Genomic DNA, 55,243 nt, shown 5'->3' on the forward strand with positions numbered 1-55,243 from the left:
CAGTTGACACCACTTAATTTGCATAATTAATATGGGGTGCGTGCAGATCTATGTTTTTATACAATTAATCTGAATTTAAAAGCATATTTCTTAATTACTGATGATTGAGTTATATATTTATTTCGAAAATACTACAAACTAAAAACTGTCAATTATTAGGACGTTTCACTACTTTTTTTAAAATTACATTTAATTAAACATGAGTTAGGGAAATCTAACTATGAACTAAAATATATTCAATAAAATAAAATTATATGGAAATCATGTGACACGAAACAAATAACCAATGCCATTACATTAGAAATTACAGATGAACCGGGTAAACCAGATTGTGTTACTTGTTGCCCTAGGCAAGATTAATTAGTATAATTGCTTCTTAAAGCGTTAGTTACTAATTAATTGTTTCGTCTGGAGGGTGTGGTATACTATGAGGTGGATGCCACAGTGTACCAGACAATGCGGTATGTGCCACAGTGTACCAGACAATGCGGTATGTGCCACAGTGTGTTAGACTATGTGGTAGACTATGTGGTGATTATGTGGTTGGTCCCAGAGCGTGCTACCACATGCGGGCCACATGTGATTTTGGGACGTGTGTTAACGCTGTGGGTTCTATTTGGTGCATACCACAGTTTTATGTGGTAACGCTGTGCCATAACACAATGTGGTATCAACCACATAGTCTACCACATTGTGGTACGTTCCACATAGTACACCACAGCGTTACCACACGTCCTAAAATCACATGTGGTCCACATGTGTTAGCACACTGTGGTACCACACTGTGTTTGGCTTTGTGGTAACACAGTGATTGTTCCATAAGGACAATTCCAACAAATAACAGAAATGAACAGAAATATCAAAATGTGAGGGGACAAACAAAGGCCAAAGGCCTGTCAAAGGCTTGTCTCTAAACTATATGAGTAATTAAATATACATTAAGTGCCACTTGATAAGTGGTACAACAGGAGGAAAGAGGAAAAAACAAGGCAAACGTAGCGCTTTACAGACTCAGAGGATGTAGGCCTATGATTTAATAAGATTAGATTTATATATCTTTTTAAAAAAAACTAAATAAGCAAGGCGATTCTTTATTTTGGACCCAAGACTATTTCACAATTTTACAGAAAATATCTTTATACATTTATGATGGAAATGAAAGAATAATATGCGTTGAATCACCAATATGTTATAACCGTTCATTAATTTTAAGGGTAAAAATAAGTACAATTTTCAATTAATTTTCACTGCAGATATAGGGTCATGAACTCTTTGTCAATTCATTTTTTTTTTTTTTGATATATGCACCCTCTTCTAGCATGATACTTTAATAATTACCCCCACGTACGCCCCCCCCCCCCCCCCCCCACCACCACCACCAAGCTCACCCAAATGTATTATTCTATAGAACAGCGCGCCTGCAAGCTATGATACTCAACAAAAGGACTCCTTTAACCTTTCGGTATTCACCTTCCATTCACCTTTATTGATTTTCTTTATTACTTTTATCCTTCTTTCTATCCTCCTTTTGTCTACTATTTTCTCCATTCCCTCTCTCTTTTTCTCATAACATTATAAATTTATACTCATAACTAAGCTCTCTGATACCGCAGTCACACCGACGGACCAGACCGACACCAGACCTAGCATTTAAGGTGATACAGTTTTGGGAAATTTTGAAAATTGGGTGGATAGTGATTCTTCACAATTTCGATATTTTTGGATACCCCTGTGGATGCGAAATGTACCGCGATTTTTACTGCAGTTTTATTCAGTAAATGCTTGTACCTTCACGATCTTGTATATTGAACATGAAAAACAAATCAAACCATAACAGGACATCGTGATCAAAATTCAAAATGAAATGAAATAGTCATAGTCTCCCTCTGCGTCGTCAAGCGTGTTATCAAGGAAGACTTGGAGAGAAGGAGAGAGGAACAGCGACACAGAGAGTACCGTAGTACGGGATTCGAAGGGTCCAAACAAATGGATGGACGAAGACAGGAAGAAAACAAATAGAAAAAGAGAATGGGACATATAGAGAACGTTGTCGTTCTGAGAACCATCAAGATAAATGGCGTGACCGGCTTTGATGTATTGAACAAGAGGAACGTCTTCTGTTGAGTACGGTTCATGGGTTTGTGAAAGACATTGAAATTTGATTGTGTATTACACCAGGATTCGAGTATCTGAGGTTATGGAATCGTAAAAATTGAAACGGAAGTGACTAATCTTGCTTGAAGAAAAAAAAATCACAATTAAAAGCACTGCACGCAGAAATATAGAGAATATAGGACTACACAAACACGTCATCGCCCACACGCGAGCGCACACACACAACACACCCACTCACACACACATATTCTTGATTTCTTTGATCAACGCTTGTAAACCTCCCATTGTGTGTGCTTCGTGGCAGTACCAAGAAGTTACCAGCAACTTCTTCTTACCAGTAACTTCTTGGTAGTACAGTGTAATATTATAGTCTGCAAGAATCGACGCCCACACAACATTTAGTACTCGACATTCTTTTAAATCTTGATAAGAATGGCAGATTTTGAGGAGAACCATCGAAAGTACATTATCTACGAGCGGATCCAGGATATTGTCAGACGGGTGGTGCAAAATAATTGGAAAAATAAAGTCCACTCATTTTCCAGAAAGTTGTCAGTTCAATTGTCCATTCAGCCTCCACATAAATCGATCATTGGTGGGCGCGGATGGAGGGGGGGGGGGGGGGTTGAAGGGAATACCCGTGTATAATTTAAAGGAAATTTTCTGCCCATATTTTCTATTCTTACTTATCTAAAACGCGCTCCTGGATCTACTTTTGCATTGTCGAATATTTATCTTTTGTGATGTCAGATGCATTATGTGTCAAACGTTACAACCCCTCCCCCCATAAACATATTTATATATAATCTAACAATAATAAATGAATAAATAAATTAAAAAAAAAAGAAGTATGAAAAAACTGTTAGAAATTCTAGACTACAACTTGCAGCTCAACCCAAGCTTAGCCAGACCAGTTACAAACATCCGGTGCTTGTTTTTTTTTTCTGAAATGATGAAATGTATCAAGATGTTTGTACTATCATCAGCTAATATAAATCTATCTCTGATCACATGATGATCTACGTTATATAAAGCAGATATGCAGGCCGGGAACCGCTACGCTAACAAAATTTAAAATTATATGTTAACCCTCCAACATGGTCCTTTATCATATTTTTTTATAATATCATACATAAACGATATAGTATACAAAAACACACATACAGGCAGGATTCTATATTTTTGTATCTTGGTCATGATTGAACACAAAAGAAATAGGTATACTATATTACAATACAAATGTTACAAATTTGTCTGTAAACAAAAGAGCATAATAATAATAGATGTTTCTTTTAAAGCGCTTTACCAGACACAACCGATAGACTGTCATTACTCCGGTCACTGTACTGGACAGTTACTATTCCACATAATACAGTGCACATTTCCCACTTTCTGGGGAGCATTCCAGCGAGTTGACTTTTTGCGGCCTCGCACATATTCATCCAATCACACTGACTCTCGCATCCTACCGGGCACCTGAGTGGAGAGGAGCAATATAGATAAAATGCCTTGCTCAATGACATAATTTTATGTACCAAGTCGAGGCTCGAACCCATGACCTTTGCATTTCCAGTCAAGCGATTAAACCACTCGACCAAGCCACCTCTAAAACACTTTTTCATGTTTTTCATTTTGTAAAGATTTGTTTGAGCTATACATGTAAAATCGTCCAGGCATATAATAACAAAATTATCACTGACATGATATTTTCGAACATTGATGAATAGATAGGGTATTCACTGATTTCTTTTCTTTTCTTATTACTACCGTAATGCAAAAGAAGGCAGTAACATTTCTAATAGATTGATTTTTATTCGACAAGCTTCCAACATACAACAATATACAATAATAACAGATCAAAAATAAGTCAGCTTGAACAGGATAACCCACGAAAGCTCGAGAGCTTATTTCCAGTGGGGTCCCTTACAGACATGTATAAAATTAATAAGTTAAAATAGTAATATTTACAGACAGATAAGAAAACTAAAAGAACTACTTATTAAAGATAATAATAATAATAACAACATTAAACTGATGATAGAAATGATATTAAGTACAAGAAGAAAAAGAAGAAAGAGAAGAAGAAAAAGAAGAAAAAGAGGAGAAGGAAGAAGAGGAAAATAATGATGAATTTGTAGAATTTCTATAACGTACGAAAACATAAGTATATACAACATGAAAAAAGTATGAACTGACAGAAGAATAAAAATTTCAATCATATAACATGTCATTCACTTCTCTTCTCTGACTGTCAAGTATCAGGTATTCCTTTAACTTCCTCTTAAAATGATCATAGTTTCCTATTTCTTTTACACCATTGGGAAGGGAATTCCAATGTTTTATGGCATTGTAATAAAACGAATTTCCAATACTACCTACTCTTTCTGGTAAGTTAAAGTTGAATCGGCTATTTCTTGTATTATAATCATGTACGTCAGTAACAAGATCGAAGTTGGATCGAATATAATGATTCGACCTAGTATTATATATTTTATGCACGTGATGCAATACGAGTTGTTTTGATCTTTGGTCGACTTCAAGAAAACCAGCTTTAGAAAGTTCGCTGTAGCCAACATGAGTTCTTGGACAAGAACAGTTGATAAATCTCACCATTTTGTTTTGTATAATCTTCAACTTCTTTTGATCTGACTTGTTTATGTTACTATACCATGCAGGGTTAGCATAGTCAAATAAACATTGAATAAGAGCAAAACAGAGTGTACGTCTTGCTTTTAAATCCAAACAACTTTGATATCTGTACAAACATTTCAGACCAGAATTTGCTTTTTTACAACTGATTCTACTAAAGATGAAAATGAAATTGCGCTAGCCAACTCAATGCCTAAATACTTCACAGACTCTTTTCTCTTGATTGCTTGATTATTGTGTGTCACTTTGAATTCAAATGACTTTTTAGAACTACTTTTAGAACAAAATAAAATGCTTTCTGTTTTTCCCAAGTGTAAAGAAAGCTTATTATCAGTCATCCAATCGACACACGTAGACAGCTGTTCACTGAGCTTTTCCTCAATATATTTAGGATCAGGATTTGAATAGAGTAGTACGCTGTCATCTGCGTACAATAAGGTTCACAAGTTTCAACTTTATATCATCGCGGGATAGCCACAGCTCAAATTTGACCAGGTCAATTGAACAAAAGCACAAACAAAAGTGTCTCTTCATTTTTGTTAAAAAATGTATATGATTATTAGCTACATGATGTAGCAAATTTTTTGTCATGGTTCCCTTAGCGATGGAATATATACATTTCTGCGTAATAATGATTCAGTTACTTTCATTAATACTATCACATCCGTTAAAGAAATAATTTTTGTTTTGACAAATTAATTTCAGTTAGTCGTGACATCTAACCTTGTATATAGTACATGTATATTCAAATCTATTACAAATATACAAATTGTTAAAAGTAAATAATGAACTTTTTAACTCGAAAATTTGTCATAACGCTTGAGGACTTGTGCAATAATGGAGAGTAGTGCCTGACCATTGATTGGAAACATTTCTGAACTCAAATATTGTACTGGAGGTGGGTTAATTGTTATGCAATAAAATCAAATTTGAAAGTGGTGGTGAAGAAAGAAGAGGGGTCTTCATCGCAAATTTATCTGAAATAACATAACCACACCTTAAGTTTTAAAATTAAATGTGCCATCTTTTTGTGCACCGGCACTAATGATATACCCAAAGTAATAATGTTAAAAACCTATTCCTTTCTCTTTACTTTTTGGCCCCCCCCCCCCCCGGCAAGATAGTTTTCCGGATCCCCATCGCAAGGATAGTTTCTGTTTCAATTAAGAAGATCACAGACTCCAGGTATTTCCTTATAAATAAGAAGGGCATTCCCATTTAGGATGATGACAGTACCGGGAACAGGAACGACGCATCTTGGATGATAGCGATAGAGATACGACGTTGGAAACTCGATGACCTTTTCTCTCCGCATATCGCCGTTAGGGGAGAGGAGACTCACAAAGCCAATGTAATCTTGGTTCAATCCCGTACGATATGTAACGTAGATCATGTCATCTGCACCGACATGAAAATTAAGTCGTCTGCTCCAGTCCGCCAGTGGAAACTTCATCTTGACTTCTCCAGTCGCTCGAAAGATTCTGCAAATATCCGAGTTTCCAGAGCGAATGATGATATCCCCATTTGCAAGTGTCCCGATACCCATCATTGGTTTGCATTCTATATCATTGATCGTGCGAAGATGTGACCCTGTCTCAGGGTCGCTCACATGTATCTCGCCACTGTTGTGGCTAGCAGCGAGAAGTTTCCCCTTCCTGTCTACAGTTAGAAAGGCAAACCGCGATTCATCGTTAGGTAAAGCTAAAGACCTTTCATCCTTTCCGTCTCTGTCACAGAATTGCAGCAAACCGGCGTTGTAATCACTGTAAACAAAACCCTTGTCAGGGAGGACTACTAAATCCCAAATGCCTCTAGTCTTCTTGTCGGTCAACAATGTTTCCATGGACCCGGACTTTACGTTTACTGAGTACAGTGCCGATCCATTGCCGTTCCGAAAGACTACTGTCTGCTCATCTATCGCCCCTAGAAGAAATGGCTCCTGGATATCTGAAGAAATATTCACCGTCTTGACCATCTCAAAGGAAGCGTTCTTTCCGGTCAAGATTCCAATCTTTTGTTCATCATCCACCCTCTTGAAACGTATCTTCTTTGCCACCGTTGATAGCTTATCCAGATGATCATGATCTAAACATGGTAACTTGTCCATACCCATCTCGTGATACTTGGCGACCTTCTTGTGGAAGGTTTTCCCGTCGCAATCGACCATGATGGATTTTGCGACTGCAGCTGTGCTCTCTAACTCCTCACCGGTGGTCTCTGCCGATGCTTTAGCTTCTGCAGTCATTCGACAAACAATGTCTACGATAACCTTCAACTCTGCAAGAACTCTGTCTCGGTCTTTCACTAGTGTTTCATGCTCGTTATCGTATTGTTCATTAATTTCTGCAAGCTCCATTCGACGCTTTTCATTGATCTGTCTTATGAGCTCTTCTGCCTCTGCGTTTACTTTGGCTACTTGTACAGTGTTTCGCTCCTTTTGGTCTTGTGACTTTGTCTGGAATGTGACGGATACCTTTTCCTTGATGTCTATGAAATGACCATCCATCTCCTGCGAACAACTCTCTATCTTGTCCAGAAAGCTCTGCGTCTCATTCTGCTTCGCTGAAATCTCTTCGACATCTTTTTTCACGATTTCTCTCTTCTCAGCGAAGAACTTCTCAATGTCTTGCATCTGATGCCCATGGTGAGTCGTCAAGGCACATGTGTGGCACACTGCTACTTTGCATTTGCAGCAGAGCAGTTCTACTTCTTTGCTCTCGTGTTGTGGACACGGCCATTTTATAGCTCCATGAGACATATCAGCCAGAATGGCGCTGGCCAGATTGCGGGCACATGTTGGACATAAATGGCGTTGTTCAACAACTTTGTACCCTTGTGTTTCGTCATCACCATCATTGCCGCATTCCTCGCACTTGAATCCCAGTGCGTCGAAGAGGCTTGCCATCGTGTATTACGGACTGAATAATCTCCTTTTCTAAAAACGAATCGAAGCGCTGCTTAGATTGCAACTCACAGGTAGATCGAAGACAGATTGGTGTGAAATCAAATCATGCAGAACTCGCCCGAGCCATACTCAATACTATGTTCGATGATCAGCGTGTATAGGGTGTATTACAACGCTCCGAAATATGAATTTTTTGTATGATGGCCTCATCACCCCTCGACGTAATGACTGTATGTCAGTAATCCTATACGTATATGAATCATAATAGCATAGACGGGGCAGTGCATTTTATGTAAAACGCCTCCTTTGTAGATTGAACTTTGGACTTGCTTCCGCTATCCCAAATGATTACGTCCGGCTACCAAACGTTGTACTTTGATAAAACTGATAGTGTAACTGAATTGGAGCCCGGAGAAAATAAACATTAGACAAATGTTTCTACGGGAGCGTTGTTGGACATTAATTATTCTCGCATCAGTTGTTTCGTTCATTTTACTCTATGAAAACTGTATCAATAAGAAAGACACAAATGAAATTAAGCATCATGAATATCTGTGGTTAATAACATCAGTTATAATCTATCCAAACATTAGCTACTGCTAAACTATTTCTGTTTTTAGTGTATATTAAATAAGTATTAAGCAACAATAAGTATCCTTTCAAGGCAGTAATATTTGATATGTTGAGACGTTCTGACATTTTTCTAGAAACCCATGCAGACTCAGAGAGCTAAATTACATTTCTTGTCATAAACATCTAGATAAATGAAATATCTAACTGCTTGACATAAATCAACATATCTTTCGCTATCAACACTATACTTTATATCTAAAAAGTGACTGAGTGTGCTTAAACTATACATGCAGTTTGACCTGGTGCTGACCTACATAGTGGCACAATAGGGACTTTTAGATTCGCACGAAGACAATGGGGATCGCTACGATCGACGTCCTTTTAATGCACTGCCCGGCACTGCCTTGAATGGACGTCACACGTATCAGTCGACGCAAATCTAAAAGTCCCTATTGTCATTTACGTTGACATCCATACAACTTCACTCTTCATTAAACAAAACCTGAATCTTCTATATTCATTTAAATCCTGATTTCCAACCAATTATTACAAATCTACCTTTTATATATGACCATTTTGTATACATTTATCATCATCTTCAAATATGTTATGCACATATAAGAATTGAAGCGTAGGCCTACAATGTACTGTCATGTAATCTACACTTGCTGCACGAAGATCCACGTCGAACCTATTAACTTGTATCTCTAGCATACTATGTTTCGTAAATATACATCATTTATGTAATAATTAAATTAAACTCTTTGCCTCATTTTTGCACTAAATTGAAATACCAGGTTCCAGGATGCCCAGGAATTTGGGCAATTCTGTCCTCAAATCAGTCCCATGTTTTCACTGTTTGACTGTAGAATGAGTTTGGCACATGGTATACGTAGATCTATTTCAATATAGACTTTGATCGAGGACCTTGAGTGTTTTTGCATGAAATGTCGAGCAATCAATTGCATACATAAACAAAGAATAAGAATGCCAAAGGTGCCCAAATGTGTGTGATATGTATTCAATTCTATTCAATTCAATTTATTTTATTTTCACATTTGATGAAAAAGAAACAATAACAAACATACACAATACAAAGTCACTCTAATACAGTGTTGCCAGACTATGTTTACAAAGTCAACTATATGTGTACACTGTGTGGACATTATGTGTTCACATTGTTATCACAGTGTGGAGTTTCAGACCATGAGGTTTACAACATAATATCCACATAAACTGACATACTTAACACAGAGTACCACATATTTACCTCATTGGTATATGTATTGAACTATGTTTAACTCTGTGATCCCAGTATTGTCACAGTGTGGGGTTCAGATCATGTGATTTACCACATATTCCTACATATTTAACACAGAGTAACACATGTTAACCACAGTGTGATATGTACTGAACTATGTGTAAACTCTGTGTTCACAGTTTTGTCACAGTGTGGGGTTCAGATCGTGTGATTTACCACACAGTCTTACATACAGTATGAGTCCAAAAAAAAGGTTTACACCTAGAAAATTGCTAATTATTTAAAAAATCATCTATGAACAGTTAATTATTATATATCTTATAAAGGAGTGTTTTATCCCAAATCATTTGGTATCATTTTTGTGTGGTATGTGTTCACGCCTGGATGAACAGGAGGCATTGTTTGCGAGAGTGCAAAAATCGACTTGCGCCAAAGTGGCTTATGTGATGTTTAAATAAAAATATTGTGTTTTGGGTATTAAATCGGTTTTTGCAGATCCACATAACATTTCTACCAAAATCATGCCCCACATATTAATATCGAATATCAAATATCGACGAACATTTGGGCGCGCGTGTGTGTGTGTGAGTGTGTGACTTTGTTTCTGCAAAAAGCATATGCAATGCATTTCATTTGATACATTCAATTCATTCTCTCACTCCGCTAATCCCAACATAATACATGCTGTAGGCGTCACTTTGGCGCAAGTCCATTTTCTAGGAGTAAACTTGTTTATGACTCACATGGTATTTAACACAGAGTGACACATATTTTCCACAGTGTGGTATGTATCGAACTATGTGTAAAGTCTGCTATCCCAGTATTGTCACAGTGTGGGGTTTAGATCATGTTGTTTACCACATAGTCGTACATATTTAACACAGTGTGACACATATTTACCCCAGTATGGTATGTACTGAACTATGTATAAACTCGGTGTTCACACTATTGTCAGTGTGGGGTTCAGATCATGTGGTTTACCACATAGTCGTACATACTGAACACACTGTGACACAGTGTGCTCAATACCACAATGTGGTATATGTACTGAACTGTGTGTAAAGTCTGTGATCACAGTATTGTCACAGTGTAGGGTTTAGATCATGTGATCTACCACATAGTCGTACATATTTAACATACTGTGACACATATTTACCACAATGTGGTGTGTATCACTATGTGTAAACTCTGTGTTCACAGTTTATTGTCAGTGTGAGATTTTTAGATCATGTGGTTTACCATAACGTAATATTCACATATTCGTATATAATATCACACAGTGCCACATGTTTACAAAAGTGTGTCATAAGAGTAAATAGTGTTCATATTTTTGTCATAGTTTGGTTTCTCCCAGCATTTTAAAATACACTGTCGCTCATAAAGTTGGAATATTTTTGTTTTCCCTCAATTTATGGAATTATTTTAAAAATAATTTAAAAAAAATAGATCTAGATAATAGTATACATTCTTAGATTTTATTGAATAATAATTTGACAAAGTGTGTTTTGCGTGACTGCTAAAGCATGTGTATGCTACTATGCTTATCAACTAGGGGACCTATGCCCTTAAGTCATAAATGACAGTAATGAGGATTAATGCCCCACAAAAGGGCACTAATAGAGCACATCGACACGGTTTTGATCCTGGGGCCTCACAGTTACGAGGCCATTTCTTTGTCACTGAACCGTGACTGTACACAGTGGGGGCTAGGATAGGGGGCAGTTTCCATAAATATAAAAAAATAAAAAAAATGCAATAAATTTTCAATAATTTATTGCACTTTACCTCGGTCCCCAACATAAAAAAATCCTCTGTGTGCCCATGCCTTGAGCCATAATGCATGACCGCCAAGAAGATTTTTTTATGTTGGGGACCGAGGTAAAGTGCAATAACTTATTGAAAATTTATTGCATTTTCTGTGTTTTTTTTTATTTATGGAAACTGCCCCCTACCCTAGCCCCCACTGCGAACAGTCATGGTTCAGTGACAAAGCAATGGCCTCGTAACTGTGAGGCCCCAGGATCAAAATCGTGTCGATGTGCTATATTAGTGTCCTTTTGTGGGGCATTAATCCTCATTACTGTCATTTATGACTTAAGGGCGTAGGTTACCTAGTTGATAAGTATAGTAGCATACACATGCTTTATCAGTCACGCAAAACACACATTGTCAAATAATTATTCAGTACAATCTAAGAATGTATACTATTATCTAGATCTATTTTTTAAAATTATTTTTAAAATAATTCCATAAGTTGAGGAAAACAAAAATATTCCAACTTTATGAGCGACAGTGTATGTGAAAATTGTTTGTTCACAGGGTAATTTCTACAGAGCGATCTTCCTAAATTACTTAATCACACACTTGCCACAGAGTCTCATATAGCTATACCTGTATAAGTCGTCGTACGGCTGGCAGCTCAGAAGGAAAAACCAGTTACCCCCAGTTCAAATGTCCAACTGGTTCCAGTTATAAATTAAAATGGTTCCCAGTTGACGGCAACTGGTTCCAGTTGATTCTAACTGGTCCACATAATGCATATCAAGCGGATTTTGGACGACTGCATTTCATTTAACTGGAACCAGTCCTTCATGACCAGTTACACCAGTTGATAACTGGTCTAGTTGCATATTTCCAGTTGCACCAGTTGATAACTGGTCTGTGGGCATATTTCTAGTTGCACCAGTTGATAACTGGTCTGTGTGCATATTTCCAGTTGCACCAGTTGATAACTGGTCTGTGGGCACATTTTCAGTTGCACCAGTTGAAAACTGGTCTGTGGGCTTATTTCCAGTTGAACCAGTTGAAAACTGGTCCGTAGGGGGTTTAGTTTAATCAGTTGACACCACTTAATTTGCATAATTAATATGGGGTGCGTGCAGATCTATGTTTTTATACAATTAATCTGAATTTAAAGCATATTTCTTAATTACTGATGATTGAGTTATATATTTATTTCGAAAATACTACAAACTAAAAACTGTCAATTATTAGGACGTTTCACTACTTTTTTTTAAAAATTACATTTAATTAAACATGAGTTAGGGAAATCTAACTATGAACTAAAATATATTCAATAAAATAAAATTATATGGAAATCATGTGACACGAAACATATAACCAATGCCATTACATTAGAAATTACAGATGAACCGGGTAAACCAGACTGTGTTACTTGTTGCCCTAGGCAAGATTAATTAGTATAATTGCTTCTTAAAGCGTTAGTTACTAATTAATGTTTTCATCTGGAGGGTGTGGTATACTATGAAGTGGATGCCACAGTGTACCAGACAATGCGGTATGTGCCACAGTGTGTTAGACTATGTGGTAGACTATGTGGTCATTATGTGGTTGGTCCCAGAGCGTGCTACCACATGCGGGCCACATGTGATTTTGGGACGTGTGTTAACGCTGTGGGTTCTATGTGGTGCATACCACAGTTTTATGTGGTAACGCTGTGCCATAACACAATGTGGTATCAACCACAATAGTCTACCATATCGTGGTACGTTCCACATAGTACACCACAGCGTTACCACACGTCCTAAAATCACATGTGGTCCACATGTGTTAGCACACTGTGGTACCACACTGTGTTTGGCTTTCTGGTAACACAGTGATTGTTCCATAAGGACAATTCCAACAAATAACAGAAATGAACAGAAATATCAAAATGTGAGGGGACAAACAAAGGCCAAAGGCCTGTCAAAGACTTGTCTCTAAACTATATGAGTAATTAAATATACATTAAGTGCCACTTGATAAGTGGTACAACAGGAAGAAAGAGAAAAAAACAAGGCAAACGTAGCGCTTTACAGACTCAGAGGATGTAGGCCTATGATTTAATAAGATTAGATTTATATATCTTTAAAAAAAACACTAAATAAGCAGGGCGATTCTTTATTTTGGACCCAAGACTATTCCACAATTTTACAGAAAATATATTTATACATTTATGATGGAAATGAAAGAATAATATGCGTTGAATCACCAATATGTTATAACCGTTCATTAATTTTAAGGGTAAAAATAAGTCTAATTTTCAATTAATTTTCACTGCAGATATAGGGTCATGAACTCTTTGTCACTTCATTTTTTTTTTGTTGATATATGCACCCTCTTCTAGCATGATACTTTAATAATTACCCCAACGTACGCCCCCCCCCCACCACCACCACCAAGCTCACCCAAATGTATTATTCTATAGAACAGCGCGCCTGCAAGCTATGATACTCAACAAAAGGACTCCTTTAACCTTTCGGTATTCACCTTCCATTCACCTTTATTGATTTTCTTTATTACTTTTATCCTTCTTTCTATCCTCCTTTTGTCTACTATTTTCTCCATTCCCTCTCTCTTTTTCTCATAACATTATAAATTTATACTCATAACTAAGCTCTCTGATACCGCAGTCACACCAACGGACCAGACCGACACCAGGGGGGTGTTTCAGATCCTAAGTTGAACTTATCTCTAAGTTGGACTTAAAATTTATGGGAAGCCATTAGAATCCTTGAAAACATTTTGTAATTTTTTTTTTTAGAAGGCATAAAATGTTGATTCAAATCATTCATATTTTCTATTATCATGGGAGATTTCATGTTCTTGATGTGGAATTGATGAAAACTCTAAAATACTCCAATTTTTGCTTTTGAATATATTTCATTTTAAGGCTCCAATGGCTGTCCATACTTTTTAAGTCCAACTTTAGTGTTAAGTTCTACTTAGGATCTTTGTGAAACACTCCCCAGACCTAGCATTAAAGGTGATACAGTTTTGGGAAATTTTGAAAATTGGGTGGATAGTGATTCTTCACAATTTCGATATTTTTGGATACCCCTGTGGATGCGAAATGTACCGCGATTTTTACTGCAGTTTTATTTAGTAAATGCTTGTACCTTCACGATCTTGTATATTGAACATGAAAAACGAATCAAACCATAACAGGACATCGTGATCAAAATTCAAAATGAAATGAAATAGTCATAGTCTCCCTCTGCGTCGTCAAGCGTGTTATCAAGGAAGACTTGGAGAGAAGGAGAGAGGAACAGCGACACAGAGAGTACCATGGTACGGGATTCGAAGGGTCCAAACAAATGGATGGACAAAGACAGGAAGAAAACAAATAGAGAAAGAGAATGGGACATATAGAGAACGTTGTCGTTCTGAGAACCATCAAGATAAATGGCGTGACCGGCTTTGATGTATTGAACAAGAGGAACGTCTTCTGTTGAGTACGGTTCATGGGTTTGTGAAAGACATTGAAATTTGATTGTGTATTACACCAGGATTCGAGTATCTGAGGTTATGGAATCGTAAAAATTGAAACGGAAGTGACTAATCTTGCTTGAAAAAAAAAATCACAATTAAAAGCACTGCACGCAGAACAGGGAATATAGGACTACACAAACACGTCATCGCACACACTTTTTATTTTTTTTAACAATTTTGTTTTATTTTTCCAGATGTGTAATACAAACCATGACATACAATTGAATAAAATAAACGTGTTCAATATTGATGCTTTGACATAAACATAATTAAACACAAACTTATTTGCAGTATAATATAACTTAGCAACAAAGTAAACGTATAAGTACCTAAACATATTATGTCAATTGTAAATGTTATTTACTTATATATTACAACAACAAAAAACTTAAACAAATCTGGAGGTAATTTTACTGAAACAATCCTGCCCCTTCCCTGCCCCCTCCATCACACAAACATACTCACCCTCTATCACACAAACATACTCACCCACCCACACACATACTCACCCACCCACCCACCCACCCCCCCCCCCCCCACACACACACACACACAGTACTCACTCAGTGGATGTCTGCCAACATTCTCAACTCAAGAAAAATATACTAAATAAGTTATCCAGGCCGCAAAATCGAGTTACGCTTTTAACAGGCTCACGGTGGAGAAGAAAGCAAATCTTAATTAATCTTAAGCTGCTCCCACTTTAAGAAATGTGATCCTAGCTTTCCCATTTTAATTGCTATTTTCTTTTCCTCATCCCTATACTTAAAAATGCTTTTTTTCATCTTTTCTAAAGTGAGTACTCGCCCCCCCCCCCGATCTTGACATAAATGTTACATACTTCACCATGAAAATGATGGTATTACACATTTTTATTCTATATGAACTACCTACCAACCCAACAAATATATCTCGCCATTCTAAATCTTTAATTTCATCTAACTCAAAAAGTTGTATTAAAGCCTGCCATATCCTTTGAACGCTCCCACAAGATAAAAATAAATGTTTGTATGTTTCTATTTCCTGCTTACAAAACGAACATAAATTATCACCAACAAAACCAAATCTAATAGATTGAAGATGCTTATTAGTGTATATGGCTCCATGCAATAATTTAAATTGAAATTCACGTTGTTTTCTAATGAGTATAGTAATTCTTGGTCTAACAAATATTTCTTTTAATTCTTTATCTATAAAATCATAATCATTTTGCCCATCCCTTACCTGCAAATCATACGTTTGTTGCAGTGCTTTGATAAAATAATCATAGATTGTTCTTGAACCCACATCCACAAACTGTATTTTTTTACTAGAAATATGGAAATAAGTATTAAAGCTTATCAAATCAACCTCGAGGAATTCTATTAACCCTGAATCATCCTTCCATAACCTGGGTATCGCATCATAAATATCAATAATCATAAGCAAATTATTACCTTTCATACCGAGGTTCATAAAATATTTAACAGACTTAACATGACCTTTCTCAACCAAATGATTCAGTTGAACAATCCCTCTTTCAAACAAGTATCTATCAAATATACTTTTTCCATTTATACATATATTCTGATTATTAAAAATAATTGGATTAATATAACCCTCCAAATATCTTAAATTACTTGTCTCTTGCCATGCTTGCAACATTTCCATATAGTATGTTGGAATATCTAAAACGAGTTTAATCTTTTTTAAATCATAATCACATAAAAAAATAAATCTACCACCCACAAACTGTAAGCAATGATCAAAAAACAATTTCCATCCCAAACTTTTCTCTCCATATAAAAGACGTTTTATCCACATTATGCGCTGTATTTTAACGGACATTTCAAAATTAATCATTCTTAATCCTCCAAAGTCATAATCCTGATACATTATTGCCCGTTTAATTCTATCTTTCCCCCTCCATATGAATTCAAATGAAATTTTTGCAACTTCTTTATATACCCAATGAGGGACAATAACGAGAGATGAAATATAATTTAATTTTGAAAGCGCATAAGTTTTTAGCAAATGTATTTTACCCATTATAGTTAAGTCTCTTTGTTTCCACCATACAAGCATTTTTTTTAATTTTACTTAGAATGTCTTTATAATTCAAATCATCTTTTAATCTTCGATCTAATGAATAACTAACCCCTAAAATATGTATTTCCTTAACCAAATTTCCAAATAAAGGCCCATCAGGTTTGTTCTCATCCTCACCCATCCACATAAAATGTGTCTTTGTTTTATTCACTTTAAGACCACTAATTTGTTCAAATGATTCAAAAATATATTGCAACCTTCTAACCGAATCAATATCCTTCAAAAATATTGTCATATCATCTGCATATAACACTTGCCTAATTTCAGATTTTCCAAATGTAATCCCTTTAATACCGTTGTCCCTCCTTACTGCATACGCCAAAATTTCGATGACAACCAAGAACAAATATGGCGATAATGGATCCCCTTGCCTTACTCCCCTTTCTATTTCAAAATACCCCGTGGAGTGACCACCGTTCACAACACAACTACTTATCCCTTTATACAATAATTTTACCCAAGAGCAAAATGAATCTCCAAAACCGAACAATTTCAATATTTGAAATAAATATCTATGAGATACAGAGTCGAAAGCTTTCTCAAAATCCACTGCACACAAAAACCCTTTCCCTTGTTCCCCATAATGCATATAATAAAATAACATGTCATCTATCAATCGTACAGCTTCCCCAATATTTCTATCTTTTATATATCCAACTTGATCATAATGAATTATTTCATTTAAACCTCTTTCATTCTTTTTGCTAGAACTTTAGATACAATTTTATAATCTACATTCAAAAGCGTGATGGGTCGATAATTTTTTATATGGAGAGTATCTTTCGCTTCCTTCTCAATTAAGGTAATTACCCCTTGTTTTTAAGATGCCGTTAATTCCCCCCTTTCGTATGTTTCATTCAATACTTCTACTAACAAATCACCCAAAGCTGGCCAAAAAGTATAATAAAATTCAACTGTTAACCCATCATTTCCCGGGGTTTTATTCAATTTCATTTCTTTTAAAACTTTCAAGCATTCATCTTTAGTTAATTTACCTTCACAGATTTCCCTATTGTCTTCATTTAACTTTGAAATATCATTATATTATATCATGTGTGTGTGAGCGCGCACACACACACACGCACACCCACTCGCACACACATATTCTTGTGTTTCTGTGATCAACGCTTGTAAACCTCACAGGTGTTTGCTTCGTGGTAGTAATATTAAAGTCTGCAAGGACCGTCGCCCACACCACATTTAGTACTCGACATTCTATCAAATTTTAATCAGAATGGCAGATTTTAAGAAGAACCATCGAAAGTACAGCATCTACGAGCGGATCCAGGATATTGTCAGACGGGAGGTGCAAAATAATTGGAAAAAGAAAGTCCACTAAAAGTTCCCAGAAAATTTTATGTTCAATTGTCCCTCTAGCGTCCACATCAATTGATCATTGGTGGGCGCGGAGGGGGTGGGGAGGGGGAAGGGGGTTGAAGGGAATACCCGTGTACAATTTAAAGGAATTTTCCTTCCCATATTGTCTATTCTTACTTATTTAAAACGCGCTCCTGGATCCACTTTTGCATTCATCAGTTGGCAAATACTTATCTATTGTGATGTCAGATGCATATGTGTCCAACGTTACAACATCCCCCAATAAAAATATTTATATATGATATAACAATAATAAATGAATAAATCAATTTTTAAAAAAAAGAAGAAGTATGAATTCAATTGGGGCTTATCGTGCAAAGGATATAGTCGGCCGACGCCCACCACCACCCAAAAAACTTAGAAATTTAGACTACAACTTGCAGCTCAACTCAAGCTTATAGCCAGACCAGTTACAAATATCCAGTGCTTGTTTTTTTTTCTGATATGATGAAATGTATCAATTGTATGTACAGTACCATCATCAGCTAATATACCTCGTTCTCTGAGTCTTCTGTACTTATAATAAATATTCAATTGGCAACATGACGTTCTACATTATACAAGCAGATATGCATTTAAAGTTATATTTTAACCCTCCAACATGGTCCTTTATCATATTTTTATAATATCATACATAAACGATTTAGTATACAAAAACACACATACAGGCAGGATTCTATATTTTTGTACCTTGGTCATGATTGAACATATACAAAAGAAATAGGTACTATATTACTATAAAAATGTTATAAATTTGTTTGAAACAAAAGAGAATATTAATAGCTGTTTCTTTTAAAGCGCTTTTCCAGATACAACCGATAGACTGTCATTACTCCGGTCACTGTACTGGACAGTTACTATTCCGCATAGTACAGTGCACATTCCCCACTCCCTGGGGAGCATTATATTTATTCGACTTTTGCGTCCGCGCACATACTCGTCCAATCACACTGACTCTCGCACCCTATCAGGTACCCAATAAGCATCTGAGTGGAGACGAGTAATATAGATAAAATGCCTTGCTCAATGACATATGTACCAAGCCGAGGCTCGAACCCATGACCTTTGCATTTCCAGTCAAGTGAATAAACCACTCGACCACCTCTAAACACCTTTTCATGTTTTTTTATTTTTTTATTTTTTTAGATTTGTTTTAGCTACACATTTAAAATCATCCAGGCATATAATAACAAAATTATCACTGACATGATATTTTCAAACTTGGTAAATAGCTTAAGGTATTAACTGATTTGTTTTCTTTTCTTATTACTACCGTAATACAATATAAGCCAGTAACGTTTCTAATAAGGTTCGCAAGTTTCAACTTTATATTATCGCGAGATAGCCACAGCTCAAATTTGACCAGGTCAATTGAACAAAAGCGCAAACAAAATAGTCTCTTCACTTTTGTTACAAAATGAATAGGATTATTAGCTACATGATGTAGCAAAATTGTAGTCATGGTTCCCTTAGCGATGGAATATATACATTGCTGTGTAATAATGATTCAGTTACTTTCATTGATACTATCACGTCAGTTAAAGAAATAACTTTTGTTTTGACAAATTATTTTCAGTTAGTCGTGACATGACATCTAATCTTGTAAATAGTACATGTATATTCAAATCTATTACAAATATACAACTTTTAAAAAGTAAATAATGAACTTTTTAACTCGAATATTTGTCATAACGCTTGAGGACTTGTGCAATAATGGAGAGTAGTGCCTAACCATTGATTGGAAGGTTTCTTCACTCAAATATCGTACTATTAGAGGTGGGTTTAATTATTTTGCAACTTCGCCATAACTCCAGGATCAACGTGCATGCATGATCTTGGGGTCAGAAAAAAAATCTGAAGGTGGTGGTGAAGAAAGAAAGAGGGGTCTTGGTCGCAAATTTATCTGAAATAACATCACCACACCTTAAGTTTTAAAATGTAATGTGCCATCTGCTTGTGCACTGGCACTAATGATATACCCAAAGTGATAACGTTAAAAACCTATTCTTTTTCCTTAAAGATAAAGACCAGTATTAGAAACGCCCCAATTTCAAAAAATGGAATGGAAGCTCTTATTGCCAATCATGTAAAAGAATATGTTTTGACTAATACATGATGATACAAAATTTGCTGGGAAACCGCCTACTAATTGATATATTTGTAAATAAGTTTATCTACTGGTATGTGAGAGATAAACGCATGTGTCGTGCACGCTTGCGTAGTCACATAAACATCTTTCCGTGTACAGTGCTTGTAACTTTACAAATTTCTTATCATTTTGATGCCCCAGAACCTTGCAGTACACACCAATACTATGCTAAAAGATCAACCTTTTCTGATCGATTCCACAACGTTTCTTTCACAATGCAATCGCATGATCATAACTTGTCTTTATCTTTAACTTTTTGGCCCCTCCCCCTGCATGAATCCTGGACCGTCTCCCGTCTCTCCTGCAAGGGCACTTTCTGATCAATTAAGAAGATCATAGACTCCAGGTATTTCCTTATAAACAAGAAGGGCATTTCCATTTAGGATGATGACAGTACCGGGAACAGGAACGACGCATCTTGGATAATAGCGATAGAGATACGACGTTGGAAACTCGATGACCTTTTCTCTCCGCATATCACCGTTAGGGGAGAGGAGACTTACAAAGCCAATGTAATCTTGGTTCATTCCCGTACGATATGTAACGTAGATCATGTCATCTGCACCGACATGAAAATTGAGTCGTCTGCTCCAGTCCGCCAGTGGAAACTTCATCTTGACTTCTCCAGTCGCTCGAAAGATTCTGCAAATATCCAAGTTTCCAGAGCGAATGATGATATCCCCATTTGCAAGTGTCCCGATACCCATCATTGGTTTGCATTCTATATCATGGATCGTGCGAAGATGTGACCCTGTCTCAGGGTCGCTCACATATATCTCGCCACTGTTATGGCTAGCAGCGAGAAGTTTCCCCTTCCTGTCTACAGTTAGAAAGGCAAACCGCGATTCATCGTTAGGTAAAGCTAAAGACCTCTCATCGTTTCCGTCTCTGTCACAGATCTGCAGCAAACCGGCGTTGTAATCACTGTAAACAAAACCCTTGTCAGGGAGGACTGCTAAATCCCAAATGCCTCTAGTCTTCTTGTCGGTCAACAATGTTTCCATGGACCCGGACTCTACGTTTACTGAGTACAGTGCCGATCCATTGCCGTTCCGAAAGACTACTGTCTGCTCATCTATCGCCCCTAGAAGAAATGGCTCCTGGATATCTGAAGAAATATTCACCGTCTTGACCATCTCAAAGGAAGCATTCTTCCCGGTCAAGAGTCCAATCTTTTGTTCGTCATCCACCCTCTTGAAACGTATCTTCTCTGCCACTGTTGATAGCTTATCCAGATGATCATGATCTAAACATGGTAACTTGTCCATACCCATCTCGTGATACTTGGCGACCTTCTTGTGGAAGGTTTTCCCGTCGCAATCGACCATGATGGATTTTGCGACTGCAGCTGTGCTCTCTAACTCCTCACCGGTGGTCTCTGCCGATGCTTTAGCTTCTGAAGTCATTCGATAAACAATGTCTACGATAACCTTCAACTCTGCAAGAACTCTGTCTCGGTCTTTCACTAGTGTTTCATGCTCGTTATCGTATTGTTCATTAATTTCTGCAAGTTCCATTCGACGCTTTTCATTGATCTGTCTTATGAGCTCTTCTGCCTCTGCGTTTACTTTGGCTACTTGTACAGTGTTTCGCTCCTTTTGGTCTTGTGACTTTGTCTGGAATGTGACGGATACCTTTTCCTTGATGTCTATGAAATGACCATCCATCTCCCGCGAACAACTCTCTATCTTGTCCAGAAAACTCTGCGTCTCATTCTGCTTCGCTGAAATCTCTTCGACATCTTTTTTCACGATTTCTCTCTTCTCAGCGAAGAACTTCTCAATGTCTTGCATCTGATGCCCATGGTGAGTTGTCAAGGCACATGTGTGGCACACTGCTACTTTGCATTTGCAGCAGAGCAGTTCTACTTCTTTGCTCTCGTGTTGTGGACACGGCCATTTTAAAGCTCCATGAGACATATCAGCCAGAATGGCGCTGGCCAGATTGCGGGCACATGTTGGACATAAATGGCGTTGTTCAACAACTTTGTACCCTTGTGTTTCGTCAACACCATCATTGCCGCATTCCTCGCACTTGAATCCCAGTGCGTCGAAGAGGCTTGCCATCGTGTATTACGAACTGAATAATCTCCTTTTCTAAAAACGAATCGAAGCGCTGCTTAGATGGCAACTCACAGGTAGATAGAAGACAGATTGGTGTGAAATAAAATCATGCAGAACTCGCCCGAGCCATACTCAATACTATGTTCGATGATCAGCGTGCATAGGGTGTATTACAACGCTCCGAAATATGAATTTTTTTGTATGATGGCCTCATCACTCCTCGACGTAATGACTGCTTGCTTCCGCTATCCCAAATGATTACGTCCGGCTACCAAACATTGTACTTTGATAAAACTGATTGTGTAACTGAATTGGAGCCCGGGGAAAATAAACATTAGACAAATGTTTCTACGGGAGCGTTGTTGAACATTAATTATTCTCGCATCAGTTGTTTCGTTCATTTTACTCAGTGAAAACCGTATCAATAAGAAAGACACAAATGAAATTAAGCATCATGAATATCTGTAGTTAATAACATCAGTTATAATCTATCCAAACATTTGCTACTGCTTCTGTTTTTAGTGTATATTAAATAAGTATTAAGCAACAATAAGTATCCTTTCAATGCAGTAATATTTGATATGTTGAGACGTTCTGACATTTTTCTAGAAACCCATGCAGACTCAGAGAGCTAAATTACATTTCTTGTCATAAACATCTAGATAAATGAAATATCTAACTGCTTGACATAAATCAACATATCTTTCGCTATCAACACTACTTTATGTCTAAAAAGTGACTAAGTGTGCTTAAACTATACATGCAGTTTGACCTGGTGCTGACCTACATAGTGGCACAATAGGGACTTTTAGATTCGCACGAAGACAATGGGGATCGCTACGATCGACGTCCTTTTAATGCACTGCCTTGAATGGACGTCACACGTATCAGTAGACGCAAATCTAAAAGTCCCTATTGTCATTTACGTTGACATCCATACAACTTCACTCTTCATTAAACAAAACCTGAATCTTCTATATTCATTTAAATCCTGATTTCCATCCAATTATTACAAATCTACCTTTTATATATGACCATTTTGTATACATTTATCATCATCTTCAAAATATGTTATGCACATATAAGAATTGAAGCGAACATCGAACCTATTAACTTGTATCTCTAGCATACTATGTTTCGTATAAAATATACATCATTTATGTAATAATTAAATTAAACTCTTTGCCTCATTTTTGCACTAAATTGAAATACCAGGTTCCAGGATGCCCAGGAATTTGGGCAATTCTGTCCTCAAATCAGTCCCATGTTTTCACTATTTGACTGTAGAATGAGTTTGGCACAGGGTATACGTAGATCTATTTCAATATAGACTTTGATCGAGGACCTTGAGTGTTTTGCATGAAATGTCGAGCAATCAATTGCATACATAAACAAAGAATAAGAATGTCAAAGGTGCCCAAATGTGTGTGATATGTATTCAATTCTATTCAATTCAATTTATTTTATTTTCACATTTGATGAAAAAGAAACAATAACAAACATACACAATACAAAGTCACTCTAATACAGTGTTGCCACACTATGTTTACAAAGTCAACTATATGTGTACACTGTGTGGACATTATGTGTTCACATTGTTATCACAGTGTGGAGTTTCAAGACCATGTGGTTTACAACATAATATCCACATAAACTGACAGAGTACCACATATTTACCTCATTGGTATATGTATTGAACTATGTGTAACTCTGTGATCCCAGTATTGTCACAGTGTGGGGTTCAGATCATGTGATTTACCACATAGTCCTACATATTTAACACAGAGTAACACATGTTAACCACAGTGTGATATGTACTGAACTATGTGTAAACTCTGTGTTCACAGTATTGTCACAGTGTGGGGTTCAGATCGTGTGATTTACCACACAGTCCTACATACAGTGTGAGTCGAAAAAAAAAGTGTACACCTAGAAAATTGCTAATTATTTAAAAAATCATCTATGAACAGTTAATTATTATATATCTTATAAAGGAGTGTTTTATCCCAAATCATTTGGTATAATTTTTGTGTGGTATGTGTTCACGCCTGGATGAACAGGAGGCATTGTTTGCGAGAGTGCAAAAATCGACTTGCGCCAAAGTGGCTTATGTGAAGTTTAAATAAAAATATTGTGTTTTGGGTATTAAATCGGTTTTTGCAGATCCACATAACATTTCTACCAAAATCATGCCCCACATATTAATATCGAATATCAAATATCGACGAACATTTGGGCGCACGTGTGTGTGTGTGAGTGTGTGACTTTGTTTCTGCAAAAAGCATATGCAATGCATTTCATTTGATACATTCAATTCATTCTCTCACTCCGCTAATCCCAACATAATACATGCTGTAGGCGTCACTTTGGCGCAAGTCCATTTTCTAGGTGTAAACTTGTTTATGACTCACATGGTATTTAACACAGAGTGACACATATTTTCCACAGTGTGGTATGTATCGAACTATGTGTAAACTCTGCGATCCCAGTATTGTCACAGTGTGGGGTTTAGATCATGTGGTTTACCACATAGTCGTACCTTTTTAACACAGTGTGACACATATTTACCACAATTATGGTATGTATCACTATGTGTAAACTCTGTGTTCACAGTTTACTGTCAGTGTGAGATTTTTAGATCATGTGGTTTAACCATAACGTAATATTCACATATTTGTATATACTTATCACACAGTGCCACATGTTTACAAAATTGTGTCATAAGAGTAAATACTGTTCATATTTTTGTCATAGTTTGGTTTCTCCCAGCATTTTAAAATATGTGAAAATTGTTTATTCACAGGGTAATTTCTACAGAGCGATCTTCCTAAATTACTTAATCACACACTTACCACAGAGTCTCATATAGTCTATACCTGTACATGTCGCCGTATGGCGGCAGCCCAGAAGGAAAAACCAGTTACCACCAGTTCAAATTTCCAACTGGTTCCAGTTATAAATTAAAATGGTTCCCAGTTGACGGCAACTGGTTCCAGTTGATTCTAACTGGTCCATATAATGCATATCAAGCGGATATTTGGTCGACTGCATTTCATTTAACGGGAACCAGTCCTTCATGACCAGTTACACCAGTTGAAAACTGGTCTAGTTGCATATTTCCAGTTGCACCAGTTGAAAACTGGTCTGTGGGCATATTTCCAGTTGCACCAGTTGAAAACTGGTCTGTGGGCTTATTTCTAGTTGCACCAGTTGATAATTGGTCTGTGGGCATATTTCCAGTTGCACCAGTTGATAACTGGTCTGTGGGCTTATTTCCAGTTGAACCAGTTGAAAACTGGTCCGTAGGGGGTTTAGTTTAATCAGTTGACACCACTTAATTTGCATAATTAATATGGGGTGCGTGCAGATCTATGCTTTTATACAATTAATCTGAATTTAAAGCATATTTCTTAATTACTGATGATTGAGTTATATATTTATTTCGAAAATACTACAAACTAAAAACTGTCAATTATTAGGACGTTTCACTACTTTTTTTAAAATTACATTTAATTAAACATGAGTAAGGGAAATCTAACTATGAACTAAAATATATTCAATAAAATAAAATTATATGGAAATCATGTGACACGAAACATATAACCAATGCCATTACATTAGAAATTACAGATGAACCGGGTAAACCAGACTGTGTTACTTGTTGCCCTAGGCAAGATTAATTAGTATAATTGCTTCTTAAAGCGTTAGTTACTAATTAATTGTTTCATTGGAGGGTGTGGTATACTATGAGGTGGATGCCACAGTGTACCAGACAATGCGGTATGTGCCACAGTGTGTTAGACTATGTGGTAGACTATGTGGTGATTATGTGGTTGGTCCAAGAGCGTGCTGCCACGTGTGATTTTGGGACGTGTGTTAACGCCGTGGTGTTCTATGTGGTGCGTACCACAGTTTTGCTCGTCTATATGGTAACGCTGTGTCATAACACGCTGTGGTATCAACCACATAGTCTACCACATTGTGGTACGTTCCACATAATACACCACACCGTTACAACATGTCCTAAAATCACATGTGGCCCACATGTGGTACCACACTGTGTTTGGCTATGTGGTACACAGTGATTGTTCCATAAGGGCAATTCCATCAAATAACAGAAAAGAACAAAAATATCAAAATGTGAGGGGACAAACAAAGGCCAAGGCCTATCAAAGGCTTGTCCCTAAACTATATGAGTAATTAAATATACATTAAGTGCCACTTAATAAGTGGTACAACAGGAAGAAAGAGAAAAAACAAGGCAAACGTACCGCTTTACAGACTCAGAGGGTGTATGATTTAATAAGATTGGATTTCTATATTTAAAAAAAAACTAGATAAGGAAGGTTGATTCTTTATTTTGGACCCAAGACTATTCCACAATTTACCGAAAACATCTTTAAACATCTATGATGGAAATGAAAGAATAATATGTGTTGCATACGATGTGGGGTATTATGACGTCAGAAGCGAAGTTTTGGTTATTTTGGGTTTAGCCATAGAGGGCAGTTGCGAATTTGTTAGGGAAACTAAAACACGTTGTTGCAGTTAGTTATCGGCACTGAAAGTGCACCATTTTTTGGTATTTTGACACAAGCCCAATGTTGTGAGTATTTATTTACCTCTGTTTATTGAAATATGATGACTATTGTTGTGTTTGATGCTATTGGTGATAAAAATGAAGAAATGCAAATAGTGTAAAATTAAGTAAGAAAATTGTTACTCACGTACGTAAATTTACGTTGTGTGTGGGCATGCAGTTGTGTATAAAGTCATTGGGTTAGAATTAATTTCGGTAAACGTAAAGAAGACAGATATGAATATGACAGAAAAGTTGTATTATTATTAGTTTCAGTGGATTATGTTAGAAATGTATACAGTATAAGCTGTCCAATATTCAGTTGGTTTTTGGATTAGTATGAAAGACAAAATGTTCTATAAAGAGTAGTTGACAGAAAGTAGGTCAGGTATGCCAGGGGTCATTATAGATTTGTAGTCTTTCGTGCAGCCTGTTATTAAGATTTAGGTTACCACTAAATGATATGTTGGGCCTATTATGCTTTGGTAATTAATAGTGAGTCAATAGGTTGTATCAAAGGAGCTATGAACTCATCTTAGCAGAAAAATGTAAAGATATTTCCTAACTCATATTATGCCATTTATTTACAGTTATTTACAAACCTGTTTATTATTTGACTGGATAAGATAAACAAATGTTGGATAGATTATTTGATTGTCATATCAGCTATGCTAAGTAGCATATTGGATGCATTATTCTAGTAATGCTTATGATTGTGTTTTTTATCTTTTATTAAAGGTTGAACCTTGCACCTGCCAGTTTGGAGTCTTGGTATCACAAAAGGGTGTCGCTGTGTTATTCATTCGTCAATGGTGTCTTTTGGTTAAGTGAATTAATCGTCAATCGTCAATCGTCAATCACATCAGTTCAACAACAGCTTGGTAGTGAGAGCTACAAGTCAAGAACGTCAAGATGAATACCATCAGTGAAGATGGTAATAATGAGACTGTGAAGTCCAGTGACGAGCTGGTTGGCCTTGGTGGTGCTGTTAACGTTGATGACATCACACCGCATGATTCAGTGAGCCAATGTGGGGGAAGCACTACTATCTCCACGTCATCCAAGTCCTCAAGGCTAAAGGCTATGGCGAGAAGGGCTGCTCTTGAGGCAGAAGCTGAAGCCTTAAGAGAGCAACAGGAGCTCGAGATGGAAGAATTCCGCTTGAAGCAACGCAAAGCCCAGCTGTTGCTGAAAACCCAGTTAAAGGTTGCTCAAGCTGAAGAGAGGGTGTATCAGCAAGATAATGCTCCATATGCACAGTCTGTTGCAGGAACAGGTGGACCTACTCCCGCAAGGTCATCCGTTGTGCCTTCAATCACGAATAACTACAAACCTGTTATGATGAAGCCAGATGAGGACGAAACTGTACCTTCTCCTCACACACAGACGGAAATGCTGCTGCTGCAATTACTGGAGCAAGGACAACGACAACAGCGGGGGCTGTTAGAGTCTGTATCCCTTCCTCATGCCACTCTGTCTACCTATCAAGGTGATCCGCTGAAGTACCATGAGTTTTGGAGGTCCTTTGAGAACAGTGTTGACCAAACTTCAGTAGACGACGCTGTCAAGCTGACACGCCTCCTGCACTATTGTGCTGGCGACGTTAAGAAGTTGCTTCAACCATGTATGATTATGAAGCCTACAGAGGGCTATCACAAGGCAAGGATTCTACTCAAAGAAAAGTATGGAAATCCAGTAATGATTGCTCATGCCTGGCTTAGAAAGGTTACTGAAGGAAAGAACATTGCTGCACAAGACAAACATGGACTAGCTGAAATGGCGGATGAAATCCAGATTTGTGTGCAGACGCTAGAAGCAGTAGGTCAGGCATCTGAGCTGACTTCTCAACATGTTCTGCTGAAGATAGTAGAGAGGCTACCATACCATCTGAGGACAGGATGGTTAAAAGTTGTAGGAAGAGCTAGAAAAGAGGGTCGACTTCCAGCTATTACGGATTTGGTTGCATTCTTGCAACAGATTGCAGATGAAGAGAATGACCCTGTCTTCGGTAGGCTGACAATTAGAGATCAAGGCAGTAAGATGTCAGCATTTAAGAAGTCTGGGAAGACATCGAGAGGGGTCTTTACTACTAGTACAGATGCTGAAGGCAGCAAGACACGGAGCTGCATTCAGTGCGGTGGAGAGCATTCCTTATTCGGCTGCAGTGAGTTTAAGCAACTCAAGATTGAGGACAGGCTTAAACTGGCCCAGAAGGAAAAATTGTGCTACAATTGTTTGAAGAAAGGTCACATGACCAGGGACTGCAAGTTAAATAGGACATGCTCAGTAAGTGGGTGTAACAGGAAACACACCAAGTTTCTACACCTTATCAGACAGCCTTCACAGACTGATAGCACGGAGTCTCGGAGGGATATCGGAGAGTCATCAAGTGATGCCAGGAATTCACCAACGTCATCTGAAACGGAGGCAACTACTCATCACTCGTCATCCTCTCATGTTGCTGAAGAAAGTTGTAGTGTCATAGGGGCCGGTAGTAAAGTAGTGCTACCTATTGTTCCCGTTCGAGTACGAGCTAGAGGGAAAGAGGAGTATTTTGACACTTATGCCTTGTTAGACACATGTTCAACATCAACATTCTGCACTTTGGAGTTGACGCGTAAGATCGGGGCTGAAGGCACAGAGCAGAGCCTTTCCATGTCGACTCTAGACAAGTCAAGGATTGTCACAACGTGTAAAGCAGTCAACCTGGAAGTTGAAAGTCTGTCAACTCAATATAGAGTCAGTCTCCATCATGTATTAGCCAAAGAGAAGATAAATGTTAGCAGTGCACTTGCTGCTGATAGAAGTGACATTCGCCAATTTGCCCACCTTGCAGATCTGAATCTACCGGCTGCTAGACCTCAAGACGTCATGCTACTAATTGGACAAGATGTGCCAGAAGTATTGGTACCAAAGGACGTTAAGTATGGCGAACCCGGGCAACCTTATGCTGTGAGGACGGCATTAGGATGGACCGTGAATGGACCAGTTGGGAACCGGCACAGAGACCATGACATATCGTCAAGCTTTATTTCCAGTGATGCTAATTTGGAGCTTCAAGTGGAAAGGTTCTGGTCACTTGAATCAGGGTCGCTAGCAGAACAATCTAAGTGTATGTCTGTCAATGACAAGAGAGCTCTGAGAATTTGGGAGGATAGTATCCAGAAGAAGGGTGATCACTACCAGTTGTCTATACCCTTCAAAGAGAGACCCCAAGAACTGGCTGACAACATATATGTAGCAGAAAAAAGGCTACAGAGTCTTGGTAGGAGATTGAGGCGAGATGAGGATCTACACAGACGATATACCAAGGCTATGTCAGGATTGGTGGAGGATGGATATGCAGAGAGAGTAGAAGAAAGGAATGCAGGTTCAGGCAAACCTGTTTGGTATCTTCCTCACCATCCTGTTGAGAACCCTAACAAGCCGGGCAAGACAAGAATTGTGTTTGACTGTGCATCTACATACCAGGAAAGATCGCTCAATGATGCAGTTTTGCAAGGCCCTGACTTAACAAACACACTTCTGGGTGTTCTCTTGAGGTTTCGACAGGAGCCGATTGCCATTATGGGGGACATCCAAGCGATGTTCCATCAAGTACAAGTCCCGCCTGATGAAAGAGATATGCTGCGGTTTCTCTGGTGGCCAGAAGGAGATATTGAGAGACAGCCAATGGTCTACAGGATGTGTGTACACCTCTTTGGAGGGACCTGGTGTCCCAGTGTTTGCAGCTTTGTACTGAGGCATACCGCTGAAGACCAAGCCGAAGAATTCTCCCCAGACGCAGTAAACGTGGTAAAACGCAACTTTTATGTTGACGACTGCCTGGTATCAGTGAAGGAAGAAGATAAAGCAGTTCAACTCGTAGATGAGCTGAAGAGAATGCTGAAAGGAGGAGGTTTCAACCTCACAAAGTGGCTAAGCAATAGCCCAAAGGTAATGGAGTCTGTGCCTGCTCATGACAGGGCAAAGGAAGTGGAAGGACTCGACTTAAGTTATGATACCTTACCGATTGAGAGGGCCCTGGGTGTCAAATGGAACATTGAACTAGATACCATGACGTATGGAATCACCCCGAAACACAAGCCCTGTACCCGTCGTGGAGTGCTGAGTGAGGTTTCCTCGGTATATGATCCGTACGGATTTGCAAGCCCATATGTGTTGAATGCCAAGATCATTTTGCAAGAGCTCACGGCTATGAAATTGGATTGGGATGAGCCATTGCCAGAGAAGCAGCGTGAGAGCTGGCTGAACTGGAAGAGAGATCTGCTGCTTATGGAGGATTTCAACATCAGCAGGTGCCTAAAGCCTCATGATTTCGGAGATGTGACGGAGTACCAATTGCACCACTTTTCTGATGCTTCAGAGAGGGCATATGGTGTGGCCTCTTATCTCCGAGTGACGAACCAGGAGGGCAAGGTCTATTGCAGTCTAGTAATGGCCAGGACTCGGCTCACTCCGCTGAAGAGAGTTACGATACCTAGACTGGAATTGATGGCAGCGACGCTTGCTGTGAGACTCGATGGTATGCTGAGACGTGAGCTAGACTTCACCCTGAGTGACTCTGTGTTCTGGAGTGACAGCACTATAGTGCTCCAGTATATCAAGAATGTGGAAAGACGATTCCACACATTCGTCGGAAACAGGATTGCAGTAATCCATGAAGGATCTGACCCAAAGCAGTGGCACTACGTCAACACTCGGCAGAATCCGGCTGACGATGTCTCAAGAGGGATGACAGCTGAGGCGTTAACAACCAGCGAGAGATGGGTGAGTGGACCCAGCTTCTTATGGTGTGAAAATGAGTCAAGGCCTGCAAGTCAAGTCTTAAATGATGTCAGTCTAGATGGCGACCCTGAAGTTAAGAGCAAGGACAAGGCTGGGGTTTATATGACAACTCTCTCAGAAGAAACTGCCTTAATGAACAAACTTCTTGAACACTACTCCTCGTGGCACAGGTTGAAGAAAGCAGTTTGCTGGCTACGGAGGTACTTGAAATGGCTGAGATGTAAATGTACACAGGGTCCTGAAGGCATTTCAGCTGAACTTTTGCATGGAAGCTTGGTGGTGGAAGAGATGAAGGACGCAGAGGAGAAAATTCTGCAATATGTACAAGCAGTCAGCTTCCCTCATGAGATGTCAACCTTGCAGGCTGAGCAGAATGACAGTGCACACCAAGAACAGAGCTGTAAATTGGTCAAGAAGACAAGTCCAATCTACAAGCTAGACCCAAGGATGATAAATGGCCTACTGAGGGTAGGAGGAAGGCTTGGCAAGGCAATGTTGCAAGAGGAGGCGAAGCACCCAATTATACTTCGCAATGATAGTCATGTCGCCAAGCTTATCCTGAGTGAAATCCATGAGGCATCGGGACATAGTGGCAGAAATCATATGTTGTCTTGCCTCAACCAGAAATATTGGATTCCTGCTGCTGGCTCTGTGATCAGAAGGATACTGACTAGATGTGTTGTGTGCAGAAGGCAGCGAGGGAAGGTTCTTGAGCAAAAGATGGCGGACTTGCCAGTTGACCGGCTTATTTCAGATGAGCCCCCCTTTTCAAGAGTTGGAATTGATTATTTTGGACCGTTGGAAGTGAAAAGGGGTCGGAGTGTCGTAAAGAGATATGGGGTGCTATTCACATGTCTTACTGTGAGAGCAGTGCACCTTGAGATGGCAGATTCCCTTGACACAAGCTCTTGCATTAATGCTATCAGACGCTTCATTGCACGCAGGGGAAATGTGAGAGAAATTAGATCTGATAACGGCACTAATTTGGTTGGAGCAGAGAGAGAACTGAGGACCGAAATACAAAGTTGGAACCAGGCTCAGATACATGATACATTGTTGCAGAAGAATATCAAATGGACATTCAATCCACCCGCAGCTAGTCATCATGGAGGGGTGTGGGAACGCCAGATCCGAACTGTGAGGAAGCTGCTGTGTTCCTTGGTTAAGCAGCAAACCGTGAATGATGATTCATTGCATACACTCTTCTGTGAGATTGAAAGCATCATGAACAGCCGGCCAATCACTGAGGTGTCCAGTGATGTAAATGATGTGGAAGCCTTAACTCCGAATCATCTGCTTCTACTCAATGCAAAATCACCACTGCCTCCCACAACTACCAGTGAAGCAGACAACTATGCCAGGAGGAGATGGCGCCAGGTGCAGCTTTTAGCGGATACCTTTTGGTCGAGATGGGTGAAGGAGTACTTACCACGGTTGCAAGAGCGGCAGAAATGGGCTACTCCACGACGCAATATTCAGGTCGGCGATCTAGTTTTGGTAGTTGATGAGCACGCACCACGTAACTGCTGGCAGATAGGAAGAGTGCTTCGAACCATGCCAGACCGAGAAGGCAACGTTCGGCAATGCGAAGTGAAGACGCAAACTAGCACACTTCGAAGACCTATCGCTAAGCTCTGTTTGCTCCTGGAAGTGGATTCCTGAGATTTTATGTGTTAAATCGCGTTAAGGTGATATCATAATAATGGATCATGGTTCATTGGATGGCACATGGATCTGCAATATTTGTGGTGTAATTTAAAATAAGTGTTAGAAGTGCGAGCCTAGCAACGCCTCCCCTTTATGATATATTAGTGGACCGCTGTTTATTGGATGGATTCAGTCACTCGCCGTAAGTTTCTCAAGTTTAGTAATTTAGCGGTCTTCGTTATCGCGGTCTTACATCGCAAAGGATTTCTTCTGACACAAAAGGGAGAACTGACCATACCGAGATTGAACGCTTTCGCAAAGAAACATTAACATTCAGATTGATAAACACTATAAGAGTGAAATTTGATACATCGAACAATGACAATCAGAAAAAGGATTGTTGGAGATATATCCCATGGAAGGACTGATAGTTGAATATTTAAATATTAATCCATGCATGAAATATGTTTTATAATATGTATACATAAGATATTGGTAGAAATACATGCAACTCCTGTTGTTTCCCTTTTTTTTTTTTTTGTGCATTGAGGCCAAATATCAGATTTGGGGTTATAAAAGGAAAACAAAACAAAAAAACAACAAAAAAAACAAAAACAAACAAATAAAACATGACAAGGGTTGCAGTTATTTCACATGTGCAGAAATTTCTATGTTATGTTTATATGCAGGTTGTATCTGCTTGACAACATAATCCATATGGTGACATATGGAGACTGAAAAGGAATTTTCATCAAGAGTAGTTAAATCCTAAAATGTATCCAAAGCTACTGTTTGTATTAGGAGTAAAAGGAAAGGAAAATTTGTCTGAAATTTCAAAGATATGTATATATGTTAATATAAACTTGATACAGTTTGGAGAAAATGATTAAGTACAGCCAGTGAAGATTTAGAAAATGTTATTATCAGTTACATACACGATGGAAGTTATTTGCATAAGAAATACCTTTACCGTAGATGAAAGGGTTTGATTTATATGTGTATAAATAGTGGAGTACGTTTTATTTTTACATTTATGTGCTTTTTCATAGTATGTTAACAGATTTAAATGGGATGTTTGTGTTATTAACCGAAATACAATTTCTATGAAAGGGTTGTATGATAGGATAAGTTATGTAAATGTTCATAGAATGTTCACATTTAAGGGGCCGGAATGTTGCATACGATGTGGGGTATTATGACGTCAGAAGCGAAGTTTTGGTTATTTTGGGTTTAGCCATAGAGGGCAGTTGCGAATTTGTTAGGGAAACTAAAACACGTTGTTGCAGTTAGTTATCGGCACTGAAAGTGCACCATTTTTTGGTATTTTGACACAAGCCCAATGTTGTGAGTATTTATTTACCTCTGTTTATTGAAATATGATGACTATTGTTGTGTTTGATGCTATTGGTGATAAAAATGAAGAAATGCAAATAGTGTAAAATTAAGTAAGAAAATTGTTACTCACGTACGTAAATTTACGTTGTGTGTGGGCATGCAGTTGTGTATAAAGTCATTGGGTTAGAATTAATTTCGGTAAACGTAAAGAAGACAGATATGAATATGACAGAAAAGTTGTATTATTATTAGTTTCAGTGGATTATGTTAGAAATGTATACAGTATAAGCTGTCCAATATTCAGTTGGTTTTTGGATTAGTATGAAAGACAAAATGTTCTATAAAGAGTAGTTGACAGAAAGTAGGTCAGGTATGCCAGGGGTCATTATAGATTTGTAGTCTTTCGTGCAGCCTGTTATTAAGATTTAGGTTACCACTAAATGATATGTTGGGCCTATTATGCTTTGGTAATTAATAGTGAGTCAATAGGTTGTATCAAAGGAGCTATGAACTCATCTTAGCAGAAAAATGTAAAGATATTTCCTAACTCATATTATGCCATTTATTTACAGTTATTTACAAACCTGTTTATTATTTGACTGGATAAGATAAACAAATGTTGGATAGATTATTTGATTGTCATATCAGCTATGCTAAGTAGCATATTGGATGCATTATTCTAGTAATGCTTATGATTGTGTTTTTTATCTTTTATTAAAGGTTGAACCTTGCACCTGCCAGTTTGGAGTCTTGGTATCACAAAAGGGTGTCGCTGTGTTATTCATTCGTCAATGGTGTCTTTTGGTTAAGTGAATTAATCGTCAATCGTCAATCGTCAATCACAATATGTGATGAATCACAAATATGTTATAACGGTTACCGTTCATTAATTTCAAGGGTAAAAATAAATAAATTTTCAATAAATTTTCACAACAGATATAGGGTCATGAACTCTTTGTCAATTCAAATCTTTTTTTATAAATATATGCACCCTCTTCTAGCATGATACTTGTTAAAATGAACCTTAATAATTACCCCCCCCCCCCCCCCCACCACCACCAAGCTCACCCGAATGTATTTTTCTATCGAACCGCGCGCCTGCAAGCTATGATAGTCAACAAAAGGACTCCTTTACCCTTTCGGTGTTCACCTTCCATTCACCTTTATTGATTTTCATTTTTACCTTTATCCTTCTTTCTATCCTCCTTTTGTCTCCTATTTCCTCAATTCCCTTTCTCTTTTTCTTATATCATAGAAATTTATACTCATAAGCTCTCCGAAACCGCAGTCATACCAACGGACCAGACCGACACCAGACCGAGCATTAAAGGGATCCGTACGTGTGGAGTCGGTTATATGGTCGATTTGGCGGTCTGACCAAGGTATTATAGTCTAGCCACTGTTAGTTTGCAGGCGCAGACTCTAATTTGACACTCTAATAACAATACAGTTGAGTTTTGAGCTGAGCCTAACTCTTTCAGTCTCTGGCTGTGACTGTCATGAACAGAGCCCAAGGGGTGTAGTAGAATATGTAGTCTTATAACGTAGTGTAAACTAATAATTAATCTCGATCTTGCCAATCAATCACTGCATTAAACACCAATCATACAAACCACTGCCCACTGCCCAACTCACAAATCCTCTCTCCTTAGTAAAGGTAAAGCCCCAGTCCCATATAAAGCCGGACCAGCACGGACGAGCACGGACCACTCCGGACCATCCCGGACCATGGTCTGGGGTGATCCGGGATGGTCCGGGATGTTTTGTTAAAAAAAGTGTGATGCTTTAAAAGCTACAGTCCCATATACGTCCCGGACCGTCCCGGACCATCCCGGACCCCATCCGGGGTGATCCGGGATTCGGTCCGTGTTGACACCGTGTTGGCACCGGGGTGGTCCTGGATGGTCCTGGATGATCCTGGATGGTCCTGGGCGGTCAATAACTCACTCCCGGACTGCCACGGATCAACACGGACCGCCCCGGCGCCACTACGGATGACCCCGGACCCAGCACGGTGGCTACACGGATCACCCCGGATCAAACTATTGTCCCGGACCGTCCCGGACCACCCCGGCAGTTTTTGACCGTCAAAAACATCCGGGGTCGACTCCCGGACCGCCCAGGACCATCCAGGGTGGATGGTCCGTGTTGGCACCGGGGTAGTCCTGGATGGTCCTGGATGGTCCTGGATGGTCCTGGATGGTCCTGGGCGGTCCGGGAGTCGACCCCGGATGTTTTTGACGGTCAAAAACTGCCGGGGTGGTCCGGGACGGTCCGGGACAATAGTTTGATCCGGGTTGATCCGTGTAGCCACCGTGCTGGGTCCGGGGTCATCCGTAGTGGCGCCGGGGCGGTCCGTGTTGATCCGTGGCAGTCCGGGAGTGAGTTATTGACCGCCCAGGACCATCCAGGACCATCCAGGACCACCCCGGTGCCAACACGGTGTCAACACGGACCGAATCCCGGATCACCCCGGATGGAGTCCGGGATGGTCCGGGACGGTCCGGGACGTATATGGGACTGTAGCTTAAAAGCATCACACTTTTTTTAACAAAACATCCCGGACCATCCCGGATCACCCCAGACCATGGTCCGGGATGGTCCGGAGTGGTCCGTGCTCGTCCGTGCTGGTCCGGCTTTATATGGGACTGGGGCTTTAACAGAGCTCCAAATTAATATCTCACACAGTGTAATTAAGTCCAGTCCAGCTCTGCATGTGTTTTGTTGTACATGTAGCATGCTGTCCATGTGCAGCCTTGTGCAAAGAATACTCAAATTAAAACTATATTATCAACCAATAGCAAAATAGGATTTAAGAATAAAACTGAATATTCATAAGGAAAAAGAGAAGACAACCAATGATAAATAAGAAGTGGAAATATGTAAATGAGAAGAGAACATACCACCTGCTTTAAGAGTTGGTATGTAGTGGAGATGAATGGATGAAATGAATATGCAAATGATGTGAAATGAATATGTATGGAAGAAAAGACTAGAGAAACAAATAGTAACTGTGACAAATACAAGTAGGAATGAGTTTAATGTTAACTTTTTACATAAATTGTATTACAGTTAACGCAAAATTATACGAATGAGGACAGTAATAATGTCTGAGGTTAGTGAGGTAGCCTAACTCTGACCGTCTCTGGCTGTGTCATGACGAGCTATACAGTGCAGTCTACAATGTATCACAGTTACATTATTACGCATTATTGTATGACTGAAAAGAGAGTGTGCCTTGAAACTATAAACCACCAAAATGCTGTGAGCGTCGAAATCGGCAGCCTAGCATAGCCGGGTAATGTTGGAGCGCCTTTAGGACCTTGCAAGGTCGATAGGTGCGCTATATAAGAAACCAATAGTATTATTATTATGATATAAACAGCGCGGAATATATCCCCGAACGAAATAGTAGATTAATGTTTCGGTCTACAATAACCCTTAGATGCATTCTTGTTTCAAAATTTAACAACAAAAATAGATGGATCGAGGAAACAAACATTAATTGTGAGTAGTCCTATTACTGTGTGCAATTCATGTAATCTTAAGCGAGAAGCACTAACAAAATATTACTTTTTGGGGCGGAGAGGGGGGGGGGGGGAAAGGGGTGGGAGAGGGGGAGGGGAGGGAGAGGGGTGGGAGAGGGGGAGGGGTGTTGTTATGTAATCAGGAGGAGACTTCCAACTTTGGCTCCATCTTTATTTAATTAATGTGCATTACACTGTGATTATATAATATACTTGGAAATGGATTAACTTGCGAAATTCATCATAATTAAGTTCCTACTTAAGCTATGGTCACAAGTCAGAGCAGCGACCGACCGATCAGTAGCCTGCTCGGTCGCTGCTGGACTTTAGGCATCGCCCAGCGATTAGGTCGGTGCCGGGCGGCGACCGCGCCCAGGCACCGAGCGTATTTTGGGCGGCGAGTGAAAAGTGAGCAGGCGCCGCCCAAATTTTAACTCCGCGCTAAAACTTCAGCGGCGACCGAGCAATGCCCTAAAACCGAGCGGTACCTGGGCGGCCGCCGCTCGGTGGCCGGGCAGCCGCCGGGCAGAATTGGTTAAAAACTCGCCGCTCGGCCGCCGAGCAGGCTACTTTTGGGTAATGTGACCATAGCATAAACGGAGAGGGTGATAAAGAGGGAGAGAGGACAAAGCAGAGCGATCGAAGCAGAGAGATAAACAGACAAAACTTCAGACTTAAAGGGACAGAACAAAAGCAAAGGCCACAGAGCGATGGAGAGAAATTACCATTGTCCTGTATCGATGAAGCGAGAGCCTGAGTGGTCATTTTCCCACGTTTTATACATGTACCTTCCAATAAATGTTCAATATAAATGTACTTCCAGTGATACTCTCTGGTGTTCTGATTGATATTAAAGAACAAGATCGATATGACAAATGCTGAAATTAAGGTTAGTGAGGTTTTTATCGTCGTAAGAAATTATGTAAGTCTGCAAACTTGTAAATGTAGAATATGCTGTATATTTCACTGACAATGATATGTGTATGGTCACAGTAAAAGTTTGGTCATTCCATGTAGTTTGACAACGATTATTTTGTATGAGTTCAATGCATTGAAAAGCTGTTGGATTAGTTTGTGTTTCGCGACAACTCTCTTGTTGTACAGTAAGTTTGGAAGAGCCGGCTGGTACAAACTATGATGGTTGGAAACTGCAGAGAGTGAGAGAGAGAGAGAGAGGGGGGGGGGGGGGGGGGGTGGTGGTAAGAATATTGATGTCATGTATACAATCAACATGACCAATCGGCTGAATCTAGGATAACTACTGCTATAAGTGTATAGTATACAAATATACACTGTCTTGAGAGGTTCTGGTTAAAACTATACGCAAGAGGTGACTCTAATAGTAATATTTGCTGAGAGGGGCAGCCCCGAAGCAAATGGTACTTTTGGAGTCACCGAGGCCCATAGTTTTAACATGCAGTACCTCGAATAGAAGGCATGGTATATTCGTTTTATATCCTGCATCAAAAAATTATTTTATAAAAAAAAAAAATTAAAAAAAACAACATTTTTGGGAAGAAAAAATTTTTAGAACAAAAAAATGTAAATATGAGAAGAAAAAAAACAACAACATTTTTTTCAACTCCCAAATAGTACTTTCATATATTATAGTACTTTCTAAAAATAGTTCAAATATTTCTGGTCATGTGACGAGCTCTCAACCAATCAAAAGCCAACAAATTCTGATGCAGGATATAATTACTACTAGTTGTGAAATAGAGCGACAGACATTTTTTTATAAGATGACTATTATTGATACCTTATATAATAAAGCCGCCCCTGCCTTTTCCTGTTGAACCGTAATGATTATTGTTTCTAGTAAGGCTTTTGTCGTATACTTATTGCTCGGAGCCTCAGTTTGCATTGCTGAACACAAATGTGAACGTGTTGAGAGCCAGATAGGCGTTACATGTATCTCTATGAGGCAATATTATTTCAAACATCATTTTATCCTCTCATTACCAGCTGGTCGGCGATTTCCATACAATCACGCCATGGATGATATCATGATCGATGAGGGCGACGATGTCGGTGAAAATTGCGAAGTGTTGACGATCAGGAGAACGAAGGCCGCCGATCGCGACGATGAGACGCTGGTGGGTATAGGATGGAGGGTCTTTGGGTTGACTATCTTCACACTTATTACCGTGATGCAAGTTATCCAGGAGTAAGTTTGATTTCCTTATACCCCATTCATATTGACGAGACCAACAACGGACCGAACAAACAATCACATTACCACGAATGACTATGAATTGGTTGGTTCGGAGTGGGTTCGGAGTGGGTTCGGAGTGGGTTCGGAGTGGCTTGTGTGACTGCGGTACCACACAATTCATTGGCAAGAGGAATTTCTCTCTTTCTCTCTCTCTCTCTCTCTCTCTCTCTCTTTTTCTCATGACACACAATTAGCAATTTGTGAGCTTGTATAAATTATACCCAAACAATTATAGCTACTGGCATGTTGCTATTCAGATATCAACACCACTCGAAAGGAAAGAATAAAAAGAGCTTCGTACAAAGTAGCTCAGATTTACAAAGACCTATCATTGACATAATCCTGAATATTATGTATCATGCTAAATGGAAGAAGAAAAATGTTATACACAGACATCTTGATGAACAGTTACTAGGTGAAATCTGTTCATCGTGTTAAATAAAACGATATTAAAATTAAACTATCACGGATATACCAATCAGTTTTATTGACCGATATCATTGTCATTGAACGATGCTGTATATAGGGTGTTTGAACTTTGGAAGAAAGTACCTTTAAATGTTAAAAAACTGTCAAACTGTTAACCAACTAAAAACTTGTCTTAAAGGCCCACTGTACTACTTGTAGCTACTTGCTCCCTCTATATAGAAAACAATGCCTAATCGGTGACAATTGGCCCCCCTAGATCCTCTTTTCTTATGTTAATTGAGAGCTGAGTTGATGAGATAGCCACCTGTCAGTGACCTTCCTGGTTGGTCTAATCACTCCTAGCCGAACTAGTACAGATGGGCATTAAGACACATTTATTCAAATTTGCTTTTGATGATTAACTTACTCTGTTCACATTAATGTATATTTCATATGTATTGTAATTTGTAGATTTATTTTCACTTTTTTGTTCTGTTTGATAATTTGTATGTAATTGTTTATCATTGTATTTTGTTTGTTATTATAGCGCTTAGAGACTTCGGTGGTAAGCGCTTTATAAGCACCGTTTTTATATATATTTTTTTTAATTTGGAATGTTAATTCAAGAACCCTTATATAATCAGGTACCTTCTTGTTGTAACAATATTTGGAATGGCTGAAGAATTAAAGTTCGGAGAAACAGAATGTCAGGTGATCAACGGAACAGCAGCACGTGACTATATTGGTGATCTCAACATGACCGGGGAGGAATTGTGCGCTGAGGCAGGAAGGTAGGATCGAATTTAAAGGAACTTATTTATTCGTCTGTCATTGTAATAAAGAATTCTTCTTCCATTGATTTAATGGGGGAAAAGACAACTCATGACAGAGTTAACATAACAATGAATAGGTGTGTTGTAACTATTTATTTCATATGAAACATGGTGACATTGTAGATCAATATTTTGCTTTACAAAGCAAAAATATGAAGGACTTGACAAATTTTATGAAAGCATATACATATGAAAATAGAAGAGATTTTAATGCACAGTAAATTAAAAAGTTCTACCAAATACGTCAAAGTAAATTCCTCACTTGTGATTCATACATAGATTCAGAGATTGCAACTTTCAAACATTCATAACTCCTTATTATGTTTTGTCGAATTTCTTTCTTTTCGTACAACACGAAATGTTACAAAAGTTAGATTGCCCTTTAATTGCGATACCTGACATTTTCCTAATTGTTTCGGGGTAAATGTTTAAAATTAAGGCTTGGCCAACGTGTACGATGGAAACAAACATTAGGTGGTGTCACACAGAGGCCAAAAATCCGGATTTTAGTTATCCTGTTAATTGCTGTCTGTCATCAATTATCCCTTAAAAAATCGTCTAACAAAGCAAGAAAATTCTCCCTTGAAAGGATTTTTCAAGGGATTTTTCAAGGGATTTTTCTGTGTGACACCGCCTTATTATGGAGTAATAACAAATCACTCATTTTCAATCATTCTCATCTTCTTATGTTATCTTATTTTTTATTTATTTTTTTATCTGAAAAGGTGTTCTGAAAACAGCACGTTTTTCTTACCAGATGTATGTGGGGTACGGTACACGGGACGAGGTACACTCTATGACGTATTAGCTGGACCAATAGGCCATTTTCGTAATGTAACCAAATTTAATACATACGTCTTTGTGAAGTGCCTCAATACAAATTATTTCATTCACCTGATAAGAATAATAGTATTTCAATAGACAGAATGCAAACTGCATACATTAGTTGTTGTCAGGTTGGACAAGCGTTATGGCTTGACCTACCTAGCAACACTTAATATATGCAGTTGCATTCTGACTATTGAAATACTATTATTCCTATCAGGTGAATGAAATAATTTGTATTGAGGCACTTCACAAACACTTATGCATTAGATTTGGTTACATTACGAAAATGGCCTATTTACCTCATCATACACGGAATTACAACTGTGCCACTTATAGGCTTGGTTCAAGGACTTTCCATGAGGGCACCGTTATCCATTGCAATGTTTACTGTGTTGTGGACACTCTGTACCCTGCTTACAGCCTTTGTTAACGACTACTGGGCCGTCGCCTTGCTCCGGTTCCTATTTGGCATATTGTAAGAAATTAGCCTTACATCATTTATTAAATTTCCTATTTAACTAAACAAAAGTAATTATATTGCAAGGGGTCACACAATATAAAAAATAGCGCTCACCGTAGTCATATATAACAATTAAAAACAAAAACATGACAGCAACAACAGCAACTCTACCAACCCCCCCCCCCCCACACACACACACACACACACACACACACGCATACACCACTGTCACCATCATGTAGTCATTCCCACCACCACTACCCCCATCATCACCATAACCACGACCACCACAACCACCATAACCGTGACTACGTTCACAACTATATCCCTGTCACCACCACCATCATTAATTACCCACTACTATCCTTACCACCACCGCCATCACCACCACCACCACCACCATACCTGACCACCACCACCACCCTACCATCACCACCCTTACCGCCTCCACAATGATCATCATCATCATCATCATCATCATCATCACCGCCTCCACCGTCGCAGCCACTATCACCAACAACACCATCACCATCTCGACCCCCAAATGTACGATTAATATCCCGTTTTGCCGCAAATAATGTTACGAAAGAGAAGAAAATATCTATTGGTTGTTTAAGTGAAATGAGTCAATAAGCCCAAAGGCATCATTATCAATTATAAATTACTTCAAACTGTTAACACATTCAGAAAGTATTTAAACAATACAGTAGTATTCCAGATTTCTTGTAGCTGTAATCCTATTATTATAAGCGCTTTTTTTTGTTTAATTTACTTTTTTAGCTTTTTCTCTTGTATATATTGTTGATATTTCTCTCATTTTTCTTGTTTAACTCCATTTTGCTCTTGCCACTATTGTACATTTTCTGTTGTTGTAAGTTTTCTTTATTCCTGTACTATATTTTAATATATTTACATGTATTTTATGTCTATAGGGACCCCTCTGTAAAACATCGTTTTTATGGAAACATCGCTAAGTAGGGCCATCCCTCCGTCTTCCTTTTATTAGTTTGTCTTTATGATTGTAATTGTATATATAATATTTTTTTTTTTTTTAATTGACGGAAAATAAAAACAATACAATAAAATACAATCATCTTGATCACAAGATGTACATGTATCATTCAAATTTGAATAAAGACTCAGAGGGACGACGGGAAAATAAAGGGGAAGTCCAATCACTTTTTCTTCTTTCAATTTTGACTTGAGAGTACATTTTCTTTACAGCACCGGCCCTATCAATTCGCTGAAAATTGCTTACCTCGCCCATATCTTTCCAACGGTAAGTGAGTCTGTCATCTGGCATCACTATGGAAATTGGCGACGTCGTGAATTTTATCTCCAATTATTCACGACGAAATTGACGATATCGTGAATTTCGTCGCCAATTTCGTCGTGAATAATTCGCGATTTCGTCTATTCGCGATGTCCCTTCCAGGCACGTAGCCAGAGTTTGATGTTTGATGGGGGGACGGGGGGGGGGGGGGGGGCACATACACGTAATCGGTCGAGGTAAAAAGGGGTCTAAAAAAGTTCCACCGATCTTGGAATTGTTTGGGGGGCACGTGCCCCCCCCCCCCCATGCCCCCTCGTGGCTACGTGCCTTCAGTCCCTTCAGGACCACCATACATCACAGTACACCAATCCATGTCTGGTGCAGATGTGTTTACTTGGCTAGGAAGCTATGGACAGTTTAGGCCTTCTCTCCAATTAATGTACAGTAGAAGTCCACTGATGGGGGTCATCATGTTTAATAAGGGATCACTTCGTCTGGAGTGGAATCCACTACTTGGGGGTGTATTTTACTCCAAAATACAGTAAGGGAAATTTTTAAGGGATCCATATTATTACTGTCAAGTGTCAACAGTATACATGTTCCCATACTGTGCAATATGTCATAATTTGCCTCCACCGTAAGTCATGCAGTCCCAGTCCCACGGGACATTGACCTATTTCTGTTGTTACTGTTGTGTTCGTCGCTGCCGTTGTTGTTTTTTTTTGTTCCACCTCCGCTAAAAAATAATGACGATTTGAAAGTTGAATTCTTGTTTCTGGCACCCTTTACCGACAGGAAGTACACACCATCGTCTTTGGTATTTCACACTACGGAAACGCGTTGGGATTTGGCGCCTCCTTTCTTTTTGTCAACGTGACGAACAGCCTCGTTTGGAGATGGTGTTATATAATTTGTGGAGCCGCGGGTCTGTTCCTCGCCTTAGCATCATGTTTCATGGCAAATCCAAAAGGACCACGCCCCCATGACAAGGTTTGTTGATTAAAGGGGTGAATAAATTCGTCAATGGCTTAAAATCATTTCCATTATACACCCAAAGCTATTGTTATCTGACCCTGTTTACGACGCGTCGATCGCCCCAAAACGGCAGTTTGTGCATGGCGATCGTAAAAATTCTGGCTACCTTCAAATCAGTAGTGAGCAATAATTTAAAAAAATCTTTTTGACCCTCGAAATTTGAAAATCGCGCCGACCGACAATCCGCTCCGTTGGCGGGGGGGGGGGGGGGGGGGTGATTAAGGAGCATACATTTTTAATCAACACACTACCCCCCCCCTTGAGCAAAAAGAAAAAAACGAGGGGTTTTAACCCCCCCCCCCCCCCCCCCCCCCCCCCCCCCTGCGTACGCGCCTGGCTGCACCGAAATGGGATACCAAGCCGTCTGTTTTTCGCTGTACATTCTCTTGTTGTTTTTCAATTTAGTGCCACATGGTTTGTCTTGCTTATGTAACTGTATATATGTGTTGATAAGTTTTGTTATTTGTTGTTATTTTCTTTTTACTTTATATTCTTGTTACATGACGGAGGAAGAAAAAAAATCACTCAGGAGCTTCTGATCTGAGGGCTTCTTCTTACTTATCTTTTTCTCTAAAGCAAGTGATTTTGCTCATTTTGTAATTAAACGTGCTTAACTGATAAGACTGATATTAGTAATGTCACGTTGTCGCGAATCATGGACATCGTATTTTTTGTTCCCATCTTCAGATAAACAGCGTGGTATCGTCATGGAAACAGCAGCGCTCCAGTTTGAGACAGATAGCATGGCCATGTGTAATGTGCGTTATCCTGAGCTTCACAGCGAGTGTTTCAGCGACCTTCGTCGGATCCTACAACATCACTATCTATCTGGCGGAGTACTTTCCAGAGTTTGATGTCAGTGTGATAGGTTTGATTACAATAGTCGCAGGCTTCATTGGTTCCATCTTTGGCGGGTGGATGGGTGATCGTCTGCGGAAGATTTCTGGAATACGTGCGAGAATTGGACTCTGCATTGTTCTGCAGGTAAATTATAACGGCATAAACTATCTGTACACCCCTCCCCCCCCCCCGTCCCTCCCGGTCCCTCCCTCTCCCTTCTTCCCCCTGCCTCTAAAGAGGGAAAATTACCACATGTTCAATATATGTCTGGTCAGTTCCAAACGTTACTGAATGACATTTCCATAGAATTTTGGAAGAAGAAAAAATACAGTTCAATAAATACTGTAATAAGTTGATTAAAGGAGAATTAACCCCAAAGAATACGTGTGGGTATTCTGATAAACGAGATGAGTTCCTGCCTTTTGATGTACAATAAATATTACGAACGTGCAAAACAATGACTGTCTACATCGTTCCGTAACGTACTTATATAAAATTCATTATTGAATTATTTTGATGAATGGTTGATAACAAACCCATTATGTTGTGAGAAAACCTCCTATCAGTTAATATACCATAATTATCGTCAAGTTGTAGATTTTTAAAAGCAAAATGTCTATAATATTCAAAAATGGAGAATTCTCTGGAAATCGAATACCGCAACGCTTGGGATTGACCTTCTCAAGACACCTGGGGGCAGGGGCGTCGCCAAAGGGGGATGTGTGGGGGGGGGGTGGGTGCGACACCCCCCATCTCTCAGGATTTTGTCGGTAAAATTGCGCTGCCGTCGGGAAAAAGAGAAAAGGGGGAGGGAAAAAAGAGAGGGAAAGGGAAAGAAAGGAAAAAGAAAGGAAAAGGAAAGAAAGAAAGGAAAAGAAAGGAAAGAAAGGAAAAGAAAGAAAGAAAAGAGAAGAAGGAGAGAGAGAGAAAAGAAAAAGAGGGAGGAGAGGAAAGAAAGGGAAAAAAAGAAAAGAAAGAAAAGGAAAAAAAAAAAAAAAGAGTAAAAGAGAAACAAAAGAAACGGGGGATGAAGAGAGGAGAGAGAGGGGAGGTAAGAGCCTGAGAGAAGAGGAGTGGGAGTAAAAGAGAGAAGGGGGTTGTTGGGTGGAGTCGTCTCGTCGAGGGAGCAAGAAAGACACGGTCAAATATGTTGCTGTGTCGGGTCAGCTGTGTCGGTATTCTTGCTCGATCCTCGTGTACTAATATCAATGCAGAAGTTTGAAGTCGGTGAGATATTGTCGGTCGGCCGACAAGTTTTTTTCCTTACGAACTGTGACTTTTTATCCGCTGTGACGACTTCGAGAGTGACTACAACTACAATACTTGTATTTTCTCGAAGATTCACTTTCCTATAATATCAGCTAAAGAAATCAGAGGTTTAAAATTTTCGGGGATACTAAATTCAAACAAGGTTTAAAGGGATCCGGTAACTTTGTCTGAGATCCTTTAGAAATAATCTTTGATTTAGCTCATGCTGCAATAATTATAAACCTTTAGGTCAGTCAGGAATTCCATGACTTTTACAAGCCGATCGCCTGTCTGATTATCAAGATATTTATGATTGGAATTACAAATTTTGAAAACCTTTCGCCGAACGGTTTTCATAACACTACAGTCTATTGGGGAAAACGAGTATGGTAAAACCGGTCACTCAAAGATTTTTGCTTTTTTGAGGCACTTTTTGATCATTTTGAAGCGAGATTTTTTTAGGGCTTCAATATTACACCACATCACAGACACTGGTAACATGTAGGACCGTGTATCTCAGATTTAACATTGTTAAACGATCCCTTTAAGAGTCAACAACGGTACGACGAATCGTTTTCCTTTCTCTATATTGTGATGAAACGCCAAAGATTGCGCGCTTCGCGCGGAAGGGGAAAACTTAATTTAGACGAGTCGAGAACGGTACAACGAATTGTCTTCTTTCTCTAATAATTTAAGGAAACGTCAAAGCTTCCGCGCTTCGCGCGAGAGGGGGAAACTGAATGCAGACAATATGGCTTATTAAGAGTCGAAACGGTACAACGAATCGTCTTCTTTCTCTAATAATTTAAGGAAACGTCAAAGCTTCCACGCGAAAGAGAAACTTCATTTAGACGAGTGGAGAACGGTACAACGAATCGTCTTATTTCTCTAATAATTTAAGAAATGTCAAAACTTCCGCGCTTAGCGCGGGATGGGAAGCTTCATTCAGACAAGGATTAAGAGTCGAGCACGGTTCAACGAATCGTCTACTTTCTCTAATATTTAATGAAACGCCAAAACCTCCGCGCTTCGCGCGGGAGGGGGAACTGAATTCAGATAAGGATTAAGAGTCGAGAACAGTACACTGAATCGTCTACCCTTTTCTCATAATTTAATGAAACGTCATAGCTTCCGTGCTTCGAGCGGGAGGGGGAAAAACTGAATTCAGATAAGGATTAAGAGTCGAGAACAGTACACTGAATTGTCTGCTTTTCTCATAATTTAATGATACGTCAAGCTCCCGCGCTGTGCGGGAGGGGGAGAAACTGAATTCAGACAAGGATTAACAGTTGAGAACGGTACAGCAAATCGTCTTCTTGTTATAATAATTTAATGAAACGTCAAAGCTTTCGCGCTTCGCGCAAGAGGGGGGGGGGATTCATTCAGACAAGGATTAACAGTCGAGAACGGTACAATAAATCGTCTTCTTTTCCTAATAATTTAAGGTAACGTTTAAGCTTTCGCGCTTCGCGCGGGAGGCCTATCGCCCCACCCCCTAATGAACGCGTTTCGCGCGCTCTTTAAGATATTAACATATAGCTATGATGCTGACTTAGTTGACGAAATAATTCATATATTTATGTCGTCGAGGAAAATGACCATTAGCGCATACGCATGTACTATAGATAGTCCATAGGAAAAATAATTTAGCCTTCGGCCCCGGGTTTATATGGTTAAATTTGTAGATATTGGACATTTAATTTTGTCGGTAATTGATGGCTAGTTTTGTCGGTAATCGTTGGCCTCTACACTCCCCCCCCCCCCCCACTGAAAAGGTCTAGCGACACCCCAGGCTGGGGGTGTTTCACAAAGATCCTAAGTTGAACTTAACTCTAAGTTGGACTTTAATATTATGGAGAGTCATTTGTAGCCTTAAAATAAGGTGAGTTCTGGTAATGCGATTGCATTGTGAAAGAAAAGGTTTGGAATGGATCAGAAAAAGTTGATCATATAGCATGTAAGTATTGGTGTGTACTGCAAGGTTCTGAAGTCATCAAAATCATCATAATTTTGGCCCGGTCTTGGTAAAGTAACAATCACTGTACAAAGAAGATGTATATGGGACAACACAAATGGTGTCGGGGGCTAGTACTACCTTGATTTCCTTATCTTTCTATGCTCATTACTCAGCCAGTATACATTTTCTTCCAAATTGTTAGGCACATGACATTTATTTGTAATCTTGAACATTCAGTGTAAGTTTCGTTAGATTCTGTGAGAATTCATTTTCTTTTTTCTTACCAGAACTCAAGTTTATCTTTAAAAATTCAAGTATTTTAGACTTTTCATTTAAATTCCCCATCAAGAACATGAAATCTCCTTGATAATAGAAAATATGAATGATTTGAATTAACATTTTATGCCTTTTAAAATAACTTTTACAAAATATTTTCAAAGATGCTAACGGCTTTCCATAATGTTTAAGTCCACCTTAGAGATAAGTTCAACTTAGGATCTTTGTGATCAATTTCACCGGAACCTAGTTCTATCGGGTCTTCATCAGTATACTGTTGCCATAGAACATGGAAACAAAATAAGCTTTATTTTAAATGAAAGCGCGTCTTTCCAAACTGTTTTCCATTTTGTACGGTGTTCTAATTCATTTACCAACTAGGCTTCAAGTAGGCATATTGCCGGCATGATTAAAAGAAAGAAAAACACCAAGTGATTGTCAAAGCATTAATCAGTACATCTGTTTGCTTTTTGTGATCTCCAGATTGTCGGGTTCGTTACCGCGACGTTGATTTACCAAACACCTCTCACAGCTTTAGTGATTATACTTTGTATAAACTACTGCTGCTACAGTTGGTTCGCGATTGTCCTTCAAGCCATCCTCTCCGATCTAACTCCACATGATTGCAAGACAGGAGTCTTTGCCATCACCTACTTCTTCACTAACTCCATAGCGGTACTGTTAACCTGGCCGTTACCCCGGTATCATCCATAACGAGCCTGCGAACAGCGATGACAGTGCTAGTTGCAACACTCGTAGGAGTCGGCGTCGTCTTACTATTCATACCCATCGGGTTTCGCTGGTTCCAGATCATACAAAACCGAAACACGAGACTAATCGAAATGAGGACAAAGAAGAGGAGGTAAACGAAAGAACTCCTCTGAAAATTTCATACGACGAAAAAGAAAATTGTTCAGTTTTGATATGAACAGGTTCTGAGGTATTCAAAAAAAATATATTATTTAATATTATTGTAATTTATTTTGGTCATTTTTACATTCTATTAACATTTCTTATTGTTATGATTTATAAATATTATATTTTACTTTAAAAATGATGCACACTTTTAGTTAGTGAATGCCACTCATGTTGAATAAATCTTGATTAAATTTAATCAAATTAACTTAAACAGTGAAGGTGTAGAGGTGGACTAGTGGATGAGTCCCCGGAATGTGGGTAACAAGTTGCGGTTCAAATCCCTGCCACATCATTGATGTCATTTGGCAAGACATTAAACTACGTGTGCAACTGAGCTCTCCCTCCAGGTACACGCTAGAAAGAAATGCCTTTAATGCTGTGGCGCCATAAAATGATACATGTACTTGTATAAAACACAATAGAGTATATCTACTGCACTATGTTAATACATTTACATTTGTTATTTCTCATAACTAGTTTTCATATGAATTTGATTCCCAGTGAGAGATCCAAAGGGAGTTCCTGGAAGGGGGCGTGGGGAGGTTCATGTCCAAAAATGTCCGATATGTAAAAACAAAACAAAGACAGTTTAAAAGAAATTCTTATGTTTTTTTTTTCAGGTGCCTTGTTGACCACAATACTACCCTTCCATCCAAAGATTTTTTTTCCGGGCTGGGGGGGGGGGGTGGGGGGGGGGGGGGGAAACTTTAAACTATAGAACCCAACTTCAAAACAATGGTCTAGAAAAAATATCTGTACATAATAACATAGTGTGCTTATTTTATATTTATAATATTTCTTATCATCATTTCCGTATGTTGTGTATGCCATGACTATGTTTTTCAACTCATAACTACGATAAAATTGTATCATTTTGTTTGTATGAATAAAATAATTTTCTTTATATGTAAACATATACCATGTTAGTATTACTAATTTTAATCACCAATAGTACAATCATAATGAAAATAATAATATTCCGCTTTTATATAGCGCTTAATACAGCTATCTCTAAGCGCTTTACAGATATACTATTACCTCGGTCATTGGATTCAATAACTATTAACGTATTGTAAACTTTTACTAACTCGAGACCTGGTGATGCCCAACTCTTTGTGGAATCTTGTGGAATGTTTCTATGTCAGAATAAAATGGACATTAGTTTTATACTAAACAAAATAGTAGTATTTGCATTCTAATTCTGCTGTTGGCGGTTGTGTTTGTTTTGGTTGTTTGTTTTTATCGCTCAGTTTTTAGTAAGGAATCAATGCCCATTGAACACGATAGCAAAAATAATCAAAAGCAATTTCAATAGCCACTTATTGCAATGTGTAAACATGGCAATGAGGTATTACGTAACCAGAATACGGTTACCATTTACAAAAGGGTATTAAAATTGCCCTTGAGTTGAGTTTTCGAAAATAGTTGCGATTGTGTTGATGTCTTTAATTTGCTATACAGTTTTGAATTGATAAAAGAAAATTATGAATTTTGCTGATGGAATAAAGTCAAGTAAGGTGCAGTAAAGGTGGGTTTGTCCGTCTTTTACTCCCCTAGCCTCCCAAACGGTAAAAAAATAGGATAGTAACGTAAATTTTACCTTAAAAACCCCACAACCCCCCCCCCCCTGACCTGCCAGTGACTTAAATGCGGCATCAAAATATTTGTGCTTCTCTGACCGTAATTAAATGCCTAAAACTCCTGAGCTTCCGGGGTTTCCGCTACCTGAACCCCCACACCAATTTACGCTTGCTACCCTCTACTTGATCTTAAATACTTTAGCCACCCACTTTGATAAACGTTCCGCGGGGCCTGTGTATATATACGCATACAACACTGATCTTCTTCTCCCCTTGCAAACGAGAAAGAAACAAGGTCATTAAAAGGGATTAATCGACAAATATTTTGTGATTCAAATTGATGCGTATATTTGTTTGAATAAGCACTGCTATTCACCAGAATCTTCTTTGTAAAAACATCTTTTACAAATCTCAGCCATGCTTACTGAGTTGAGACGTTCCATTCAATTTAAAACACTCAGTAAAGAATACCTAATCTGAATGATCTTACAACACAGTGGCAGAATTGCATGGCTGAGATTTGTAAAAGTCGTTTTACAACAGAAGATTCTGGTATAAAGCATTGCTTATTCAAAAAAAAAATCCTTGTATCAATTTGAATCACAATGATCATTTGTCGCATGATCCTTCTATTAATAACTTTGTTTTCTTTTTTGTTTGCAGGGGAGAAGAAGCTATAAATCATAAAGGTTAGTTGTATTATGCGTATATTACTGATAACAGAACAAAATATTGATTATCAGAATGTATTTTGGAATTCCTCTAAACAAATACCCGATCTTACTATGCCGATACCACATTATCTTTAGCCCGTTTCAGTATTAGTATGAGCCAATATAAAGTTATTATTCTTTATTCAGCTCTTCCTCAAAAATAGTTTCGCTATTTTTTAGGGTTGAGACGCTAAGAAATTGTTTCAAATGTACATTACACAAACCCTGAACCCTTGCATAATGATGGTGTTCTCTCTCTCTCTCTCTATTTATTTTAATCATGTATTATCAACTACATATAAAGCAGCAACAAAGAACTCAGGGTAATCTGGGGTTGGTGAAAGTGAGAGTTAAAAAGAAAGTCGTGCTAAAACGGAGCTTCACACCCCCCCCCGAAAAAAATTAGTGGTCCTCCTCTCCAGCATCCCCCTCCCGCTTTAATATTCACCGGCCGGCTGAGTAGGCGCAAAAATGTTCCCAAAAAACTAGACCCCCCCAAAACAAAATTTGTGATCTTATCCACCCCCCCCCCGTTCATTCGCCGGCTGGCTGATTCGCCGCTATATATTTTCTGAAGATATGCCCCCCCCCCTTTTGCCGCCGGCTGGATCCGCCCCTGCCCCCCCCCCCCACACCACTCAGTGTTATTTAGGGTTCACATACGCTATTCAATAATCAGTGGCCAAGGAGTGCGTTAACAAGTTCAAAATCACATTTCCTGGGAGTGCCATATTCTCTATGTGAGACAACTTTCGGCGAAAATAGCCCACTTCCTTCAGACCATAGATGAGCTAAACGCATAATTCCATTGCCACACCCCTTTTCGAAATATCCAACATTTGTGATTGGTCCCAAGTTTAGAGCGGGTCACGTGATGACTCATGTAATTGAAGGTTTAGTTGACGCTGACTGGATAAATAATGTCATCTGCTTTAGAGTTGGCATAGTGTAAAAAGTTGGCATAGTAAATAGCGCCATCTCGTGTCTGAATTCCAAAGCTTGAAGCGCCAAATCTCATTGCCGTATTTCTCTCTCTCTCAGGCTCATACCTGTCTCCAGTGGCAGATCCAGGGGTGGGGGCCCGGCCCCCCCCCCCCCTTGAAAAAAAAATCATTCAAAATCACGTGATTTTTACCTTTTTTGGGGGGTTTGGGCCCCCCCCCCCCCTGGCGCTCAAGGGGGGTGGGTGCAAATTTTAAAATTTTCGAGGACCAAAAAAAAAAATTGTGCTCACTACCCCCCTCCCCCCCCCCCCCCCCCCCCCCCCCCCCCCCCCCCACTGAGCAACTTTTCGGCCGGCGCGATTTTCAAATTTCGGTAGCAAAAAAAAAAAAAGTTGGGCCCCCTCCCTAAGAAATCCTGGATCCACGCCTGCCTGTCTCCCTTCCCTCTCCCTTTCTTATCTTTTCTCTCATCTATTTTCCTCTCACTTTCTTCCCTTTCTCTCCCTTTGTCATCTCTATCAATTATCGTGCCTTTTTTTTTCTTCAAATGCCAAATTTACACCAGTAGGCCATTTAACATGCTTGTCACAGAAGTAAAACTGACAGTAGCAACTGTTTGCTTTTCTTATCACAATGTAAAACTGTCCCTTGTTCTCTTTTGCAGGTAAATTCATCTGAAGGTACATGTGTAACATATTACTGCCTTCCTCTCCCATTGTCTAATTTGGCATTCGGAATATGAAACAATGAACCATAATAAAATCTGACAATTATACTGCTTAACATGTATATCAGTTCAAATAAAGGACAAAACAAAATGAACTGCATGTAATGTATATTACATCATCATAGATAATTGTTGTTTAATACATAGCTTTTATGTACTACATGTATATTGTCCAATGTTTTTAAAAATAAAAACTAGATGGAATTCGACTGCGCGCAGTCGAAAATGATGCCTCCGTTATAGAGCAATTTTACAAACCAAAACAGAAAAAAAAATTGAATTCACATTCAATGGTAATCCATTGACAGGTTCTCAGAATATTGTGATTACAAGCAATTTCTCATATACATATATGACCCTTTGATCTTTGACCTCATGACCATAAAATCTACTCAGTTCATTGGCTCTGCAAGATGTTCTGAGTTAAATAGTAATCCATCTGTCAGTTCTAATGAGAATGCGTTCACAAGCTATTTTTGCATACATAATGGGCCCATGACCTTTGACCTTTGACCTTATGAACCAAGAATCTACTCAGTTCATTGGCTCTGCAAGTAACAAACATGACCTAATTTTGGCATGAATCCATCAATCGGTTCTTGAGATAACGCGATCACAAGCTGTTTTTTGCATTCATAATGTGCGCTGTGGCCTTTGACCT

The 55,243-nt window shown here is 38.9% G+C and overlaps 4 protein-coding genes across 4 annotated transcripts; 2 read left to right on the forward strand and 2 right to left on the reverse strand.

Annotated features, from left to right (window-relative positions):
* Positions 1-5,923: 5,923 nt before the first annotated feature.
* Positions 5,924-7,669, reverse strand: LOC115920425. Its single transcript, XM_030976209.1, has one exon. The coding sequence runs from the start codon at positions 7,667-7,669 to the stop codon at positions 5,924-5,926; it is 1,746 nt and encodes a 581-aa protein (XP_030832069.1).
* Positions 7,670-20,708: 13,039 nt separating this feature from the next.
* On the reverse strand, positions 20,709-22,454 carry LOC115920426. Its single transcript, XM_030976225.1, has one exon. The coding sequence runs from the start codon at positions 22,452-22,454 to the stop codon at positions 20,709-20,711; it is 1,746 nt and encodes a 581-aa protein (XP_030832085.1).
* Positions 22,455-26,888: 4,434 nt separating this feature from the next.
* On the forward strand, positions 26,889-35,566 carry LOC100890910. The gene is made up of 2 exons (XM_030976050.1): positions 26,889-27,057; positions 27,769-35,566. Exon 2 carries the CDS (start codon positions 27,943-27,945, stop codon positions 33,478-33,480), a length of 5,538 nt encoding a protein of 1,845 aa, XP_030831910.1. The 5' UTR covers positions 26,889-27,057; positions 27,769-27,942; the 3' UTR covers positions 33,481-35,566.
* A 3,498-nt stretch (positions 35,567-39,064) lies between these two features.
* On the forward strand, positions 39,065-51,298 carry LOC755051 (hexuronate transporter). The gene is made up of 9 exons (XM_030976058.1): positions 39,065-39,216; positions 40,293-40,494; positions 41,595-41,741; positions 42,509-42,599; positions 42,905-43,086; positions 44,296-44,350; positions 45,140-45,334; positions 46,067-46,363; positions 50,184-51,298. The coding sequence occupies exons 2-9, from the start codon at positions 40,322-40,324 to the stop codon at positions 50,412-50,414; spliced, it is 1,371 nt and encodes a 456-aa protein (XP_030831918.1). The 5' UTR covers positions 39,065-39,216; positions 40,293-40,321; the 3' UTR covers positions 50,415-51,298.
* The last annotated feature ends 3,945 nt before the right edge of the window (positions 51,299-55,243 follow it).

Source organism: Strongylocentrotus purpuratus, unplaced genomic scaffold, assembly GCF_000002235.5.
Source record: "Strongylocentrotus purpuratus isolate Spur 01 unplaced genomic scaffold, Spur_5.0 spur5_contig_869, whole genome shotgun sequence".
NCBI lineage: Eukaryota > Metazoa > Echinodermata > Echinoidea > Camarodonta > Strongylocentrotidae > Strongylocentrotus > Strongylocentrotus purpuratus.

Excerpts from the sequence above, each read along its gene's own strand:
- LOC115920425 (XM_030976209.1), bottom strand. The coding sequence starts at position 7,669 with ATGGCAAGCCTCTTCGACGCACTGGGATTCAAGTGCGAGGAATGCGGC.
- LOC755051 (XM_030976058.1), top strand. The coding sequence starts at position 40,322 with ATGGATGATATCATGATCGATGAGGGCGACGATGTCGGTGAAAATTGC. Across the intron at positions 40,495-41,594 it reads GTGATGCAAGTTATCCAGGA|GTACCTTCTTGTTGTAACAA; the intron begins GTAAGTTTGATT and ends TTATATAATCAG. Across the intron at positions 43,087-44,295 it reads CGGTTCCTATTTGGCATATT|CACCGGCCCTATCAATTCGC; the intron begins GTAAGAAATTAG and ends TTTTCTTTACAG.
- LOC115920426 (XM_030976225.1), bottom strand. The coding sequence starts at position 22,454 with ATGGCAAGCCTCTTCGACGCACTGGGATTCAAGTGCGAGGAATGCGGC.
- LOC100890910 (XM_030976050.1), top strand. The coding sequence starts at position 27,943 with ATGAATACCATCAGTGAAGATGGTAATAATGAGACTGTGAAGTCCAGT.